A 72,089-nucleotide genomic window follows, 5' to 3' on the forward strand; every position below is an offset into this window, starting at 1 on the left:
CGATATGATCGTAACGACAGACCTGAATTGCATCAAAACTGGCGGGATTTAAACAGGGCAGGGCCCTCTCGTCACGGTGAATTTGTAGAAGTTAGGTCTCCAAATCCCAAGAACGACGCTCGCCAACAAAGAGACAATAGGCAATGACTCACACCGCTGGCAGCCACAAAACGTTCTTATGACACTAACGACGCAGCTGCCGTAGCTAGTTATTACGTAAAAATGGAAGACATTAGGGACATCTTACTCCAGGAACAAGACGTAAAACTTAACAACATTGCATATCCTGTGATTCACATTACTGTAAATGACGTAAAATTTACGGCAGTACTTGACTCTGGCAGTCCCATCTCAGTAATTAGTGAAACAGCCTTTAGCAAATGCAACAAATCGAACGATTGCCCCAAACTCCCGTTACGTAAGATTAAATTACAAGGTGCAATCTTTGGAAAAAGTGTAGATGTACGCCAACAAACCAACTTAGAATTCTTTTGTCAAAACCACAGCTTCTCTACGAACTTTCTTATTGTTCCATTATTGTCGACGGAAATTATATTGGGAGTAGACTTTTTAAATGAATACAAAGCAATCTTAAGCTTTCACGATGCTGAAATAAGTTTAGAAAAAGAAGGTAAGTCAGTAGCTTTGAAATTTGAAGATTGGCTCTCAAACCATGACGAGGAAATTAATCGGCTTTACCTTCTGTTAGACAACAGTTCGGAATTTTCGACGGAACTTGACACTAACAATCACTCTGCAAGTACTGACAGGGATGACATCGACGGCATATTTGAAATTAATGAGTTAATTCAGAATAAAATTCAAGCAATTGAGAACTGTAATGACACTGATAGGCAGGACCTTTTTGAAATTTTACAAGCACATTCCACAGTTTTTACTCACAAAACAGGAACAATCAAGGGATTTCAATACCAATTTCGTGTTCGTGAGCATACTAAATTTTGTGTTAGACCATACGTAATTCCGGCGCATTATAGGGACCGTGTTAGAACAGAAATACAATCTATGCTTGACGAGGGCATTATTGAGCCTGCAGTAAGCTCATACAACAATCCGTTACATGTTGTTGAGAAGAAAAATGGATCGATCAGGCTTGTCTTAGATTCGAGACAAATCAATACGATCATTATTCCTGAAACAGACAGGCCGCAAACGTTGGAAGAACTTCTTCAAAATTTTAATGGTGTAAAAGTGTTGTCTTCCATTGATCTCAGATCCAGCTTTTATCAGATCGAACTTCATCCAGAATGTAGAAAATACACAGCTTTCCTTTGTTTCGGCGTTTGTTATCAGTTTCGGAAACTTCCCTTTGGTTTGAACATTTCTTCGGCAGCATTCATTCGTGGGTTAAATTCCATATTACCTGAGTTCTTAAAACGTCACATCACCTTATATGTGGACGATATTCTGATAGCAGAAGCTTCATGGGAACAACATAATCGCATTCTCAACAGTTTGTTACATATTTTTGCAGAATCTGGAATTACAGTTAACTTGGAAAAGTCTGAATTCGGTAGGACAAAAGTGAAGTTTTTGGGACATATTATTTCTTCTGAAGGCATTCAGCCGGATCCTGAAAAGTTAGAAGCAATCAGAGCCATTCCAGTTCCATCTACAAAAAGACAAGTCCGCAGTTTTCTAGGTCTCGTAAATTTTTACCGTCGTTTTCTCAATATGCAAATTCTTGTTACACCAAAACTTTGTTCTCTCACTGGAAAAAATACTATTTGGAACTGGGACGAACAAGCACAATTGGAATTCAATTCTTTGAAAGAAGCGTTACTTCACGCGCCAATCTTAGCTCATCCAGATCTGTCACAAGATTTCTGCCTTAGCACGGATTCTTCTAAAGTCGGTCTTGGTGCCCATTTATTTCAAGAAGCCATAGAAAATGACACTACCATTCAGAAAACCATTGCTTTTGCTAGCCGAGTGCTAACAAAATCCGAAAAAAATTATTCCGTTACTGAATTAGAAGCTTTAGCTATCGTTTGGGCATTTAACAAATTCCGTTTCTTTCTTTCTGGTAAGCACGTAAAAGTATACAGTGATCATCGTGCATTACAATTTCTTATGTCCTCAAAATTAAATCATGACAGGTTAAAACGTTGGGCATTGTTTCTGCAAGAATTCCGCTTCACAATAGTCTACATTCCCGGCAAGGAGAACATTGTTGCGGACGCACTGTCACGCGCACCGGCTGGGCTTGAGAAAAGTACCACAGAAGGCAACCTCGAGAAAAATTTCAGTATTCTTTACATTCAGAAAGTCGCCTTTGAAAACTTCACATCACATCTTTAAAGGACATTGCTCATGAACAAGATAAAGATCCGATTTGGAAAGACATCAAGAGCAAATGGCATGAAAAGACACACACACAGATTCGGCATTATTACCTGGTTAGAAACAACATACTCTTCAAACGCTGCACTGTTGATGACAAGGTATGGGTACTTTGCATTCCAGACGATTTTGTTAATAAGCTCATTTGGTACATTCATTTCAGCTACGCACATTTTGGCCCACGAAAATGTTATCATATTCTTCGAACGACTTGTTATTTTAACAATATGGAAAAGCGAATTCGAAGAGTCTTGTCTATTTCTAAACTTTGTCAAAAGGCGAAACCATCTACTGTCTCACATCGTGCTCCGTTGTTTCCTATCATTCCTTCTAAATTAAAAGAATTTGCTGCTGTTGATCTCTTGGGACCGCTTGTCAGAATATCTAATGGATTTTCGTACGTTCTAGTCGCTGTTGAACTTACTTCAAATTTGTTTCTTTCACACCGTTACGTAAAGCCACTGGACGGTCTGTATCCAACGCCTTTGTTAAAAATTTCTTACGTGAAGTTGGACACGTTAGTAAAGTCCTTTCAGATAACGGACCGCAATTCAGATCTGCTGTTTGGTCACGCATGCTTCGCAACCATAAAATCAAACCAGTTTTTATTTCATTGTACTCACCACATTGTAACCCGTCTGAACGGATTATGAAAGAAATCAATAAGCTTTGCAGACTTTATTGTCACAGAAAGCATCAGCATTGGGACAGATATTTACACTTATTTCAAAATGTGCTGCATGAAATGCCTCATGATTCCACTGCTTTACCACCTACTCTTGTACTAAAGAATGAAGAACCACCGAACAGAATCAGAGAGCTTGTACCTTTCCCAAATACACGTAAACTTCGACACAAAGACATAATTGATTTGGCTCTTAAAAATATAAAATCTGCAGCAGACAAAAGGAGAAAACTACACGGTAAAGCAAATGCAAAGAAATTGTATATTGGTCAGAAAGTTCTCATTAAAGCTCATTCATTGTCACATAAGAAGAAACACTTGAGTCACAAATTCTTTCTAGTTTACAATGGACCTTACAGAATCCGACGTATACCACATGATAATTGTGTTGAAGTTGAAACTCTGTGCACTAGGAAGAGTAAAGGTTTACACCACATTTCACATGTAAAACCGTTTATTGAAAGATAATCTGCTTTTTAACTTTGTCTTTGCCATATAACTTTTCACTTTACATTACTAGTATGCTGTGTCAGACTTAAGAAACTGTTAACATTCAACAATGTTTGAAGTTAAATATCCAGTCTAGAACCTAGGCAAATTTTTAAACAGAAATTACGAATGCATTGTTATAGTGAACGGTCGACACAGTGTTGTATTTGTACATTCTTGCTTGTTAGTTGCACGATTACGTAACGACTATCAGGCTTACATACTTAGGACACATACTGGTACTGCTAATGAGATTTTAATGCAACATTTTGGTTTACTTGAAAATACATTCTGGGTTTAAAGTACTTTCTGTGAGATACCAGACGACACAGTGGTTAGTTTATGTGACAACTACACAGTTTTATCACGACGCTACTAATGAGTGACAATTTACAATGTTGCTTTTGCGGTGTATCTGTTTTATATCTGCACAGTTTTTCTGAATTCTTCTGGAAAGAAAAACATGTTTTAGTAGTAACTTTTGTGGTATAGCAACAATGAGACAGCCTTTTTCGTGGCACAACATTACGTTACTGTACAGTACTTTCTTCATCACGCCAATAAGCATAATAACTACGATATCTATACGCAAAGCATTTCACTTTTGTTTATCATGAGGTAAGTACATTGGCTTCAGCAGAACTTAGCTTTCGGAGGAAAATAACTACGACACTTCCACAGAGATTATCTTACAACAAGATGCACATTTAGCGCTACAGGACACGCATTTCAGTGATTAATTTTGTACTTAAAACATTTATTTTTAAAGATTTTTGAATTACAAAGAAAGTTTTCCGTGATATATTTCATTCCATTGGTGTAATCTGTAACACCTGAGGGTATAATTACATTAATCCTCAGGGGGGTACACGCCTACTTTGTGTACCATGTGTTTGGCAAGCACAAGGAACCCTAGCTAATATGGTATTTGCTTATACAACTTTACACATCGGTACCATATTTCTCTAACACACAAATTACACAGCTATCTGAGCATTTAACTGAGACAGACAAACGTTTTTACTACATCAGTGACAGATGTTTACGTAATTACACAGTTGGATAACTTCACACTTACGAAATTGTATTTTGTCTGTACTTTGAGAAATGCTCACATTTTTCGGAACCATTGTGATACTATGAGAGCTTTGAATGATATATTTGGTAAGGGAGCATGATTTTAAAGTACGTTTGAGGTAGATGACACTATTGAAATGAGCAGAGAATTTTTTTTACGTTTTGAAATTATTGGAGGAAGTTACGACGATTTTGAGATTTGACTGAAGTGTTATGATGTTATTATTACGACGACGATGTGTACTATGCTGTTGAGGTATGTTTATGATAAATAAGCTGATGCTATATGAGGAATCTGATTATGCTATGTAGCTATTATGATGAAATATTGAAGACATGTTGATGAATATGAATATGTATATGTGTAATAAGGTAAGGAATAAGGAGTAGGGGTTAGGGACTCTGATTTATGAAAAGGTTGTTGGAAACCAAGAATCGTACTTTAAGAGTTATGAAATGTGTGTGTATATGCATGAATGTATTACAATGCAGACGAAAATTTTTTGGACACTGTTATATCAATAGCATTTTGTTTCTACAGATTTGCAACGCTCATTCTTGACCTGTGAAATATTTCCATTTGCAACGTTCATTCTTGACCTGTGAAATATTTCTATGTGAGACTGTCACTGTAGCGGAAACTGCTGTCGTAAATATTTCCGTACGAAAGTTAAGTGACCACCTGCACGTAATGCATTGTGGCGCCCAGCTGGGCCAGCCGCCCGGAGAAAAAGCCATTAGGTGGAGAAAAAAAAAAGAGGCCATTAACCTCGCTTCTGACATTCCTTTGTAGAAAACATCGCAAATACGACATGCTAATAATAACTTGGAAACATTCTTACATCTGCAAACCTGATAATGACAAGTGTCTTTCTACGAGAATTGAGAGCTACTGACTTACGAAATGCCACATAGCTATTGAACGATATTTTTATGCTTTGTACATAATTGCTTATTTCATTTGATACCTGTTTTCCAGCTGTGTTGCAGCATTGCTTTTATAAAATGAAATGCATTTGCTAATGTGAACACTTTCTGTCAACAGATCTATTACATAATTATTTTATGATCCACATTCTTTAAAAAAGGAGCACTTGGAAAGGAAAGAACAATAAGAAGGAACTAGTAACAGTAACACATAATTTTCTTTTCAAGTACTTGGTAATTTCTTTTGTAGAATAAATTGTGATGCATCACTCTAGTGTTAAGATGTGACATAGGTATTAGACATGGCCATTTTTAGTGTAATATTTTTTTCTGCTTGAGCTATGTCATGTTTTGATATAAGTTATTACAATTGCTGCTGCTAGCTTTGCCAATCTGTATTTTTTGTCATTGCTGCTTGTGTTAATTGTTTTATGTGCTGCTGCATTGCCTCGTCCCTTAGTTTAATATCTGAGCTCAGTAGATTTAAGTTAGCTTAAGAGGGGGTAGACTATAAGAAACGAACTATGGAGAATAGGGGAAGAATGCTTTGAAAGTTACATGAAAACGGTTTGGGCCTAAATGAGTATTGTACAATGAGCCATATTTATTTTGAAAGAAATATGAATAGAATACAGAAAGCAGGTATAGATAGGACTTTTTGGGAATAATGACGAATGAAGGGAGATATCCGAGAAATAAAGAAAGTTTTGTTTGCAAAATACTGCAGTACAACAAACCCTGTCCTTTCCTTTTGTATTATTCCGCTATATGTTTATGTACCCTTGTGTATTTGTCTTTTTCCTGTCTTCATGTGTTTAGCTAATAAGATTTATGTTGTAGAATTTTTCAAATACCATGTTATTTTCTTTGTAAAGATGTTTATACATTATTTATTCTGTTCTGTCTTAATGTTCATGTGTGAAGTTGGTGTTTCGAAAGTTATTCTGATCTTTTATGTATGTACTCATGTCATAATTCCTGGAACACTGACGTATATGTTATTTCGATTCTTTTGTAAAGCTTGTACTACAAATGTTCTCTGTATTGTTATGTTCTTTAATGATATATTTTGTACCTTTGTTATTGTATTCTTATGTTATAAATTTGTAATTGTCACCAGTTCATGATATTATTAACTTGTTAGTTACATTTCACTGCACACGTTTCTGTTGGTCATAGTATATGGACAATATGTGAGAAGTTGGGACTGTTCGTGTTTGCACGTGTGTTACTAATTCAGCAAAGGACTGAATAACAGCATTGCTGGTTCTAAGGACAATTCCAAAAACTTTGTGAGTGCACAAGTGATGGTTTATGGACTTGCTATATTCTCCGCAAGACTCTTCGATGGTGAATGTGCACCTGCACAATCGCAACAGATGGCTGCTGGCCATCTCTACAAGGACTACAGTGGGTCTGCACCTCTGGTGGCCCACCAATACCACAATCTCTACCAGGACTCCAGTGGGTCTGCTCTGTGATGACCTACCTACCAATATTCATCAAAACTTCGACTGACTCTGCAGTGGATTTGCTCTGTTGTGGCCCATTACCTGTCAGCATATCGAGAGTCAGCACTGTCTTTCCGTTGGAAGGACAACACTACTTCTTCAAGACTGCATGGAAATCCACTACTTCCATGTGCATTTTCTTCTACTGCTCAGACTTTGAGAAAAACACTATATTTTACCGTAATGAATGATCAGGACTGTCTTTATGGACTGTGACAAAATTTTAGCTTTTGACCAACGTTGTATCAATAAGTGTGTGCATTTGATTTCTTTGATATTGTAATTATGAAAAATTTTATCAAATCATTATTGGCCACTGCCCAAAAAAAAATTTGTAAAATTTTTTGTGGGGAGCATGGGGGCTATGTAAGTAGGCTGTTTATGTTTTCTCTATGTAAGTAGGCTGTTTATGTTTTCTTATTGGCAACGTTACGTAGCGCTCAATATGAAAATCACTGGCTGTGCTGTGTGCAGTCTGTCGCTAGTTTGCATTGTTGTCTGCCATTGTAGTGTTGGGCAGCGGCAGCTGGATGTGAACAGCGCGTAGCGTTGGGCAGTTGGAGGTGAGCCGCCAGCAGTGGTGGATGTGGGGAGAGAGATGGCGGAGTTTTGTAATTTGTCATGAACTGCTATATTTATATATGATGATATCAAGGTAAATACATTGTTTGTTCGCTATTAATATCTTTCATTTGCTAACTATCCCTATCAGTAGTTAGTGCCTTCCATAGTTTGAATCTTTTATTTAGCTGGCAGTAGTGGCGCTCGCTGTATTGCAGTAGCTTGAGCAGCGAAGATTTTTGTGAGGTAAGTGATTTGTGAAAGGTATAGTTTAATGTTTGTCAGGGCCATTCTTTAGTAGGGAATTTTGAAAGTCAGATTGCGTTGCGCTAAAAATATTGTGTGTCAGTTTAAGCACAGTCGTGTATAATTGTTCAAAGGGGACGTTTCAACTTTCTCTTGAGAAAGCGAACATGTTTTGGCTCCCATCTACATAGGGGAAAATGACCATCTCCTCAAAATAAGTTCAGGTATTCCATTTTTGCCACATGCTATTGGAGAGCGGCAGCCAAGAAATAGTCTGAAAGTGGTACTATGAACCTCCAGCGAAACACGTCAGCGTGAATCGCAGAGTGATTATACAAGGGTTGTCAAGAAAGTAAGTTCTGACCGATCGTGAAATGGACACCACAGTGAAAACCTCATGAAGCTTTGCACAGATGCGTTCAGTAGTGTCTCTTGTATGACCGCCGATCGCATCAAGACGCTCTTCTCAGTTGTGAGCGCACTGTGAGCGAGTAAAGGTGCCTAGAACAACGATGTCTCCCGCCAAGTAGGAGGGCCCACTGAGAGGCTGCGCCTTAATGAATGCAGCCCACCTAACACAACTGCCACGCACTTCCTTCTTCACGGTAATTCTCAGCCTCTCTCTGCAAGGGCAGTGGAGACGCTCCTGCAGCCTTTTCGATGGGAATTGTTCGATCACCCACAACACAGCCCTAATTGGCTCGTCCTGAATATCATCTCTGTTCACATGAGACGCTGGATACCAAGACAACACTTGGGCGCAGACTACGCGCTATAGCCCAGCATAGAGGATTATCGGAAAGCACAGGTGGCTGCCTTGTATGACGAAGGTGTTGGAAATTTTGTATGACGCTGCGACAAATGTCTAAGTCGGAGTGGCGACTATGTGGAGAAGTATCTGGAAAGTGTAGCAAACTCTTGCAAATAAAATGTTTCTGATTTTCACTGTGGTTTCCATTTGGCGAGCGATCGGAACTTACTTTCTGGACAACCGTAGTCTGTATGTAGAGACAGACTAACCACGAGTCTTTCAGCAGACAGCATATTGTTTTGACGTACAGTGCTACAATAACAGGAAATTAGTATATAAGTGTGACTTTCATATAGAATGAGCTGCGATCCACATAATGAATACACTTAGATATTTCGCTATCGGAAAGACTAAAATACGTGTTCCAAACTGGCACAACCGACGACAGTGATAAAGTATTCTCATCTCAATAATGTAACTGCCGCAAAGCGAAGACTGTTTCATACTAGTCTTACTCACGTCATCCAATTAAACACAATCTGTCTAGATGCATGTATGCTGAGAAGGTTAGCACTACTTATGGGTTATAGTAGGTATGAGCCTGATACATTTGAGAGTTTTGTCGTTATATAACAGACGATTAAAAAGAAGAAGTAATGTGTGGTTTATGCATGATAGAGTTCCAGATGAAAGAAAATTGAAACATTTTACATAAGCACTTACGCTCTCAATTTTGTGGTATTGTTGTAGTGTTTGGATTCCATCGAATAGCGCATTGTAAAGAGGGGAAAGATCGTATAATGTAAACAAATGCTCCTAAGGCTACATGCTTCTGCACTTATGCATGCTATAATGTTAAAGCACTGTGGTTTCTGATATACTACTCGCATATGTAGTATTCACTATATACTTCAATGCAGGAAATACATTTGCAACACGGCATACATTCTCGCTGCTAGTTTTCAATCCTACTTACTATAGCCATAAACTTTAAGATAATAAAACTACTACATTCTACACCAAAGGAAAAGAAACAGAGATTCTTTGAGAAACATGCACTATGTAGCTTTCCAGAGGTGTTTAGTGCTCACTGTCCATATCCGATTGCTGTTCGGAAATAATGCTTTGCTCACAAACTTTTAAAATGATCGTCAGCAACAGAAAAATACATCTTATGAGTAAATCGACAAATGCATAGGAGCAGTGCTTACATTAGAAATTACACACCATACTGCTCTAAGTCCATGAAAGAACACAATCTCTTCCACACAAAGAATCTGACGAACAGATATTTTCACAGGGATTGCAGTACCTCACAAACCCCTGTCAGTAGCTTAGAATCACTGAAGCTATGAAACTGAAGGCTCAATTTTCGTCGAAAATGTGGCAGGGAAATGCAGTACTTCGCATACATGTTTGTTCATGTAGAGGAGGGCGCCAAAATTGGTTTCCCATTGAATTAGTGGACATGATTCATCACACATGCATTGGAAATCCTCTACTGACGGCGCTACGGGGAGGTTTTCTGCTAACAAATGCAGATAGATAGCACTATAAGTCATACACAGAACATGCAGTTGTGTACGAGCCAGATGCAGGTTATACTACACAACTGATACAGAACAAGAGAAAACAGAAAAAATATGTTCAAATGCATGATAAATGACCTACCATTACATTTCTCTCTCTATAGAATGCATCATCTGTCTATCATTAAACCCTAAGTCGTTACATCCCCTCTCAACCGATTACTCCATCTACTTTGTTTCATCCCTTAACGCAGATCCACGTCAATTTAGAAGCAGATGAATCTCTTTTCTATGAAAGCATCCAAGACAGCAGTCAACTTGCATGTATTCGTATTACCTCAGTAGATATACTGCAGGATGTTATTAAAAACTACGCAGCAGCTGCTCTGTAAGGTATTTGCTAGCTGACATCACATGATTGTGATTGCTGGAGAGTACACAGAACCAGATTTAAACACTGTGTGTCAGAGTTTGAAACACTGAAGCCATCTTGCACAGTGTGAAACACACGATCGACTCGGTAGCTGTATGTTGCAGCCCCAAGTTGGTAATACAATGCTCTTTAGGTAAGCAGGGCGTAAAGTTTATAGTAGTCACACGCCCAGCCATGTCTATAAGGTGGATGCCAAAAACTCTCAGGTCACACCTGGGCTTGTGTGCCAACATATATAAACTTCTAATTCTGCGTTTGATGGTTGTCCATGTAAAGCAATCTGTTCCGGCCATCTTATTGCTGCACACGAAAAATTACTGTTTGCCTATTTCTGGGTGCTTCCATGCCGACGTCATCTTGTATTCCTCTTGCTGTCACACAATCGTTTCGTTGTATAAGAATTTTCCTGCACCAAGGAGATATGTAACTACTCTCTGATTCTCCCTCAATTTTCCCACATTTTGTAGCATTTTCCGTCAATTTATACGTATTTTCCGACGGCTTTCGTCATTTTGCCAATTTTTTGTCACTTCTGTTCATGAGATCATGACCTCACTTACAGCCACGTATTCTAAAATTGCTTGTTAATGTAGAACAGTTCTCAACACACGCACAATTGCGTTATTTTCCTGTATATATATATATATATATATATATATATATATATATATATATGCGTGTGTGTACTGGTTTTACTTGAGGCGCCCCTATAGCACAGGGTAGGTTCACAATATGACCGGTTTAGAGCTCATAGGCGGATTCACCATGCATTACATCACAGCTAGGGTCCAGCTTGCATTAAAGTTGGGATAGGATTCGAAGATGGAGCCACTATTCATTATGGCCAGGATAGTGTACGTAGGTGGATCGACCACCTTTTATGGCTGGGAGAGGGTCTGAAGGTGGCTCCACCATGTGAAGGTGGATTCACCTTCTGTTATGGTTGGGATAGGGTTCAGAGTGGATCCACCACACACAATGGCAGGGATAGGGTTTCAAGGTAAATTCATCCATGATAGTGGGTTATTTGGGGGAAGAGATCAAACAGCGAGGTCATCGGTCTCTATCGGATTAGGGAGGGATGGGGAAGGAAGTCGGCCGTGCCCTTTCAAAGGAAGCATCCCGGCATTTGCCTGGAGCGATTTTAGGGAAATCACCCACCCATGCTATGTCTGGGGTGGTTATTGAAGGTTGATTCGCCAGTGTCAGGTCTGAGGGTCCCTCCACGTGAACCCCATACACAACCATACAAAAAATCAGTTGTGCTAGGTGTTGCCAACAGGTGGAAGTGAGGGTGAGAGTATGACAGATATAATTTCCGAGTTGGAGAAATTATCTTTTATTATGGTGAGATTTTTTAACGAAACTTCAATCTCCCACCTACACAGGGAGAGATGACCATCGTAATAAAATCAGCTATATTACCGAATTTATAAAGTCATACAGAGAATAAACCTGATATTTACAACTCCTCTGAGCTCCTTCCTTAAGAGACTTCATAGGTGACAAAGCATCTGGTTATTTTAGAAGAGCTATCCTGAGACATGTAACGCCGGAAATGCATATCCTCCTATTTACATCTATAGTACTATACATTTTTTTCTTTATTTTGTTACCTGAAGATATGACATTTCTGTGTCTTTATATATTGTAATTGTTTTACTATTTGTATATATATATATTTATGCATTTATGTCGATGTATAATTGGTTTGTTTTGTAAATATTATTTGTATTTTTACGCTGTGTCTGGCCTAGGAAAAACTATACTATCGAACGACTACATCGATAGGTCGTGTGGAGGACGAAAGTGTTTAGGATCTTTGGTAGTGTTAACTCTGCCGCGTGGAGTGCGAGCAGGGGAGTCTGGCTGGAGTAGGGCGGTGGAGCAGGTGTGTTTTGTGACGCTCCCGCGAGTTGCCGCGCTTTCGGGGTTTGGCAGCATGTAATTGCTCTCGACTTGCTATGTTAGTTTCTGACATGGTGTCGCGGACGGGAAGCGCTAGCTGGCACACATCAAGAGCCCGTTTCGGCTGGAGACCGTGTGGAGAAGAAGGCGCGCCAACATCCAGCTTCTGCAACAGCGACGGCCGACAATGAGTGACTGTCGCCACCTCCTCGATCGACGACTTCAAACCTTTAGTCAACCAACAAGGAAGACTGGTAGCACGTAAAGTTTTAGAACTGTATGGCAGACCTCAGATTTTCAAACTTTTAAATTTTTCTCACTAAATTATAGCAACGTAGCATGAACTTTTGTTGCTCATTGTCCCAATTGCATTACCAAGCAGGGTCCCTTCCTTTTCCGGAATGAACCCGAGTATCGTTGAAATTCAAACGCCAGCATTAAAGTAATATCATTCGATTTCACTGCTTTAGTTTCAAAATTCAGTTAAAGTATTCATAGCTGGCTACAATATTTAGATTACACAAGCAGAAATTAAGAGTGCGAGTTTTGTTACCGTATTTTAGCTTACCTGTGACTGCAGCTCAGCTTGGTACGTACTAAATTTTACTATTGTTAATTGTTCAGAATCATTTAATTCAAGCTCAAAGTTAAATCTCTTGTATCTAAATTCCGTAGATTCAAGTAGCTTTTGAGATGATTGTGGAGGTAGCCCAAGACTAACCTTATTTAATTGAATGTCGTAGTTCTTTTCAGCCACTAAATTAACTTTCAATTTTCCAGTTTTATTAATTCTTTTGCTAAATTAAGTCAGAGTGTAGCGAAATTTATTACTTCTGACAAACTTTCAGTTTTCACACTACACGTGACAACCTTCAGTTGCCACGCGTCTAGTGCTAGTTATATGTGTAATAACCTTTCTTTTTCAGTTACTATAGTAATTTTCCATAGGACTGGCGACCGTAATTTCCCCCAGATCTCAAATATCTAATTACCGCTAGTTAACTGTTAACGTAATGGCCGCACATTTACTTTCTTTATTAACTTTACCCCTTTTTCAAAATTAATTTCCACCAGTTTCATTTGCATTTTTCCTTTCATTTAGATGTAACCCTTTCCTCCCTCTTTACTGACACATTAACTTCGGTGACGATTGCTTTTCCCAAATTTCCATTAGGTATACGCGGTTTAATTTTTCACTGTCATTAAGGTCGATAAGTGAGGGGGAGGTTACAGACAGAGGTAGAGTATGCCCTCAGCACTATCATGATCCGAAAAAGAGTTTAATATTCTTCTCTCGTGATGCTGGATGCAGCAGATATTAAGCTGATAACAATAGATATTTTTTGCCTGATGAGAGAACACTTAGACGGAATATAGCCTATGCCTTATTGTTGTACAGGATTTTCAGAACAAGTGACAGTAATTTAGTGAAGTGAAAATGTTTGTATACATTGATTTCTTCTGCTTTCCAACATAACTTGTATAAAAGGCCGGGAATTGTTTAGTGTAAGAAACTGGAGTTTTATGAACTACAACATCCCTGTCTTGCATTGGGTAAAGTGGATTTTTTAAACTGGGGAAAGTCTACATTGGGTGTTAAATTGCAGTTCATATATCCAAGCTGCACAATGTCGGCAGCCAGTGACTGACTGGAAACCGTCTCTTTGTAGCCACTTGAGAGAGAGAGGATGTGGTTTTCTACGTATCAGATATCAAAGGACACCGACTTCTGTTCCACAGAATCTGGATGGACCAGGTGGCGAGACTTGAGGCATCCTTTGGCTCAGTGAATATGCATTTGGTTGACTTCATGAACGCATGTGTTACAGGCCATGCATGGAGGAAGGTGCTAGAGCTCTCATATAAGTCTGCATACAAGAACCCCAGTATATGGTGAGTGTTTTTGAAATTTAATTCCTTTAAATCAAGTGATTACACACATGTGATAACTAGTCAGCATCTGGGGCACTGGGATCGCTCGCTAGTTGTTCGTACACCTGGTACAAGGCTTCTAGACACTGTGGGAAGCAGACATGTTGTCGTGACAGTCCAAGTGAAGTGTAGTAAGTGTAGTAAGCGATGTGTGTGTGCTTGGAGCTGTTAGTGGGTGTGTGTTTCATAGTTTCTGTTTCTGGCATATGTGTTAGGTGGGACTTTTCGCGATCTTTGTGGAACGTTTCGGTCTGTATTAGCGATGTTTTTTGTGATGTGTTATTCCCACCACCAACCTGTAGCACTGTAATCAGAGCAGGACAACAATTCTGATGGCAGCGGAAAGCTAATGCTTTCTACCAACTGTTACCTGTTGGCACAACCATACGAAGGGTTTTCGTCGCCTGGCTCTTTGTTTGGCAACTAGCTTGACTTCTGGTCTGCATGCCACATGAACCAGCGCTGTGTCCAGGCCTCTCTCCCAAAACACTCATATTATATATATATGAGTGTTTTTAGTGTTTTTCCATCTAATTGCAACATTCTTCACAATCAATCATTTGATATTTCCCAGCAAATAGGCAGGCAATCAATCAAAAGTATCTCAATATTTTTCTGGAACTGGTGGGTTGTGGGATTGATGCACTAAGGATTTTGACTTAACTGCACCAGTATCTATCAATAGGACGTGAAGTGACATCATAATTTCCCACCAGAGAAGAGCTTTTTATTCCTGATTATATAAAGGATATGCAACAGTATATTATTGACACTGATTTGAATTTTTTGTTACGAGATCCTTCCTCTCCAGCTCAGAATGAGCCTTTTTCCCGCCAATTTCCAGATGGTGGGAGGGGAGAAGGGGGAAAGGCATGAGATGGGGCGTTTCTCAGAATCACTGATTATCTCCACGGAGTAAGAAAACACTTAGCAGAACAGTATATTAAGGGATCCCTGGGTCGAGGAGAGTGGGGGTTACGTCAAAAGCCATATAGCAGAACAATAGGTTAGGTCATAAGTCAGTGTCCCAAAACCGGCTTTACCCTAGTACTGTCCACCTGCTACGTAAAATTCTTATTACTACAGTGTTAGTTTCATGACTGAATCATTTGTTTTTGCATTGCCGCTATCAACCACTTCAATCATCTCATAATCAATGTGTGGCTTGGTAGTTTTTAGACTCAAGGAAGATGATGCACTTTCACTTTGGTACACAGTGAGCTATCTGAAGACGACGGTTTGATCTGGTTTAAAACAATATTCCAAGTAGTAGACGCTATAGCGACCAGTCGCAAGTAATATTTAGTTCAGATTCAGATTTCGGTCACTTTGTGGCCTCTTTAGTGCGAACTTTAAGTACAATTTTTTAAAAAATAAAAAGAAAGAAGCAACGCACCCATTGGAGTTACGCAAAATTGTCACACATTGTTAATCATATAGATATCAACGGAAAATGCGAAACTGTCAATTTCACCACGCAGCTGGTGAGGATACTAAACAGAAGAAATGTAGATACCAGGGCATAAAGTCTGTATGAATTTCATACCATGTACTCAGTTTGAGACCGACTATGCGTCAAAGACAGACGGGTGAGCAGTATATGAAGATATGAGCATTTGGAAGAGGATGTGCAGTTGGGTTCAAAGAATCTGGTTGGAGTAATCGTCGAATCGTTCGAAATTTGAATATAAATGATGACAGTATTCGACGATGGTGGCAGCAACGGGTGAACCACGACCGAATACAGTGTCAAAAAGGAAGTGGTAAACCTGGAGGGACGAAAGAACTCGTGAACAGAGAGGCCCTCAGAGCCGTGCATTCGACGTTATCATCGATCCGACGTACAAATGGAGAGTCAGTGACCACAAGGACCATTAACAGGCGGCTTACAGAAATGTGGCTGAGCTCACAGCACCCCTTGCGCCTACCACCGTTGACCTCCGTACGTCAAGAACTACGTCTGCAGCGGTGTCGGGCACATTCGTCCTGGAATGTCATCGACTTGGGTAACATTGTCTTCAGTAATGAGTTACGCACCGAATTCACCTCCGATGATCAGCGAAAACGTATATGGAGACACTTTTTTTGTCTTAGACTGTAATTGCACTTAATGACAGTTTATACACTGCACAGTCACTATTAATGCACACTACCGCTCATTAATTTCAATACATCGAATAAATGACATCTGGTTCTCTGTAGATAAGGTCAAATACCGTGGGTACGGTCGAGGAAGAAACGGAATTGTACAGCTGTACACATCTCATGATTTTTGTTTCTGACCATCGAGATACAATAGTATCCAACAAGCAGTGTTGCGTACAAAAGCGTTATGTACCTATCTGGTATGTTTGTTTACCTATTTGCCGACGGACGCCGCATTTGGTGCACCTGTGTTGTTCCCTGTAGTGATGTGATGTCCGCAGCGAACGGCAAGCATTGCTACGGTACACAACATGTGGTTCCTGCACGTCTGTTCCTTCGTGACACTGAAGTGTGCACATCGCTAGAATGGCTCCACGAGTGGAGATATCCATACAAAAACGTGCTGCAATTGTAACACTTACCCAAGAAACTTTATCTATTCGCCAACTCGCGAAGCAGGGTAGCGTGTCTATAGGGGGTGTGAAATACACCCTTCACCGCAAGCAGACAACAGGTAGCAATAAGGACATACCACGACCAGGACGACCTCGAAAAACAACTAAAAGTGATGATAAATATGAAACTTCCTGGCAGATTAAAACTGTGTACCGGACCGAGACTCGAACTCGGGACCTTTGCCTTTCGCGGGCAAGTGCTCATGGCTAAGCCGTGTCTCCGCAATATCCTTTCTTTCAGGAGTGCTAGTTCTGCAAGGTTCGCAGGAGAGCTTCTGTAAAGTTTGGAAAGTAGGAGACGAGGTACTGGCGGAAATGAAGCTGTGAGGACGGGGCGTGAGTCGTGCTTGGGTTGCTCAGATAGTAGAGCACTTGCCCGCGAAAGGCAAAGGTCCCGAGTTCGAGTCTCGGTCCGACGCACAGTTTTAATCTTCCAGGAAGTTTCGTATAGTGCACATTCCGCTGCAGAGTGAAAATCTCAGTCTGATGATAAATATATCAGAATTACCAGTAAGAGAAATAGATTCAAGAAAGTTCCCCAATTTCGTGAAGAATTGGTAGAATTGAACGCGACAACAATATCTGCTGCAAGAGTAAAAAGGATACTGACTGAAACCGGCTTGAAAGGATGTGCCACAGCAAGAAAACCCCTTCTAAAACCTATAAATAACCAGAAGAGACTTGAATGAGCTAGAAAACATCGTAATTGGACATCGGAAGAGTGGACGAAGGTGTTATTCACCCATGAATAGAAATTCGAGATTTTTCGAACCAGAAGAAGAATATTTGTTCGCCGATTTGTAAGGGAAAGGGTAGCCCAGCAGTGTGTTCTACCTACAGTTAAACACGGTGGAGGGTCTATTATGGTTTGGGGATGTTTTGCAGAAAACAGAGTTGGCGGCATTGTGAAAATACCACCGCATACTTCAGTATCATGCAATACTACGTGGATTGCACTTAACATGGAAAGGGTTGAACTTACAATAGGATAATGACCCAAATCAACGGTCGGCATACTGTACGAACAACATTGCATAAATGGTAAAACAGAAAGTACTGAATGATATGGTCTGGCCACCCCAAGACCCCTATTGTAATCCCATTGAAATGGTCTGGGATGAAGTGAAAGGACATATCAGGGAAGTTAATATTTCCAGCAAGGTACAGCTCTGGAATATTGTTAAGGATGTGTGAAATGATATAGGTTCACGGTACAAAAAGTGATTGACTGCATGCTTCGTATTTGTGAGGCAGTCAGTAAATCCAAAGAAGGATACTTTGATGAAAGTAAAATATATTGATTCTGATTGTATTATATATGTGGAAGTTAATATAATTATATTTTGTGTGAAATAACTTTTGATTTGTGTTGTAAATCTGAAATACCAGGGTGTATTGAAATTAATGAGCGGTAATGTAACTACAGTACTGGCCATTAAAATTGCTACACCACGAAGATGACGTGCTACAGACGCGAAATTTAACCGACAGGAAGAAGATGCTGTGAAATGCAAATGATTAGCTTTTCAGAGCATTCACACAAGGTTGGCGCCCGTGGCGACACATGCAACGCGCTGACATGAGGGAAGTTACCAACCGATTTCTCATACACAAACGGCAGTTGACCTGCGTTGCCTGGTGAAACGTTGTTGTGATGCCTCGTGTAAGGAGGAGAAATGCGTACCATCACGTTTCCGACTTTCATAATGGTCGGATTGTAGCCTATCGCGATTGCAGATTATCGTACCGCGACATTGCTACTCACGTTGGTCGAGATCCAATGACTGTTAGCAGAATATGGAATCGGTGGGTTCAGGGAGGTAATACGGAACGCCGTGCTGGATCCCAACGGCCTCGTATCACTAGCAGTCGAGATGACAGGCATCTTATCCGCATGGCTGTAACGGATCGTGCAGCCACGTCTCGATTCCTGAGTCAACAGGTGGGGACGATTGCAACGCAACAACCATCTGCACCAACAGTTCGACGACGTTTGCAGCAGGATGGACTATCATCTCAGAGACCATGGCTGCGGTTACCATTGACGCTACACCACAGACAGGAGCGCCTGCGATGGTGTACTCAACGACGAACCTGGGTGCACGAATGGCAAAACGTCATTTTTTCGGATGAATCCAGGTTTTGTTACAACATCATGATAGTCGCATCCATGTTTGGCGACATCGCGGTGAACACACGTTGGAAGCGTGTATTCGTCATAGCCATACTGGTGCATCAGCCGGCGTGATAGTACGGCGTGCCATTGGTTACACGTCTCGGTCACCTCTTGTTTACATTGACGGCACTTTGAACAGTGGACGTTACATTTCAGATGAGTTACGACCCGTGGCTCTACCCTTCATTCGATCCCTGCGAAACACTAAATTTCAGCAGGATAATGCACGACCGCATGTTGCAGGTCCTGTACGGGCTTTTCTGGATACAGAAAATGTTCGACTACTGCCCTGGCCAGCACATTCTCTAGATCTCTCACCAATTGAAAACGTCTGGTGAATGATGGCCGAGGAACTGGCTCGTCACAATACGCCAGTCACTACTCTTGATGAACTGTGGTATCGTGTTGAGGCTGCAAGGGCAGCTGTACCTGTGCACGCCACCCAAGCTCTGTTTGACTCAATGCCCAGGCGTATCAAGGCCGTTATTACGGCCAGAGGTAGTTGTCTGGTTACTGATTTCTCAGGATCTATGCACCGAAATTGCGTGAAAATGTAATCACGTGTCTGTTCTAGTATAATATATCTGTCCAAGGAATACCCGTTTATCATCTGCATCTCTTCTTGGTGTAGCAATTTTAATGGCCATTATTGTACTTGTTAAAGCCTAAATAATCGCTTTCTGCGCAGCGTGCCGCAACGAGACGTGCAGGAAGAGAGTCAGTGAGTACCTGGAAGGTAACGACAAGAATTTGAAGCCATGCTGACCCCAGTGCCCTGGCCGGCTGCACTAGGTTCAAATGGCTCTGAGCACTATGGGACTTAACATCTGAGGTCATCAGTCCCCTAGAACTTAGAACTACTTAAACCTAACTAACCTAAGGACATCGCACACATCCATACCCGAGGCAGGATTCGAACCTGTGACCGTAGCAGCACCGTGGTTCCGGACTGCAGCGCCTAGAACCGCTCGGCCACAGCGGCCGGCGCTGCACTAGCTTTCTCGGTTGAGGATCCACTGCGCGAGGAGCCCTATCGAGGTGGTCCTACAGTTTCTCTATTACATTTAATTTTGGGGAGTTTGGTGGCAAGGAGAGCATGATAAACTCATCATGGTGGTCTTCTAAGTACGCACGTACTCTCCGAACTGCGTTACACGTCGCAATGTCCCGCTGGTAGATGCCACTGTGCAGAGGTGAATCAGACTGCATTTAGGGATGTGCGTGATCCACAAGGATAGATGCGTACTTGTGGTGGTCCGCTGTGCCTTCCACAATGACGGGACCACACGGGTAAAGCTACGGAAACATTCCTCAGATCATAACGCTCTCTCCATCGACCTGGACGCTTTTGATGGACGTTTCAGGGTGTCTGCTGTCAGACGTTCCACGCTGTACGTGCCGACGGCCTTTTGTCATCTCAGAAGGTAGCTTGTCACCACTTGTTGGAGGTCCTGTTACAGAACTGGACAGAACTGGCCAGCCTTCGCCGCAGATGAACACCGGTCACATGGGTGCGTGGACCAGGCACCTACTGCCGATGTCCATACGCAGCAATGTTCGCTGATGTTCCTACTTGTACTTGATGTCATAGTGTGGAGGAGGTGGAGGTTAGTGTTTAACGTCCCGTCGACAACGAGGTCATTAGAGACGGAGCGCAAGCTCGGGTTAGGGAAGGATGGGGAAGGAAATCAGCCGTGCCCTTTCAAAGGATCCATCCCGGCATTTGCCTGAAGCGATTTAGGGAAATCACGGAAAACCTAAATCAGAACGGCCGGAGATGGGATTGAACCGTCGTCCTCCCGAATGCGAGTCCCGTGTGCTAACCACTGCGCCACCTCGCTCGGTGTGTCATAGTGTGTGTGAAGCTCCCTACCTCCTTTGATATTTTATTTGAAACGCGTCAGTAAAATTGAGTTGCTGAACATTAAGGGATTAAATTTTTCTCCAGCGACAATAACAGCAGTCTATAAAACAAGCTCCGTGTATCTTACGTGACTGTATGTCACACCTAAAGTTCGGTGAACGGTCGTTTAGGAAACACTCGGTTCGTCTGGGAGCTCAGCTGCTCGACAGTTGCATGCCTGTTCGCCCATACACATCTCCTCACCCATGGTTCACCTCTGTCATCTATGCTCCGTGGTGCCTCACAGTCGCCTCGACGCCTGTTTTCACTTTCACCACGGCGGCACGCAAACAGTTTGCAGACTCGCCGTCTCGGAAATACCGTCATCGTTAGCCAGAATGCCAATGACCCTGACCTTTTGGAAGTCAGATAAATCACTCCGATGCCGTATTACGACAATGACTGCTTGTCCGCGTCACCACCACACTCTTAATATTCCCTCCACTGCTAGTGCTGCCCCTGCCGTATGTAAGTGTTTATAGCACTTTGGCATCGGGCATAGGCAGTGGTTCTATTAATGTGACTGGACCCTGTGTTACTATAAGAAAACTTTTATGGAAAAAACTAGCTTCTCGATTTAAACTCATCCTTGACATACCAACGGAATTGAATTACCACTCTTCTCTCGTGGGAAGCCAGTTTGGTAACCACCTCCTCAACGAAATGTCCTTTCTTTCTGAGTTCACCTAGTAGGTGAGTTTCAATTCAAATAACTGTAAGAGGAATTTCAAGAGTAACTACCGATTTTTTTTCATCACTGCAAACGTCGTTCCTACTGAAGACATTGCCACACTACTTGTATACAGTAAAGATACTAACATTTTAAACTACTGAAAACATTCGTTTAGCATTGAATAAGCAATCGGCAGTTTTCAAGTTCATTTGTGATTACATTTCTAAAGTCTTGAGTACTGTACACTACAGTCAGCTCATTTGTCAATAGAACGGCAGCTAAAAAGTTTCCATATGCATCTAAGAGAGTCAGGGAACACTTTGGACTACATTTAAAAATTTCAAGTTGAGAATAATCTTGAAATCTTAAATCCAAATGGGTATCAATGTTAGCAAGCACTTTGCAATAGATGCATATGCTATAAAGCTGATAAATTCCTCTTCGAAGATTCTACTTGAGACACGGTCTCTTGCAAAATATTTCAGTCTGCACATAACGCGGTTATGGAGCGGCAAGTTTCTTGGATTTCCTGTTCACAGTACAAAATATTACTTTCATGGTTGTGAATGATGATGTACAACAGACTGATGAAAGTAAATACAGAGTGTTAGTAAATTCCCGTTATAAACTTGTAGGACATCTAGAGGGTTTGTGAGTGCATAATATTTTGAACAAAAACGCATGTCCGGAAACGTACCGTTTCCGTGATAACTCTTTGAAAAAATGTTGGTAACGCGACCACTTTTACAAGTAATTTATTAGGCGTGATCCAGCATATCACTTGTTTCACAATTCCATTCATTAATAACCAAAGAAATTGGTCACGCGCTCGTTGACGGCTTGTCTTCAACGTGATGCAGCACGGAATCTTCCACTTCGGGTGTTCGGCGTCTCGTCGGAGCACCTCAGTCACGCCTGCTGACGGTGAAGGTACCAGTTCCTCGAAGCCGTTGCGTAATTGTTGCGAAAAGTGTACGCGATGGAGCCATTGGTTGTGGATAACCATCTTGAAGAAAGCGAGGAGCAGCTCTTCCGCCATGCAGAAGGAACATGTCGATGTAATCTTCAAATGTGTACTCAACCACATTTATCCGCAGCTCGTGGTCTCGAGGTCGTGTTCTAGCTTCCCGAGCACGGGGTCCCGGGTTCGATTCCCGGCGGGATCAGGGATTTTCGCCTGCCTCGGGATGACTGGGTGTTTGTGTTGTCCTCATCATTTCATCTTCATTCATTAAAACTGGAGAGATTGGGCTCAGCAAAGGTTGGGAATTTATACGGTCGCTGATAACAGCGCAGTTGAGCGCCCCACAAACCAAACAACATCATCATCATCATCATCATCATTAACCGTGTTACTCTAACATTCACAGGCACCTTAATGAGGCTCGAACTGGGTCAGAGACGGAGCACAGACGTCAAATGCTATCAGCCAATCCGACGTAAGTACCCTCCCTACGCGGTTGCATACCTACCTGGGAAACATGTTTTCAAATGGGTGTGGCACGGAAACGGTACTTTTCCGGGCATGGATTCCATTTCAAAATATTGTCACTCTCCTCTACATGTCCTACTGTACTTTGTCCAGTGGGTTCCAAAAGTCACAGAAAGCCATAAATTGATGCTAAAATATCGGAATGAATTTCTTGAGAACGTTGTAGCTGAAACATCCCCTTAGAAAAATTAATGAATTACTGTGCTGCTAAACCTCTACGTTATTTGATTTTCAAACAGCTGAGCAAAACTGAACGTACTCACACATTACTCTCTTTACTTATTCTGATCAGCACTAAACTGAAACACAATATTTTTAGCACAACGCATTCTGACTTTCAAAAATCCCTACAAAAGAATGGCCCTGACTAACAATAACCTATACCTTTCATGAATCACTTACCCCACAAAAATCTTCGTTACTCGCACTACTGCAACACAGCGAGCGCCACTACTGCCAGCTAAATAAGATTCTAACTACTGAAGGCACTAAGTACTGACAGGCATAGTTAGCAAGTTACAGATTCTGATACAGAACAAACCATGTATTTACCTTAATAACGTTCAAAAGTCATCATATATATATATATATATATATATATATATATATATATATATATATATATATATATATACACTCTCTCTGATGGACACACGTCCAGATCGTCCGCTCTTAAAAGTTTGCCATCCAACTGCCCAACACTACAATAGAGAATATTACAACAATGCAAACCAGCCACAGACTGCACACAGCACAGTCACTGATTTTCATACAGGGCGCTCCGTGGCGTTACCAACATAAAAACCTAAACAGCCTACTTACATAGCATAGGACAAAGTTTAATTCCATTCCTGCACACATTGTTTACCTGTCTTTATGTCGTGTTAGACAGACGTATGGGAAAAAAAAACTCTGCAAATATCTATCAAAAGGTTTGAAAAGTTCGAGAGGTCTTAAAAGAAAAGCTGCAAGTTCATCGAGTGAACTAAAGAGTATTTTACACTCCAGTATGTGGCTGGTGCTTCGAGGCAAAACAAAGCTTGGTACGTGGGCACAACAGAGAAAAAATATAGATTCAGTGTATGTGACTTCGTTTAATGCTTGAAAACCAGAAAACCGTTCAGATTTCCCGCCATAATCGCCGTGCCGCCAAGTGATTTTGCGACCAGTTTTTCATTACATGCAAATTGCGATAAGAAGTGCCGCTGTAAGTTCTACAATAACCCGGGCATATTTGTCACTACTTATTTCACAGAACCACAAGAATCTTACCTTTCTCTCTCCTTCATACAATTCGCAGGACAAAAAGTGTGCGCTGTTTGCCCCATCTACAAAAGTAACATCCAGAATTTCTCGCATTATAGTTGATAAAACTGTCGAACATACGACTTATGTCAGATCATTTTGATTCAACTAGAAATTCCTTTAAAGGCAGTAGAGCTTTCTATGTGCGACTCTGCAGTGTACCGCAACCACTCCACATAGTTTCCCCGATTAACTGAATTTGTTGTTTCATCGTGTCCTTGAAACGCCCACTCTCGTTTTCAGAGAAAACACACTGCATTAATAAGCCTGTTAAGGACGTGCCTGATCCACCTGCTTGTTCACTGTGAAGAGATATTTCATTACTGGGCTGCTCATCAAGCTCAGTTTCTGTTCTATTTTTCCATAAAGGAGCTACAGCTACAGACGATCTTAGATGCTTAACGGATAGTCCGTGCTCGCTTTCAATAATTTTCCCAAATGCGTGCACACAGTTTTCGTCCAGCTAGTATTTCTATCCTTTCCAAACTACTGATAATGCCAGCAAAACATCGCATTTAGGTCACCGCTACAGGCTGATCAGTCCCACTGAAAAGTTATGGTGAATTTACTGGTCGTTTGAACCAAGTTCGGTGCTTCTGGTGTTGATACTCGGTTTTTAATTAGTCTACCTCATATTTTCTAATAAAGAATGCGAAGAGAGCGGCTTGGACTAAATCATTTTAATAATAATGTAGACATAGTTGTATATTACACTACTAGACACTACCTGGCACCTTCATGCACATTACTAACATTCGACAATCCGGTAGACTGCGCAAAACAGTACCGCACTACTAATGGTATATTCCGCTACTCTGTCTATTATACACTATGTGAACAAAAGTATTCGGACAACTGGCTCAAAATGACTTACAAGTTCGTGGCGCCCTCCATCGGTAACGCTAGAATTCAATACGGTGTTGGCCTGCCCTTAGCCTTGATGACAGCTTCCAATCTCGCAGGCATACGTTCAATCAGGTGCTGCAAGGTTTCTTGGGGAATGTCAGCCCATTCTTCATGATGTACTCCACTGAAGAGAGGTATCGATGTCGGTAGTTGAGGCCTGGCACGAATTTGGCGTTCCAAAACATCCCACAGGTGTTCTAGGATTCAAGCCAGGGCTCTGTGCAGGCCAGTCCATTATAGGGATGTTATCGTCGTGTAACCACTCCGCCACACGCCGTGCATTATGAACAGGTGTTCGATCTTGTTCAAAGATGCAATCACCATCCCCGAATTGCTCTTCACCAGTGGGAAGCAAGAAGGTGCTTAAAACATCAATGTAGGCCTTTGCGGCGATAGTGCCAAGCAAAACAACAAGGGGTGCAAGCCCCCTCCATGAAAAACACGACCACACCATAACACCACTGCCTCCGAATTTTACTGTTGGCACTACACACTACACTACACACGCTGGCAGATGACGTTCACTAGGCATTAGCCATACCCACACCGCGTCATCAGATCGCCAAATTGTGTACCGTGATTCGTCAGTCAACACAACGTTTTTCTACTGTTCAGTCGTCCAATGTTCACGCTCCTTACACCAAGCGAGGCGTCGTTTGGCATTTACCGGTGTAATGTGTGGGCTATGAGCAGCCGCTCGACCATTAAATCCAAGTTTCCTCTCCTCCCGCCTAACTGGCATAGTACTTGCTGTGGATCCTGATGCAGTCTGGGATTCCTGCGTCATGGTCTGGATAGATGTCTGCGTATTACACATTACGACTCTCTTCAACTGTCGGCCGTCTCTGTCAGTTAACAGACGAGGTCGGCCTGTACGCTTTAGTGTTGGACGTGTCCCTTCACTTTCCACTTCACTATCACACCGGAAACACTGCACATAGGGATGTTTAGGAGTGTGGAAAGCTCGCATACAGATGTATGACACAAGTGACACCCAATCGCCTGACCACGTTCGAAACCCGTGAGTTACGCGGAGCGCCCCATTCTGCTCTCTCACTATGTCTAATGACTTCTGAGGTCCCTGATGTGGACTGCCTGGCAGTAGGTGGCAACACAAGACACCTAGTATGAAAACATATGCTTTTGGGGGTGTCCGGATACTTTTGATCACATAGTGTATGTCAGTCCGAAGGTAGCGTCTGTTAGAGCAGAAAAAGACGCCTACGGTCGGCGACCAACAAAGTGCACTGGGTGGTGTACAGAAAGTGGCTTCGAAATACCTGACAGCAAGTATAATCTTGTGGTCTTTACTGACCATACGATTCCACTTCCCCAAACAATGCAGCTGGGAGAACATACTTTTTAAGTTTCAAAACAGCTAAATATCCTGGCATGATTATCGATGATAACCTAAGATTGGCTCCTCATATCCGACATATCGTTAGCAGGTGTGAAAAGGCCTGAAATCCATTTAAAGTCACGACGGGAGTACGGTGGGTCTGTGATCGGCGGGCAGCGGTGTCTTTATACTGTGCCTACTAAGGACACACTTTGATTGAATCAGCGTCAGACAGCACAGACCAAAGACTCGATACTGTGCAATACAGACACTTGCGTATAATTAAGGGGCGTTCATGTCAAGTTCGAGCAACGCTTTACTAAATGAAGCGAACGAACCATCGTTAAATTTGCGACGAACATTCCTCTTCGTGAAAGCTCTCCTCCGACTCTATTTCGACAAATGTCAGACCCTTGACGACAAAATCGGGGCGGTTAAAATCCCACTGTGTGTGCGGATGATATTGGATAAAAAAGCGGCTGAATATATGGACATGCAGACGTTAAGGCATCAGGTGTGGAAAAGTTCTCTTCTACCGCAGGCCATACCAAACGTCAGCTCTGCAGATTGATACCAGGACCAGGTGAACGTCCCCAAGTGTGCGTGGAGCGTACAGATGGATGCAAGTCTAGTGAAGGCGCTGGTTGTGCTTATTGCGTACTTCGAAGCCTACAAAATGGCCTAAACAAGCTGAAGCCCCATTCAGTTATTATGACAGCAGGACTGATTGCCGTTTTGAAAGCCCTACTATTCTCACAGACGTCCGTAGCAGATACAACAGCTATAATCTGTGACAGTATTTCAGCCACAAAACTGATAAGAAACCATCATAATAGTCCTACCGACTGCATAGTTGCAGCAATTGTCGACATTGCTTTTCGGGTGTAGAGGCACTGTTTCAACGTCGTGATTGTATGGATGAAAAGCCACTTCGGATACCTGGAAATGAACAAGTAGCTGCCCTAGCAAAGCAGACAGTACTGCGTGGGCTAATTAAATATGATAAAACTCCTCTTACAGATACGACACCTACTGTATGAGTTCGTCAAAGGTACCAGCACGAAGCTATAGATCCCTGCGTTGCTAATCTAATGCTACTGGTACTTAGAATTTCAGGGGAAGATCACTGCTCGCTTAAACGACTGTATCCTTATGTGCTACTCTGCAGAATATGAAACGCGTGAAGACCACAGCTCACTTAAGCGACTGTATCCATATGTGCTACTCTGTAGAATATGAAATGCACAGTTTTTAAATGTATGTCACTATGAACCTCCTATGTGTATGGGTATGACTGCTGATGTAACTATACGTGTGGCTGTAATACACAGCTCTAGTGCTCGTAATGTCTCTAATGTTCTGTCTAGAAGATATAGACCTGCACAAATGTTCAGTTCTCTATCCGCTTCTTCTGAAACAATCCTCATAGGAAGTACGAAGAACATTTTATTGTCAGTTCAAATCTATAGTTTTTAATGTGGACTTAATTGAGCATATCCCAAATATCTAACAACGGCGATTACTCACTGCTTATTGTGTTAATACACTGAAGCGCCAAACAAACTGATATACGCATGCGTATTCAAATACAGTGATATGTGAACTGGCAGAATACGGCGCTGCGGTCGGCAACGCCTCTATAAGACAAAAAGTGTTTGGCGCAGTTGTTAGATCTGTTACTGCTGCTACAATGGCAGGTTATCAAGATTTTAGTGAGTTTCAAGATGGTGTTATAGTCGGAGCACGAGCAATGGGACACAGCATCTCCGAGGTAGCCATGAAGTGAGGATTTCCCTGTACGACCATTTCACGAGTTTACCGTGAATATCAGGAATCCGGTAAAACATCAAATCTCCAACATCGCTGTGGCCGGAAAAAGATCCTGCAAGAACGGGAGCAACGACGACTGAAAAGAATCGTTCAGCGTGACAGACGTGCAACCCTTCCACAAACTGCCGCAGATTTCATTTCTGGGCCGTCAACAAGTGTGAACATGCGAACCATTCAATGAAACATCATCGATATGGGCTTTCAGAGCAGAAGGCCCACTCGTGTAGCCTTGATGACTACACGGCAAAAACCTTTACGCCTTGCCTGGGCTCGTCAACAGCGACAATGGACTGTTGATGATTGGAAACATGTTGCCTGGTCGGACGAGTCTCGTTTCAAACTGTATCGAGCAGATGGACGTGTACGGATATGGAGACAATCTTTGGACCATGCATGTCAGCAGGGAACTGTTCAAATTCGTGGAGGCTCTGTAATGGTGTGGGGCATCTGCAGCTGGAGTGATGGGACCCCTGACACGTCTAGATACGACTCTGACAGCTGACACGTACGTAAGCATCCTGTCTGATCACCTGCATCCACTCAAGTCCATTGTGCATTCCGACGTACATAATTCCAGCAGGACAATGCGACACCCAACACTCCAGAATTGGTAGAGAGTGGCTCCAGGAACACTCTTCTGAATTTACACAATTCCAATGGCCACCAAACTCCCCAGAAATGAACATTATTGAGCATACCTGGGATGCCTTGCAACATCCTGTCCAGAAGAGATCTCCACTCCCTCGTAATCCAACGAATTTATCGATAGTCCTGCAAGATTCATGGTTTCATGGCCCTCCAGCACTATTTCAGACATCAGTCGAGTCCATGCCACGTCGTGTTGCGTCACTTCTGCGTGCTCGTGGGGGGCCCTATACGGTATTGGGCAGGTGTAACCGCTCCCGTGGCTCTCCAGTGTAGTAGGATTTTTATAGTATGCTATTGGTCTGTATACTGTGTTCCATGTTCGTACTGTTTACTTGTTATCGTATACTCTGACTGTAAATCTCATTTCATGTCGAATCAGTCCTTTGTTAATCCTATGTTGCATCGTACCAGGGAACGACATAAATAACGTCGACCCCACGAATTGTCAAAACCAGTTGCAGTATGACATTTCCTATATTTAGCTGGCTGTATGGACATGTTCCAAAACCAATAAAAAAATTTAAAAAAAAATAAACATCCCAAAGGTGCACGCATCATTGTCCCGCTGCTCAGCTAAGAAGCGCGGACATTGCTTCGGCTCGGTCCATAATCCTCTATCAATAATGTAACGTAATGCAGGTATTAGTTCCATGTGTTTCGAAGAAATGTAACGGTTTTATACTGAATGACACTTGCTGAGTCGCAGGAGCTTTCGGCGCTACGGCTGGACCGCGCCCCAGCGATATCCGGCAGCTATCGATTATCACGGTCCGCCGCGAGGATCTTTGATGACTTATTTGGAGCGTATTTTTGGGTTTAAAATACCTGACGCGAAAGCGTGTGGGCAGTTGAACAGTGGGGCAGTTCTGGTGCAGTGGTCCCGGGGAGTGGAATTTCCGCGGTGCGTGCGAGCTACCAGCGAGAGAGAGGACTGAAATGGGCTTCCGATATTTGTTGCACGGGGCAGGGGGTTGGTAGCGCAATTACTGCTGCTGAAGGACAGAACGGCTTCGAGAAGAATTAAATACATGTTGGCTAGTCTAAACTGTTGGATGGTAAAAAAGGAAGCTGTGAGCAAATTCGTTTGGTGGGCCAAACTGGAAGTGTAACTTTAGATATTGTGTAATACTCACCTATTGTTCGATCAGTGTAAGGTGCCAGGTGGCTTCTGTTTATCAAACGTGAATCTGACATTACGTTAGTGGAAGTCAGTTGAATTTAACCATTTTTTAACAACCGTCTTGCTAAAATGGGTCTTGTGATTTTAGTTTGAGGATGGAGCATGTGTAAACAGCGATTTGTTTTGCGAGCTCTGCAGCAGCTGTGGCCGTGATTGCAAAAAACTTTTATTGTGATGAATGGCTTGGTTTAAACATTTCCGTCTGGGTAGCATGCACTTTAACGGCCGTTCTGTTCAGTAGGTCCTACCGGTACATTCCACTTATTAAAGGATTAACTGAAACTATAAGGCTTTTAAAAGGCAGTTCCTGTATTCATGTTTATCGTAAGAAACCATAAGTACTCTTGATGATTAGGTTAAGGGTTTGGGAGGCTGGGAGTATTGGTTCAAATGGCTCTGAGCACTATGGGACTTTGAAGTTAAGTCCCCTAGAACTTAGAACTACTTAAGGGGGGTAGGACGTCAAACGGGCCGACTTGGAGCAGGAGAGGCATCACAGCATATTTTAATTTCCACTGTCTATACTTTTACAAATAAATTCATAATACTTTGTCAGCATGACCAGAAAGGATTCAGGATTTACACTCATAGCAGTGGAAGTTCAAATACAGAATAAAATAATTTTTTTACATGTGAAATTTCATCATTTTTCACTTACTACTGGCTGCATTTGTTGCTATAGGTACACTTTTCTTCATAGGTAAGAGAGACTGTTAGATGAATTTTGCACAGCATTCAAACCATACTTACAGGTGTCTGAAACTCTAGAATCTACTTAATTTATGAAAAAATGAATAAGCTCTTAAGTTTTAAGCTTTATATTTAGAAAAAATAAAATTTTGTTGTTAATTATCTCAATTTTTACCGTAATTCTTAATAGATTTGGAAAATTCTAGAGTTTCTTACACCTGTAAGTATGGTTTGTATGCTGTGCAAAATTCATCAAAGAATCTCTCTTACTTGTGAAGAAAAATGTACCTATAGTAACAAATGCAGCCAATAGTTAGTGAAAAAATAATGAAATTTTACATGTAAAAAAATTATTTTGTAATGGTTTTGAACTTCCATTGGTATGAGTGCGAATCCTGAATCCTTCCTGGCCATGCTGACAAAGTTTTGTGCATTTATTTGTAAAAGTATATTTATTTATTTATTTATTTATTTATTTATTTATTTGTTTAACCTGGCAAGATTAGGGCCATCAGGCCCTCTCTTACATCTAACCAGGCATTCTACTTATTTTACATTCATATGTTTTAGTAGGCATGTTAAACTACATCTAGTACAAAAAGTGAAATAAACAATTTGAAAGGTACACCTGGAAAAATACATACATATAGAGTTTATATTCTTAGGTCACAAGTACTGTTATAATTAGACATTATTGAAGAGACAGATTTTAGATAGGAGTGCCGGCAGCAGGGAGTATGAGGGAGACTCATGGTGAAGGGAGGAGAAGAATAGAGACATGATGAAACATAATTAAGGAAATATAAAGGAAAAGAAGATTGCGTGGCTAATAGAGAAAGATGAAGAGGAAGGCATCTCAGGAGCAAGATAGGAGACGCTAGCTTTGCTATTTGACTGATGAGGGGATTGTCCTTGTACATTAATTTTGTGGAGAACTTTGTGAGGATGATAGTAGGAAATGCTTCAACTTCTTCTTAAAAGCAGCAGGAGATCGAATTTTGCGCAAGGTAAGGGGCAGTTTGTTCCAGAGGCGGACAGCGGCAACTGAGAAGGAGTTTGCAAAAGTTTTTGTTTTGTGAGTGGGCACAGTTAGGATACCAAATAAGAGTGACCTCGTGTTTCGATTATGATGACATGACAGGTTTTTAATCTCTGAAGCAAGGTACTGGGGTGCTTGCGCGATGAGGAGTCGGTGGAGTAGACATAGAGTGTGATAGTCACGCAATTTGTCCGGCCGCAGCCACCCTAGCTCGGAGTATGAAGCACTAACATGATCATATCGGCGAATGTTGCAAGTGTAACGCACACAGGCATCCATGGTTAGCTCTAGCCGTCTTTTGTTTTCACTACTCATGCCTTGTTGAATCACATCACAATAGTGGAGGTTCGGTAGAACAAGTGCTTGCACGAGCTGGCGTTTCAGGCACTGGAAATTAAAATCTCCTGTGGTGCCTCTCCTGCTCCAAGTCGGCCCGTTTGACGTCCTACCCCCCTTAAGTAGTTATAAGTCTAGGGTACTGATGACCTCAGATGTTAAGTCTCATAGTGCTTAGAGCCATTTGAACCATTTTGGACAAGGAATGAGAGAAGAAAAACTCTAATTGAGTTCCGTAATTCATTTCATTAAATAATAGCGAATATTCTGTTCAGTAATCGCAAGAGGATGAGACATACTTGGGAAAGGCCGGGAGATATGGGAAGATTTCAGTTAAACTATATCATGGTCCGATAGAGATTTCGAAAACAGATACTGGATTGTAAGGCTTAAACAGGAGCAAATGTAGACTCAGATCACAATGTAGTAGTGATGAAGAATGGTCTGAAATTTAAGAGATTAGTGAGGAAGAAACAATACGCAAAGAAGTGGGATTCAGAAGTACTAACGAATGGTGAGATACGCTTGAAGTTCTCTAAGGCTATAGATACATCAATAAGGAATAGCTCAGAAGGCAGTATATTTGAAAAGAAACCATGGGTAACAGAAGAAATACTTCAGTTGATCGACAAAAGAAAGAAGTACAGTAATATTCAGAGAAATTCAGGAATACAAGTCGCTGAGGAATGAAATAAATAGGAAACACAGGGAAGTTAAGACGAAATGGCTGCATGAGAAATGTGAAGATATCGAAAAAGAAATAATTTTCTGGAAGTACTGACACAGTATATAGGTAATTCAAAACAATAATCGGCAAAATTCAAAGCAAGGTTGATAACATTGACAGTGCAACGGGAATTCCGCTGTTAAATGTAAAGGCGAGAGCGGATAGTTGGGAAGAGTACATTGAAGGCCTCTATGAGGGGGAAGAGTTCTCTGATTTCATAGAAGAAGAAACAGGAGTCGATTTAGAAGAGATGGGTGATGCAGTATTAGAATCAGGACTTAAAAGATCTTTGGAGGACTTAAGATCAAATAAGGCAGAAGGGAAAGAAAACATTCCATGAGAATTTCTAAAATTATAGGAGGAAGTGGTACCAAATCGACAATTCGAGTTGGTGTGTTGAATGTATGAGTCTGGCGGCATACCATCTAACTTTCGAAAAAATATCATCCACACAATTCTGAAGACTAGAAGAGCTGACAACTGCGAGAGTTATCGCACAATCAGCGTAACAGCTCTTGCATTCATGTTTCTGACAAGAATACTATGCAGAAGAATGGAAAATAAAATTGAGGATGTGTTAGATCACGATGAGTTTGGCTGATAATGGAAGCAAGACCTAAGAAAAATCAAGAGACGATGCGATTGCCGGTTCTTACCCACATGGTATTCCTTTCCAGATCATAATTAATATGTGTACCAAATGTGGATGAGACCGTTCCATGGGTTTAGAATGAGCTTTTTCACCAGTGGCTTTACACGTATATGCACATGTCACATATATTTTACATATATTTAACATTTTCCACAGTTATTTGTAAACATATTTCACCAGTATCTCTATCGTATTTCGACTGCAGTTTTATCTTGACGCAGCTCAATGTTAATGACGTCTTATATCCTGAGCTATGTGCTGCACAATGAAACAATTTTGCACACACACACACACACACACACACACGCGCACACACACACACACATGCATACTGTGTCACTATTTCACGCATCTCAGTTTTTATGAGGTCATATGCCCCCAACCGTGTATCGTACAGCGATATATCTTTGTAGGTAAATGCAGCGGAATATATGGATACTGTCCGCGAAATGTGTTGTGAATAGAGATAGTAATAAAGAATAATAAATTGTAGCGTCAAGCATCAAGCGGCAGTTGTACTGCATAAGCAGCGAAAATGTAGTAAGCGGTAAACTTTTCTCCCTTCATCATTTTGTGGTGTCTGTCTAAGAGAAGAAGTTCCGTAAAATTTTTAAAATACGGGTAAAGCTGGTTGCAAGTATCTTAAGTGCTTTGATTCTCAAATATTGAATGACTAAATTGTGGGTTTTCGTGCGTCGTGGGCTACAATGCATTTTCTCACCCCAAGACTCATTCTTTTTAGACACTCAGTAATGTGTGTACCAATTTTGGTTGAAATCGGTCAAATGCGAAACGAGAAAATATGGAACACACATACACACACAAAAATAAGTTCTGATATGAAGTTTTTATTGCCTTGACGGTGTGTGTGTAAACTGGATTATTAGTTTCGACAGGACTAAGCTGACATCTTCAGATCTGAAAGGTTATACAAAAATTACAAAAATATTTACGCTGTAGTAGCTGTAATCGTAAAATGATGCCGCGCGAGGTGGCCGCGAGGTCTGGGGCGTCTTGTCACGGTCTACGCGGCTCCCCCCGTCGGAGGTTCGAGTCCTCCCTCGGGCATGGGTGTGTGTGTCGTCCTTAGCGTAACTTAGTTTAAGTTAGATTAAGTACTGCGTAAGCTTAGGGACCGATGACCTCCTTATTTTGGTCCCATAAGACCTTACCACAAATTTCCAAATATTTCCGTAAAGTAACGATTTCAGGTAAGTTCTTTTGAAGTACCCTCAGAGTACAGGTTATCATGCTATACGATAAACCGCATGCTCGTATTCGTACCAGCGTAATGGATTGTGAATTAGAAAAAAAAAGCACTCCGTCGTCAGGCTACCGGGACCATCCGACCGCCGTGTCATCCTCAGTGGAGGATGCGGATAGGAGGGCGTGGGGTCAGCACACCGCTCTCCCGGTCGTTATGATGGTATTCTTGACCGAAGCCGCTACTATTCGGTCGAGTAGCTCTTCAATTGGCATCACGAGGCTGAGTGCACGCCGAAAACTGGCAACAGCGCATGGCGGCCTGTATGGTCACCCATCTAAGTGCCGACCACGCCCGATAGCGCTTAACTTACAACATAATTACCTATACTTAATTGACTGTAGTAAATATAGAAATTCCGATAGATCTCTGAGATTACATTACCTCATGACAGAAAAAGAGCACAACATTGCAAATTATAGCTGTGTCTTCATGGCAAGACAGAGTCACACAAATGTGTCACACCAGGAAGTGCCGTATGTGTGTGGAATTGTTACAGGCTGCATGCTACCGGATACCAATCAGGTTGACAAACTAATACAGAAGAGTGCCACCAGATGGCAGCAGTTTCATTAACAATAATAATAAACGTTTCTTTTAATGTACATTTAACAGTGTATGAGAGAATGCAAACTGAATCATTAAAAGCCGGCAGACATATTTGTGCGTTCTCTCTTCATATGAGGACACTGTTGCACTATTTAATGTTCTACTCTCTCCTTATCATGAGGTAATGTTATCTTAGGTATACATTGGAATTTCTATATGTATTATAATAACTTATGTAACGGTAATCTTGTTGTATTTCAAATTCACAGTCGGTTAGGACATTACGAATACAAGCGTGCGGTTTATCGCACAGCATGATTTCGCAATATGTACTCTGTGGGTGTGACAAAAAGAACTTATATAAAATCGTTGTTTTACGATTGCAGTTACTACAGTGTAAATATTTTGGTAGTTTTTGTGACCTTTGAGATCTGAAGATGACAGCTTAGTCCTGTTGAAGCGAGTAAACCAGTGTACATGCACGCCTTCAAGGCAATGAAAAATTTCATATCAGAAGCTTTCTTTACCCTAAACTAATTGTTCGCTTTCTGGCCGGCAGTGTAAAGTATTTATAATACGTACCCATTTTTGTAACATGTACGTATTAAACTCTCCATCCGTTTTCCTAGTCTCTTAAGCGTCTGTGGAGACGGTAGCAAGGCACTGTCAACGAAAGCAAAGCGAAAAATTCTTGGAAACTGAATGCCTCATTCCAGCTACCAACAAAATTTTCTCCCTGTATTTTGAGAGCAGTGCCGCGCGTCTTTCCGATGTTAGAGGAAAGAGATCGGGAACAGGGAAATTTCTGTTTCGCAAATACTCTCTTTCACGAGTCGCAACGGCAGGCAGGTAGCGCGGCACAGGCTGAGTTTCGCGCGAACAAACCCAATTTCTCGATACGACCGCGTAGCGCTTCGCACCGCATAGCTTTGCTGCAACAGTGGGGGATGGCCGGCAACCCGGGTATCCTGGCCGGGCGGACGCGAGCGCGGCGAGTTGCTACGTCACTTCCGGCCTCTGCGCCAGGCCGCGGGCTACGGAGGGACTGCATTTGTAGAGAGATTTCCGCCCCTGCGGAGCATCCGGACCTCCCGAGGACTCGTTACTTCTCCGCGTGCCAGGGTCTTTCTCCCCCTCCCTCTCAAGCTGCACAATCCGTGCGGCGCTTTCCGCTGCAGTCACCGACCAAATACGCTGTGTTTCAATCGTACGCGTAGTTACGGCGGAGCGGAACGCAAACAATGGACGCCGGACAAACAGCTAGTGCTGTATGCAGGCAACGACTGTGTAGCTGCTGGCAATGTAGAATGAAAAGCGTGTGCGTCCTCGTCCGTAGCGAATTGCGGCACCTCGAATAATGACAATTTTCCGCAAACAGTCATATCAGTTAAACAACAAATATTATAGACAGACAGTTCTTCATTTGTGAGACCATAGTGTCCGTAGTTGCTTTACAATTCTTTAGGGTATTTTTTTTTTGTTCCGTCGTTGCAACTACAAAAACAAGCAGCAATCAGATACATGTTAAACAGGCTGAACAGGATTCCCCTAAACACTTCTAATTACCAGAAAGAGGTAGCCATTATAAAACAAATAGCGTTAAAAATGAACAAAAAGAAACAATGGTAGACAAACTAAACAAAATAATTAAGAGACAAATAAAGAAAAAACTAACTCGTACAACTCGCACTACAACAAAAAATGGCATATCATGACATACGACAACAATTTCATACATAAAATTGTAACCCATTCAAAAAACAACGCATAAACAAAACAAACAATTCCACACAAAAGTACATCCAAAAACTGAAATCAAAACCAGATAGATACCAACAATGTCGTATCTTTCTGATCCTTTCCAGAGATTGTGACAAGATACGCACTGGAACGACTGGCAGGACATTCGACATACTACTGGCCATTAAAATTGCTACACCAACAAGAAATCCAGATGATAAACGGGTATTCATACGACAAATATATTATACTAGAACTGACATGTCATTACATTTTCACGCAATTTCGGTGCATAGATCCTGAGAAATCAGTACCCAGAACAACCACCTCTGGCCATAATATCGGTCTTGATACGCCTACGCATTGAGTCAAACAGAGCTTGGATGGCGTGTACAGGTACAGCTGCCCGTGGAGCTTCAACACGATACCACAGTTCATCAAGAGTAGTGACTGGCGTATTGTGACGAGCCAGATGCTCGGCCACCATTGACCAGACGTTTTCAATTGGTGAGAGATCTGGAGAATGTGCTGGCCAAGGCAGCAGTCGAACATTTTATGTATCCAGAAAGGCCCGTACAGGATCTGCAACATGCGTTCGTGCGTTGTCCTGTAACATATCTGAAATGTAACGTCCACTGTTCAAAGAGCCGTCAATGCGAACAAGAGGTGACCGAGACGTATAACCAATGGCACCTCATACCATCACGCCTGGTGGTACGCCAGTATGGCGATGACGAATACACGCTTCCAATGTGCGTTCACCGCGATGTCGCCAAACACGGATGCGACCATTATGATGCTGTAAACAGAACCTGGATTCATCCGAAAAAATTATGTTTTGCCATTCGTGCACCCAGGTTCGTCGTTGAGTACACCATCGCAGGTGCTCCTGTCTGTGATGCAGCGTCAAGGGTAACCGCAGCCATGGTCTCCAAGCTGAAAGTCCATGCTGCTGCAAACGTCGTCGAACTGTTCGTGCAGATGGTTGTTGTCTTGCAAACGTCCCCATCTGGTGACTCAGGGATCCAGACGTGGCTGCACGATCCGTTACAGTCATGCGGATAAGATGCCTGTCATTTCGACTGCTAGTGATACTAGGCCGTTGGGATCCAGCACGGCGTTCCGTATTACCCTCCCGAACCCACCGATTCCATATTCTGCTAACAGTCATTGGATCTCGACCTACGCGAGCAGCAATGTCGCGATACTATAAACCGCAATCGCGATAGGCTAAACCGACCTTTATCAAAGTTGGAAACGTGATGGTACGCGTTCTCCTCCTTACACGAGGCATCACAACAACGTTTCACCAGGCAACGCCGGTCAACTTCTGTTTGTGTATGAGAAATCGCTTGGAAACTCATGTCAGCACGTTGTAGGTGTCGCCACCGGCGCTAACCTCGTGTGAATGCTCTGAAAAGCTTCTTCCTGTCGGTTAAATTTCGGGCCTGTAGCACGTCATCTTCGTGATGAAGCAATTTTAATGGCCAGTAGTGTGGAAGTAACATTTCAGAGTATTTAAATATGGTACAAATCACTCAACATTTGCGGGTTATGTAAGAAAAAGAACACCATAGACCAAGCAATATTGAAAACGATATTAATATCATAAAAATCAGTAAAGACAGGCACCTCCTTCATTTCCAAGAAAATTTCCACACATAAAGAAGCCCAATGACCAAATATATATTGGAAACCTAACTCTATATAGAATCATTGATGAAATCATATGAAAAATAAAAGAGCTTTTTCCATACTTCACCCCTTCCCACGCTCCCACAACCCCTCCCCCCCCCCCCCCCCACTCAATCTTTCATTTCACTTCTAACTCATCACCTTCTCCTCTAACTCACGCTCCATCACACTGCTATGTATTTGTATCCACTCATCATGGTTTCTCCCTCCTTTGCACAAAAAAAAAGAAAAAGAATCCCTCCATCGCTATTCCTTCTCTACTCTTACACAGTACATAATTACACAGAAACATAATCCAATAGAATTACACACATACAATAATCTAATTTAAAAACAAAGTTGCAGACCACTGATGATACTTTACCTCAATAAAGCGAAACGCGTATGGTGAAAAAAAATAACGCATTTTTGCAGTTGCAACGACAGAACGAAAAAATACCCTCAAGTATTACAGACAGACATTTAAGTCATTTAATTTTTAATATAATAATTAGTTTAGAATTATTAAAATTTTTATGTAACTTTTATATGTTCATTTACGTTGGAGAGATGTAGTGCTTTGATTAAATACAAGTAATATTTACCTGGAACACTCTGGTTACTAGTAAATTAGCAAAGGAGTACAGACAGAGACTGTGAATTTCGTCCATCAAATGTTTTTGGTGACTTTCCTTCCTTTTCCTTGATCTTCTGTACTTCTTCTCTCATCAGCCATTGAGTAAACCAGATGTGACTGGACACCATTACTCGACTAGTTCAGTCAATGTTACAGCAATAGTGAATATACTAATATACTTATGGAACAAATAGCACAGGCTGATTTAATTGTTTCCTTTGAACATAAGTAAAAACACTGAAGTAGTGAAATTATTCGCTGCTTCAGCGTACTCACTTCTTGGTTGTAATAACCTTGATCATTATGTAAGCACTACGCATTATTTATTCTTGTTAAAATTTCCTTGAAGCTCTGCAATGTAGCATCTTGTATTCACACTAAGACACAGTACAACAGCTGTTAAGACAGCATGCGTCTCAGCAAGGATATTGTTATTTAGGTGTTTATCGAGAGTATCTGCAGTTACCTTTTACTCAAAGTTCTCTACCCAGAAATCACAAATTAAAAGATTAATGTTTAAGCTGAGCTATTTAATCAATCATATCATTATACAGTTTCTCTTGTTTGTACACCGTACGATACAAACAGCAGAAAGAGTTATCACGGAGTTCTCCAAGTATAGTAGTAACTGTACCCAGAAGTTCAGCTTGACAGCATTTAATTAAAACCGACAAAATGATGATTAATAAGAAGTGACCATCACCGAGTTCGAAAGCGGCCACTTTGTGAATAGCCCTCTCCTACTCCCTCCCCCCACACTGTTGTAATGTTTGAACACATCTAGTTCGTTAAAAACTCTACTCCACAGAGGCACAGCCGGTGCTAACAGAGTGCCTTTTTCAGTTGTCTCCACTGTGGTTGGGTGGATACAGGAGCTGATGCCTGGGTCACGATAAAGTTGGTAACGTAGAGGCTTACGCAGACTTACGTTTCCTCTTAAACCGAGATGATAAAAATCCGAGCACACCTTGCCTCATTATCACTCGCTGTCTTAGCGTCGTCTGGATCCGATCATGGTAGATGTCCTGTACAGGCCGTAACGGATGTAAGGGCGGATATTCTTATACGTGGTATCTTAATATGTACACGTATCTGTGTGTTGGTTGCTTTTTCCCTGTATCAGACAGTCTTCCTACAAATATGTCACAAACCTTACCATCTGACGTTTCCCGCACGATTGTAACTGCACTATTAAGTGGACTATGCCTATCAGTACATACCAACCGTTGTGCAACAACGTGCCCAATCCTCAGGACCCGACTTGCAGCCCAGGGAGAAATAACCAATGGCAGGCTCTCGTCAAATGTAGTTGGAGATATTGCCGAATCTGAAAACATAAGACATGGGCTTGGTATTAAGAGGGTTGAACAGAAAGTGATGCACCGTATTTTTTTCAACAGTTCTTTATTGACTATAATGAGAAATACACACACGAAAAAATGGTGTTTTATCCAGACACCCTTTCCCTTGCACGTAATCTCCATCCCGTTCTATGGCCTTCCTCCACCCCGAAACAAGGGCGTCTACGGCCTGTCGGTATCAATCCCCATCCTGGTTGCGGAGCGAGTGCTTCACTATGTGAATCACCTCCTCAGCGTCCTCAAAATGTCTTCCACGAATGTCACCCATTAATGGCCCAAACGAGTGGAAGTCCGAGAGAGCTGGGTCAGGGCTGTAGGGTGGATGGGGTAACACTGTCCAACCCTGTATTGTGTTCAGCAGTCCTCAGATTTGTGTGAGGCAGAGCGTTATCGTGTTGGAGCAAAGCATCTCCTGGGTTGGTGTGGCCGCGAGGTCGCCAGAAAGCGCGTCTTAAGATTTGTTAACGTGTTGAGATACGAAACTTCCTGGCAGATTAAAACTGTGTGCCGGACCGATACTCGGACTTCGAATAGCTGCTTTTCGTTGCCAAGTGCTCTACCAAGCTACTACTCGAGCACTACTCACTACGCCTCCTCATAGCTTTACTTTCGCCAGTACCTCGTCTCCTACCTTCCGAACTTCACAGGAGCTCTCCTGCAAACCTTGCAGGAAGTTGGGAGAGGAGGTACTGGAGGAAGTAAAGCTGTGAGGACGGTTCGTTAGTCGTGCTTGGTTAGCTCAGTTGGTGTTGGCTCGGTAGATCAGCGTTTTCGGTCAGAAGGGTGGATGCCCTCTGTAATTAAAAAAAACTGAGTAAAAGAATTAACGATCGACTTGAAAGGATGTCGTGTCACTTTCGTCCCGACCAACGAACGATACTGAACAAAATGAAGAAAAAAACAGTTGGTAGAGTAATTGCTCGCAATAGGCAGAGGTCCCGAATTCGAGTCTCGGTGCGGCATACAGTTTTAATCTGCTAGGAAGTTTCATATCAGCGCACACTCCGCTGCAGAGTGAAAATTTCATTCTGGAAACATCCCCCAACCTGTGGCTAAGCACTTTCCGGAAACACTTCCTTCCTTGTATATCTCGTGGAAACCTAACGACGAGAAAATCCGAGAAATTGGAGTTAATACAGAGGTTCATCGACGATTATTTTTCCCACGCGCCATTTAGAACAGGGAAGAGGGGAACAGTTTGTAGCGCCAGCGATAACCTCCGCTACACACCGTTAAGTGGCTTGTGGACTGTTGCGTAGGTGTAGGTATAGATTATTCACTTTGAGGCAATACCTGTTCCTGGGCGATGCTATTACTATCAGTGTTTTATTTTCTGTGTAGCGATCATCGTCTTGGGACATTACAGCAATGAGGTTTTCCGATACACCTATCCAGAGCTTTTTTTCTAAAAAAAAAGTTTGAGGGTACTCCGACATTGGATATAATGCATATCCTTCCTTCCAGAAGTGCTAGCATTGCAAGGTACGCAGGAGAGCTCCTGTGAAGTTTGGGAGGTGGGAGACGATGTACTGGCGGAAGTAAAGCTGTGAGGACGGATCGTGAGTCATTTTTGGGTAGCTCAGTTGGTAGAGCATGCTCGCAAAAGGCAGAGGTCCGGAGCTCGAGTCTCGGTTCGGCTCACAGTTTTAATCCGCTAGAACGTTTCATTCCGCTGCAGAGTGAAAATTTCATTCTGTTGACATACGTTTCCGAACTAATGGTACCGCCTCTTGTTATCACATCAATGAGAATCACATCTTCACAGTCCCAGAACACGATGATCGAGACATTACTGATGGAAGCAGTTGCTTTGATATTTTTTTTTTTTTTCTGTGGGGAGTGGGAATGGCGACATTCCATCGACAGTCGTTTTGTTTCAGGCTCAAAACGGTGAACCCGGTCTTCATCACCTGTCACAATCCGGGACAAGAAGGCCTCCCCATCAGCTTCAAAACGTTGCAACAAATCAAGACAAATGTTTTTTCTGGGCGATTTGTGATCAACCGTTAGACACCGCGGGACCCATCTTGCACACACTTTTGAGTATCCAAGAGTGCGTATAATTACATCCACACTTTCTTTGCTGGTTGACAGATGCAACTCTAAATGGCGGGGTGTAATGCGTCTGTGCTCGCGAATGACAACGTCAGCTCGCTACAAAATGTCAGTTGTCACAACCGTGGATTGTCTCCCGACCAATGCAAGTCCGCCGAACCGCCTTCTGATGACGTCATTCTCCGTGCCCAGCGACTAACTGTACTTCTGGCGACAGCAGATGCTCCATCGACATTGCACAAGCGTTTGTGAATATTCCCCACTCTTTCTTTCGCAACAGTGAGACATTCCATTAAGGCACGTTGTTTGTAACGTAAATCACCTTCAGACGCCATTTTGAAACTGTCCTACGCTATCTGTCGGAAGTCATGGAAACTTGACGCGCTCTCTCAAGACAAAAAAAAAAAAAAAAATGGTTCAAATGGCTCTGAGCACTATGGGACTTAACATCTTAGGTCATCAGTCCCCTAGAACTTAGAAGTACTTAAATCTAACTAACCTAAGCACATCAGACACATCCATGCCCGAGGCAGGATTCGAGCCTGCGACCGTGGGAGTCCCGCGGTTCCGGACTGCAGCACCTAGAACCGCACGGCCACCCCGGCCGGCTCTCTCAAGACACTTCACATAATACGTACGTAATGTTTCGCATTCTTAGGATTATTATCTTGTTATTAATCTCTATATGACGTATATAGTGATGTAATGTTGTCGGTTGTACTGTCCTCAGTCGCCAGTAGATATATCAGCACGTATAAATGTTATGTCCTCCTCAGTACAAAAGAATCGGTTCGTGAACCCGAAAGTCTTTGTGTAGGGCCTCCGTCTTTATCTGCTTAGCAAGAGCCGGTGCGATGAGGATACGAAATACACTCCTGGAAATGGAAAAAAGAACACATTGACACCGGTGTGTCAGACCCACCATACTTGCTCCGGACACTGCGAGAGGTCTGTACAAGCAATGATCACACGCACGGCACAGCGGACACACCAGGAACCGCGGTGTTGGCCGTCGAATGGCGCTAGCTGCGCAGCATTTGTGCACCGCCGCCGTCAGTGTCAGCCAGTTTGCCGTGGCATACGGAGCTCCATCGCAGTCGTTAACACTGGTAGCATGCCGCGACAGCGTGGACGTGAACCGTATGTGCAGTTGACGGACTTTGAGCGAGGGCATATAGTGGGCATGCGGGAGGCCGGGTGGACGTACCGCCGACTTGCTCAACACGTGGGGCGTGAGGTCTCCACAGTACATCGATGTTGTCGCCAGTGGTCGGCGGAAGGTGCACGTGCCCGTCGACCTGGGACCGGACCGCAGCGACGCACGGATGCACGCCAAGACCTTAGGATCCTACGCAGTGCCGTAGGGGACCGCACCGCCACTTCCCAGCAAATTAGGGACGCTGTTGCTCCTGGGGTATCGGCGAGGACCATTCGCAACCGTCTCCATGAAGCTGGGCTACGGTCCCGCACACCGTTAGGCCGTCTTCCGCTCACGCCCCAACATCGTGCAGCCCGCCTCCAGTGGTGTCGCGACAGGCGTGAATGGAGGGACGAATGGAGACTTGTCGTCTTCAGCGATGAGAGTCGCTTCTGCCTTGGTGCCAATGATGGTCGTATGCGTGTTTGGCGCCGTGCAGGTGAGCGCCACAATCAGGACCGCATACGACCGAGGCACACAGGGCCAATACCCGGCATCATGGTGTGGGGAGCGATCTCCTACACTGGCCGTACACCACTGGTGATCGTCGAGGGGACACTGAATAGTGCACGGTACATCCAAACCGTCATCGAACCCATCGTTCTACCATTCCTAGACCGGCAAGGGAACTTGCTGTTCCAACAGGACAATGCACGTCCGCATGTATCCCGTGCCACCCAACGTGCTCTAGAAGGTGTAAGTCAACTACCCTGGCCAGCAAGATCTCCGGATCTGTCCCCCATTGAGCATGTTTGGGACTGGATGAAGCGTCATCTCACGCGGTCTGCACGTCCAGCACGAATGCTGGTCCAACTGAGGCGCCAGGTGGAAATGGCATGGCAAGCCGTTCCACAGGACTACATCCAGCATCTCTACGATCGTCTCCATGGGAGAATAGCAGCCTGCATTGCTGCGAAAGGTGGATATACACTGTACTAGTGCCGACATTGTGCATGCTCTGTTGCCTGTGTCTATGTGCCTGTGGTTGTGTCAGTGTGATCATGTGATGTATCTGACCCCAGGAATGTGTCAATAAAGTTTCCCCTTCCTGGGACAATGAATTCACGGTGTTCTTATTTCAATTTCCAGGAGTGTATTCCTTGGAGCCCTTATCCTTGTTTTACAGAATATTAAATTTCACGAACGCGCCGCTGGATTATCGATAATCCGCCGCTGCCAACGCTGCCGTAACTCGCGTGCCGCTTATCACATTCGACCACGTATGTCGGCCTTACAGTTCTCCACAGTTCTCATGCTCTCAAAGATAACCTGCTCTTGCTAACGTTTCTTTTACCCTTCATTCCAGAATATTACACTTAAAGTGCATTAAACAGTTTCCGAGTTTTTTTTTTCTTCCCAGATTTGCAAAAATCGTAACACGGTCTTTCCCTTCAATCATCGTACAACGTCGAGATGGCATATCTTGAGATAACCGATCGCGGAATAGAATATAAAGTACAAGCGCTTAGTACTGGAAAGGCATCAGGATCAGATGAGATACCTCAAAATTCTACAAAGATTATGCAAAAGAACTTGCTCCCCTTCTAGTAGCAGTTCATCGTAGATCGCTGGAGAGATGAATGCTATGTGACATCTGCAAGAAAGCGTAGATCACTCTCGTTTTGAAGAAGAGTCAAAGGATCCTTAATGATGCACTTAATTATAGGCCTATATCGTTGACGTAAATCTGTTGTAGACTTCATGAACATATTACGTGCTGAATAATGACGACGTTTTTGGAGAACAAACATCTCCTCTGTAAAAATCAACACGAATTCCGCAAACAGAGGTCTTGCGAAAATCAGCTCGCTCTGTTCTTCCACGAGATCCATAGCGCTGTGAAGAACAGCGCTACTTGACTTCAGGAAGACACTTATCAGCACCGCACCGCCGATTAGTAAAAAATGAACGAGCTTACGAAATAGCGGACCCGATTTGTTGTTGGATTCAAGACTTCCATACAGACAGAACCCAACACGTCGCTCTTAACGGAACAGAATCAACAGATGTGAAGATAATTTCCGGAATCTCCAAAAGAAGTGTGATAGGACTGTTCCCGTTTACGATATATATATAAATGATCAACTATAAAGCTCCGGAAGCTTTTTCGGATTGTTCGCAGATAATGCGGCTGTGCAGAATCACTGTTGAATCGTGCAGGTTCCGGCAGTTGATATAAACGTAAACAAATGTAACATATCGCGCATTCATACTGTTCAACTACACTGTTGATGAAAAATTTTTGGGAACGGCATCTACTGTAAAATGCACAACTGGCCATTAAAATTGCTACACCAAGAAGAAATACAGATGATAAACGGGTATTCATTTCACGATTATACTACAACTGACATGTGATTACATTTTCACGCAATTTGGGTGCATAGATCCTGAGAAATCGGTACCCAGAACAACAATCTCTGGCCGTAATAACGGCCTTGATACGCCTGAGCATTGAGTCAAATAGAGCTTGAATGACGTGTACAGGTACAGGTGCCCATGCAGCTTCAACACGATACCACAGTTCATCAAAAGTAGTGACTGGCGCATTGTGACGAGCCAGTTGCTCGGCCACCATTGACCAGACGTTTTCAATTGGTGAGAGATCTGGAGAATGTGCTGGCCAGGGCAGCAGTCGAACATGTTCTGTATCCAGAAAGGCCCGTACAGGACCTGCAAGATGCGGTCGTGCATTATCCTTCTGAAATGTAAGGTTTCGCAGGGATCGAATGAAGGGTAGAGCCACTGGTCGTAACACATCTGAAATGTAACGTCCACTGTTCAAAGTGCCGTCAATGGGAACAAGAGGTGACCGAGACGTGTAACAAATGGCACCCCATACCATCACGCCGGGTGTTACGCCAGTATGGCGATGACGAATACACGCTTCCAATGTGCGTTCACCGCGATGTCGCCAACCACGGATTCGACCATCATGATGCTGTAAACAGAACCTGGATTCATCCGAAAAAATTACGTTTTGCTATTCGTGCACCCAGGTTCATCGTTGAGTACACCATCGCAGGCGCTCCTGTCTGTGATGCAGCGTCAAGGGTAACTGCAGCCATGGTCACCGAGCTGATAGTCCATGCTGATGCGAACGTCGTCGAACTGTTCGTGCAGATGGTTGTTGTCTTGAAAACGTCCCCATCTGTTGACTCAGTGATCCAGACGTGGCTGCACGATCCGTTACAGTCATGCGGATAAGATGCCTGTCATCTCGACTGCTAGTGATACTAGGCCGTTGGGATCCAGCACGGCGTTCCGTATTACCCTCCCGAACCCACCGATTGCATATTCTGCTAACAGTCAGCAATGTCGCGATACGATAAACCGCAATCGCGATAGGCTACAATCCGACCTTTATCAAAGTCGGAAACGTGATGGTACGCGTTTCTTCTCCTTACACGAGGCATCACAACAACGTTTCACCAGGCAACGCCGGTCAACTGCTGTTTGTGTATGAGAAATCGGTTGGGAACTTCCCTCTTGTCAGCAGGTTGTAGGTGTAGCCACCGGCACCAACCTTATGTGAATGCTCTGAAAAGCTAATCATTTGCATATCACAGCATTTTCTTCCTGTCGGTTGAATTACATCTCTGTAGCACGTCATCTTCGTGGTGTAGCAATTTTAATCGCCAGTAGGGTATCTAGGAGTAACTAATCAGAACGGCCTTAAGTAGAATGAACAAACAGTTGGAAATTCAGATGGCAGACTGACATTTATAGGAAGAATCTCAAGGAAGCGTAACTCACCCGCGAGGGAAGTAACATACAAGGCTCTTGTTTCATCATTTCTTGAGTACTGATCATCAGTCTAGGATACTTACGAGGTAGGTCTGATAGAAGAGCTAAAGAAGATCCAACGTATAGCCGGATCGTTTAGTCGACGCGAGTGCTTTACAGAGATGTTCAACAAACTACAGTGGCAGACGTTACAAGAGAGGCGTTGTTCATCACGGAAAACTTGTTATTGAAATTTCGAGTGAGCACTTTCCGGAAACACTTCCTTCCTTGTATATCTCGCGGAAACCTAATGACGAGAAAATCCGAGAAATTGGAGTTAATACACAGATTCATCGACGGTCATTTTTCCCACGCGCCTTTCGGAACAGGGAAGAGGGGAACAGTTTGTAGTGCCAGCTGTAACACCGTTAAGTGGCTTGTGGACTGTTACGTAGGTGTAGGTATAGATTATTCACTTTGAGGCAATACCTGTTCCTGGGCGATGCTATTACTATTACTGTTTTATTTTCTGTGCAACGGTCATCGTCTTGGGACATTACAGCAATGAGGTTTTCCGATTCACCTATCCAGCGCTTTTTTTCTAAAAAAAAAGTTTGAGGGTACTCCAACATTGGATATAATGCAGTGAAAATTACTTATAACTGAAGCATGAGATACCACCCGTCCGCTTTTAGCCATGACGTCATCAACAAGTCGAACTACAAAAAAAATGGTATCTGACTCCTCAGTTAACTTTACAGCTCAAATGATGCAGGCGATACCAAGAAACACCCAAACATACAAGAGAATGTGGTATCGAACACTTCAGTTTGCATCACCTCAAATGAAGCATGTGATTCCCATCAACCCCTGAACAGTAAAAGAAAATTGTAACGTACACTTGAATTGACCTATAATACACCTCAAATGAAACAGGTGAGTCCAATCAACCCTCCGACATACAAAACAATACAAGGAAATATTAGCGAACACATATTTTAACCTATAAAACACCACTAAAAGACAATACAACAAAAACCATCCACACCTATAATCAACAATAATAGAAACTACACTACAAAAATCTTTTTTAACCTTGTTTGGTTCCAGAAATGGGATAGATGATGGGTGGTATCCCGTGCCTCAACTGACCCAATATTTAATACAGCTGAAAATGTATTTAACTATAAAACTACTATGTAACTTACATTAATAGCATTACAACAATTTCGAAATTGCTGCTGTAGGACCTAGTCTTCACGCCTTCTTACTTTACCCTTGTTATCAGTAGCAAGATGTCTGCCTTTCATGAACCAAGAGCGTGCATAGTCAAATGGTTCAAATGTCTCTGAGCACTATGCGACTTAACTTCTGAGGTCATCAGTCGCCTAGAACTTAGAACTACTTAAACCTAACTAACCTAAGGACATCACACACATCCATGCCCGAGGCAGGATTCGAACCTGCGTCCGTAGCGGTCGCTCGGTTCCAGACTGTAGCACCTAGAACCGCACGGCCACTCCGGCCGGCCGTACATAGTCCATGGCTGTAACAACATCAGTGGAGGACCAACCAACTTTATGAACATCAGATTGCTGACTGTGGAAAGATGAAATGAAGCTCTTGTTAGCGAAACGATCAGGTTCATTTGGGAAAACCCACGTTCACATTCACTCGTTGAAATAGGAACACATTTCAGTGCTTTCTGAAGAGGAAGGAGGGATGCTGGAATTTTCTTCTCCATCAAATACTCCCGAAATCCTCTACATATTTCGCTCTCTGGAAGACCAAAAGGACAACAAAGTTTTGATATTTGTTTCACCATAAGTTATTCCAGGCATTTCAGGCCAATTTGACGAGTCCAAAACTTTCGCACATTCAGAGATATCAATATCCTCTGTCTCCAGAAGACGATTCTCCATCCGCTGTTTCAGACAATCGTAAAATATGCTGGACTCAAGATGTCCTCTGAAGTTCAGCTTTTGGACTGCTTTGAGAGCTCCACAGTAACGAGGACCACAAGTCAGTTTTCGGTGACTGGTGGTACAATGAATATAACTTGTCTAAGAAAGACCTCAAGTGTTTCACATGAGATGGAAAGTCTCTTCTTATTACGTCATTAACTGATAACCCGAGCCTGCTTGAAACAGCCAATGACATCGCTTTTCCCGCCAAAGTTCACAATTCATACACTCATTTCGCATGCAAAGCAGCCAGAAATCTGTCCAAATCCGACCCGAGCTAAACAACGTTTCCACAGTCATTAATTCAGCCACTAACATTCGGTCCTTCTGGTGGATTTGAAAAAAGAAATTGCTCGCCAAAAATTCTCATTGGATGAGTACTGAAACATGCCACTCTGATACTACGAAGGCCAAATTTTCACACGCGAATATCATTCCAACAATACAGTTCTAAAACTTCAAACTCCACAAAACTGCCCGTAACTGCATCCACGTTGGTCACGATAGATAACAAACACGAGAGACTCAATATTCCTTCATTTTACATATTATTTTGACTCGCACTAGTAACATGACCGTCCACGTTCAAAGCTAGCGAGAGACTCCCTTCTTGTGACCTCACACCCACTATAACATCAGGTAACAAGCGGAAACGGTCTCAGTTCTGATTGGCTAACCATACTCGCCGCCAGTCAGAATGCTCGCGCATGATCATACTCGCGCCAATACTGGCCTGCACCAAACCTTACATACAGATGCATCTACGTCATTCTGGTATACAAATATTAAAGTCATGTTTAGTAAACGAAAACGAAAAGGCAATAAATCTGGAAATATCCTTCAGATACAGATAATACTCCAGATGACTTTCTGGCTGCTCTCTTACAGTAGCAATCACACCTAGACTACGTCATCCGCAAAGTGGGTAAATTCCCTATGAACATTTTCTCATAACAGGCCCGCGCAACTCTTGCAGGTTACTTAAAACGGGTTAATTGTTAATGCACTTTAGCGATCTGTGCAAAATAATTTTTTCGCTGAAAGTCCCATCTGCAGAAAGAAAGAAAAGATGGATGGTGCTTCGATACCGACGACAACGGTAATTCGGAGGGTAAATTCGATAAGAGCCAATCATAATTCACGATTCATTCACATTCTTTGTGCTGGGATATAGGAGCCTCTACATAGTGCTGAGAACATCTTCGTATGTTGAGAACAGGAAGGGTAACACATGATGGAGTGGGTACCACGTTAGGAGCGCTGGGAAGAGTGCATTCGACGTTATTCTGCGCTATTTTCGTAAACAGGTTCTGTTAGGGCAAGAATTTTCGTGCATCCAAGCTGAGACATCAAGAAAGCGAGCATTAACTATTTCTGGGATAATATACAATTTCTGCGAGGTCGACTTAGTTCTTGTTTTTTACATTGTCAGGTGACATGAGTATAAGATTGAGAACATTGTTAGATGGGTTTGCGGAGGTTTGTAGCTACACTGTCATCAACGGGAAAGACAAGTGCTGTCCGGAGGGGTCTCGCATATGGGGGCTGCGCCTTGGAGTTCTGTGATGTCAGTATAACAGTGGCTGTATATCTGAAAATAGATGCAACTTTCACATGCGTCTGGCGGTGGCTAGCGACTGTGACAGCGCGAGCATCCCTGATCCGTCCTGCCAGCACCTGTGTCTAGGTGAATATGTATTTGGATAGGAATTTCTCTGGTGTCAAGTTTAAAGGGGGGGGGCAGGGGGTCACAGCCTCATGTGTGCAGGACCTTAACGGGCGTCTGTGAGTAGTTTGACAGCTGATGGCTGCGTCACTTGGCGGGGTTGCCGCTAACCTCATTTGTGCTCTAGTTGACATGGGGTGGCAGATGCTGCTCGTGCATGTCTTTTGTTGTATTATTTTGCAAGAGGGTCTGTAGGCTGGGCTATGTGTTATTTGGACAGTTTATGAGTACTGAGTGTGACACATCAATGTCCTGAATTATTTGGGAGGAGTCTACATGCCTGTACTGAAGTTATTTCGGTAAATTAGGGGTTGTTTGCGTGTCTGCAGACTGTGCATTGTGAGCCCAAGCACATCGGGGTGAGTGTTTTGTTTCAGTGTGATAAATATACTCCATCCCTATATAAAATGTTCCAAAATAAATAGAGTGAACTCCTTCGCTACTCTCCACAGCAGACCAGTGCAGGCTGAGTCATTTTCGCGCCATTTTCCCCCTACAGACCACCATCTGGGATTAGGTCACAGAAGGGATGACAGTACCCTCTGGTGGCAGTAATGTGTACTAGGTCAAATGGACTGTAGATCTCATGGTGGAGAAACTGCTTGCAAAATATAAAACTTATGTCCGAAATAGACAAAGTCGTTTTCTCGCCATTTGCCCCCACCATCCAGGAATACATCATGCAAAAAGAAATTGTTCAAATTGCTCTGAGCACTATGGGACTTAACTTTTAAGGTCATCAGTCCCCTAGAACTTAGAACTACTTAGACCTACATCTACATCTACATCCATACTCCGCAAGCCACCTGACGGTGTGTGACGGAGGGTACCTTGAGTACCTCTATCGGTTCTCCCTTCTATTCCAGTCTCGTATTGTTCGTAAAAGAAGGATTGTCAGTATGCCTCTGTGTGGGCTCTAATCTCTGATTTTATCCTCATGGTCTCTTCACGAGTTATACGTAGGAGGGAGCAATATACTGCCTAACTCCTCGGTGAAGTAATCTCCTTGAAACTTCAACAAAAGCCTGTACCGAGCTACTGAGCGTCCCTCCTGCAGAGTCTTCCACTGGAGTTTATGTATCATTTCCGTAACGCTTTCGCGATTACTAAATGATCCTGTAACGAAGCGTCCTGCTCTCCGTTGGATCTTCTCTATCTCTTCTATCAACCCTATCTGGTACTGAGCCCACACTGGTGAGCAGAATTCAAGCAGTGGGCGAACATGTGTACTGTAACCTACTTCCTTTGTTTTCGAATTGCATTTCCTTAGGATTCTTCCAATGAATCTCAGTCTGGCATCTGCTTTATCGACGATCAATTTTATATTATCATTTCATTTTAAATCACTCCTAATGCGTACTCCCAGATAATTTATGGAATTAACTGCTTCCAGTTGCTGACCTGCTATATTGTAGCTAAATGATAAGGGATCTTCCTTGGTGCACGCCGGATATTACCTCTGTTTTACTCGATGACTTTCCATCTATTACTACGAACTATAACCTTCCTGACAGGAAATCACGAATCCAGTCGCACAACTGAGGCGACACTCCGTAGGCACACAGTTTGGTTAGAAGACGCTTGTGAGGAACGGTGTCGAAAGGCTTCTGGAAATAAATATGGAATCAATTTGACATCCCCTGTCGGTAGCACTTATTACTTCATGAGTATAAAGAGCTAGTTGTGTTTCACAAGAACGATATTTTCTGAATCCGTGCTGACTACGTGTCAATAAATCGTTTTCTTCGAGGTACTTCGTAATGTTCGAATACAGTATATGTTCCAAAACCCTACTGCAAATCGACGTTAGTGATGTAGGCCTGTAATTCAGCCGATTACTCCTACTTCCTTTTTTAGATATTAGTGTGACTTGACCAATTTTCCAGTCTTCAGGTACGGATCTTTCTGTGAGCGAGTGGTTGCATATGACTGCTAAATATGGAGCTATTTATCAGCATACTCTGAGAGGAACCTGACTGGTATACAATCTGGACCGGAGGCCTTGCTTTTATTAAGTGATTTAAGCTGCTTCGTTACTCTGAGGATATCTGCTTCTATGTTTCTCATCTTGGCAGTTGTTCTTGATTGGAATTCAGGAATACTTATTCGTCTTCTTTGGTGAAGGAGTTTCGGAAAACCGTGTTTAATAACTCTGCTTTAGTGGCACTGTCATCAGTGACTTTACCGTCGTTATCGCGCAGTGAAGGTATTGATTGCGTCTTGCCACTGGTGTGCTTTACGTTTGACCAGAATCTCTTTGGGTTTTCTGCCGGATTCCGAGACAGAGTTTCGTTATGGAAATTATTAAAAGCATCTCACATTGAAGCAGGCGCTATATTTCGAACATCTGTAAAACTTTTCCAATTTTAGGGATTTACGTTCGTTTAAATTTGGCTTGCTTTTTTCGTTTCTTCTGCAACAACGATCTGACCCGTTTTGTGTACCATCACTTATTAATTTATGTGGTATAAATCTCTCAATTGCTGTCGATACTGTCTCTTTGAAAACATTCCACATCTTTGCTACACCGCAAAGACGGCATGCAATGAACATAAAACTGGGGTGAAGTATACGACAGGATTGGATGTGTCAATAAATAGCATTTCAGTAAAACTGCACGAAGCGAGTGGGATTACGGTATCTTCTTCTACCCTACTGTTTGTAAAATGTGAAAATATCTGATGGGAAGTGATTTAAATTGCAGAGATACCGTGCAAATAGGCCCAACAGTACCCTCTTTTGTGTGAACAGATAGGTCAGTATTACGCAACATTCACTCTGTACGGAGCCGTCATATGAAGTGGATGCGTGTAACCACGTGCCGCTATGCCTCACCGACACCACTAACTAACCTAAGGGCATCACACACATCCATGCCTGAGGCAGGATTCGTACCTGCGACCATAGTGGTCGCCCGGTTCCAGACTGTAGCGCCTAGAACCGCTCGGCCGCCCCAGTCGGCTACAGCATGCACTATGCACGTTAGTACACGTTAGTGCACGTTATCCTGACAACATGGACTGGTAGGGGGATGTGGCGGTCGGTTGAGGATCGTGGTGGAGACTTTAACTATTTCATTCCAAGTTCAGGTGGGCATGGCATTCGCGAAAATTAATTTCAGCTCCATGGTAGCGCTCTCTGATGGTGTCAGTAGGTACTTGGCCTCATGGCGAACACATTGTATGCCGCCATCTTGGATAACGGTACTTCCGTCATCACCTGACGTCACGACAGCAGCTTCTGGTGCCAGTACTGTGTACTAAGTCAGTTGGGGTCTGGAGCTCTTGGTGAACGCAATGTCTGCCGCCTTCTTGGATTATGTCACAGATGAGAGCACTCTCTGGTGGTGGCGATGTGTACTAAGTCAGTTGGAGTCTGGAGCTCATGGTGAGCACACACACTGGATGGCCGTACTGCATGAAATAAAGACTTCAGTCTGAGTCCTTTTCACCCCTCCAGTTCCTAGGAAGAAGTGAGTTAGATTAGTTCAACTGCCCTTTCTTTCCCACCATTTTCTTAGTAGTAGTAGAGGTACACGAAAATTCTAATTTCCCACCAGCTCCTAGGATGAGGTAACTTAGGTTAGTGGAGGTAGTCCAAGTGCCCTTTCTTTCCTTAGGTGTTCTGCATTGTCTTGTTGGAATTTGAACTTGCCGACATTTTTCTGGGGGAAGGGAGGGGGTTAGGTTAGTGGAGGTAACCCAGTTGACCTATCTTCCCGCCAAATTCGAACTTCCCGCCAAAATCCGCCAATTTGGATGACATAATCAGACGATATCACAGCCACCATCTTAGATGACGTCATCGACGCCATCTTGGATAACGGTACTTGGGATGACGCTCTCCTGCCCCCACTCCTAACGTGTAAAAGGAACTGAAAATGAATATTGGCACAGATTTGAGTTAATGGACGAAACGATAGAGAATATATTGATCAGTGTTGGTCTTGAGAGCGAAGATGAATATGCAACACATGACGACGACAAAGGCAGGGAAACTGAGACAGCTGATGAAATTTGATCGGATTGCAATGAACCAGACACAGTAGATGAAAAACTTAGCGCCTACCCCTTGTGTGATGCAGCATCCGCTCCACAACTCCAATCATAAGGATGGTGCACTTTTCATTGGATGTAGCTGTCCCGTCTTCCCTTCCCTCCACAAACTTGATTATGCACTGACTCACAATTAGCTGACCGAAGCCCCTTGACCCCCACGTGCAACAACATTGTGGTTAACTAATACAAATCAGTGTGAGTAGACTTCTGGCAGCGGTCATCTCTGGTTGTGAGGTGGTGCTAGTACACTGCCGGGAGAAACATTAGTACTTCTGAAAATATGACATCGATTTTGATCCAATGATGGTGTATGCCACCTAGGGGATAGTAGATGTACCGATAATGGTTTCGATGTCGTCCGCCAACATTTTTCTGGGGGAGGAGAGGGGGTTAGGTTAGTGGAGGTAATTCAATTGACATATGTTCCTGCCAAAATTCAAACTTACCGCCAAAATCCGCCAATGGGTGTAACTGCCAGAGACCATCTGTGTCTACCCTTTAATAGAAAATGCTTACATCCAGAAGGCTCTATGAAATGAAAACTTGTGAAGCATAAAGGCAACCTTGCCATGGAGACGCACTCGTGGTTACTACAGCCAATTGAGCGATTTTGGAGGAGGTGAAATTGTGTCCTTCCCAGTGGTGGGATGGACCTTTTGGAGAACTGTGCAACGATACTTGTACCAGCGGTCAAGTGAACATTCGCGCTCTGTAGATGAGGATCTGGACGTCCACGCAGCACAGACTTCCCCTACAATAGTCATATTGTAAGGTCAGTAGAAGCAGATCGCACAGCTGCCTCAGTCAGATAAGAAGGCTTGTGAGCCCAGACGTGTCAACACGGACTGTTGTGACCCGATTATTAGCAGGGACTATGGATACGAACATCTCTAGCCGTCTTCTACTGATGCCGCAGCATCAAAGTGCACAGCTCAGCTTGTGCCATCAGAGGCTCACTTGGCAGATGGAATGGTACTCCATAGTCTTCGGTGATGATAGCATATTGTGCCTGCATGCAAGTTATAATCGTCTGCACATATGTCATAGACCTGGTCAGTGTTGTTCGTATACAGCACTGGCCCCTCCCTATGCCTTACATTCTGGGGTCCCGTAAGCTTCAACTTTCTTTCAACTGTAGTGTTGTGGAGGGGATGCTGACCAGCACTCGTTTCGTACAGTATGTTGTCAAACCCGTTCTTTTACTGTCCTTGCAACAGAAAGACAATGTGTTTTTCCAGCAGGGTAACGCTCGCCCACATGCTGCCCGTCAAACTTGGCGTGCTTTCCAACGCGTGCAGAAACTTCCCTGTCCAGCACGATCTCTGGACTTGTCTATAGTCGAGCATGTGCAGGTTACGATGGGACAAGTAAGTGACTCATACGACTCGTCAACGAACAACTCTTACAAACAGGTGAACATGTCGAGCGGTCGTGACATAATGTTTCCCAGTATTTCGCACCCATACGAGCGACTGGATGCCCTAGTCGGCGTTTCCATTGTCACCAGTGCAGGCTACACCAAGTACTGTTATCGGTGTTTCAGCATGGGTCGATGCTGGTACCTCAGAACCGCTTGAGCTACTGGTCTGTAAATTTAAACATTTCATGTACCTTATATGCGCTATTGCAACAATTAATCTTGGATGAATTAGAAACCTCTAATAGGGAGTACTACTTTATCCGGTGGTGTATTTATACAGTGTGTGTGTGTGTGTGTGTGTGTGTGTGTGTGTGTGTGTTATAAAATCACTCAGCTATCTTCACTTACTGTTATTTGTATTTTGCCGATACTCAGCCTTTTATACTGCAATGTTTCCCACATGACCTTTGTTGTGGCTTTATATGTATGAGTGATTGTGTGTGTGCTCTGTTGTAGTGAATACATACACTGTTGGTGGGACACAGGGCGATGGGTGAAACTGCTTTCACACTATACGCTTCCGTTGTAATGGGGATCTGCTCCAGCTGCTGCAGATGCTGTATTGAAGCTGAAAGTGTTAATCAAAGTTACTTAGAAATATTAGTCGGGGCTCTGTTGCATAACAATCTGATTTGCCTTCAGTTCTTAGAAACAATGGTGGCAAAAAAAAAAAAAAGAAAATGATCCGTGAAGTCACTTCTTTCCCGAAGAAAGCATCAAATTATTTAATTAGAACTGAACGCTCCCGTCAGAATCGTTCTCGAGCTGGTATTCATTAATGCATCACACTTGAGTAAATATGTTGGAATAACACCTACCTTTTTGAAATGAACGAAGTTTTATTGACCTTATTTCAGCGAAATTCTTCTCGCACATGAATTAGCGATTCTCTATCGCATATATAGATGTATATGCAAATTTCCTTCAAAATCTCAAATGGATTCGATTTGTTCTACATATTGAAGAACAGAGTCTTGTCTCCTGAAATTGAATCTTGACAAGAACAAAAGCTTAGTATCTAAGAATAATTAACTAAGTGTAATACAGAGTAATAAAGAGTATCTTTGTGCATCTCTTTCGTACTGTCACATTAATGGATAGCAATCTTATCACATGATACATCAAGTGTGCGTGCGTGTGTGTGTATGTGCGTTATATTTCCGGTACTTCTCTGGAAACCGAGGTTTTTAAATTCACATGGACAGCGCTTATTTGCTGTAGTTTTCCTCAAAAATAACAGGCTGGTCACCTGTCGAAATACCAGCGGTTGGCGACGGCGTCACCTGGCTGAAGTTATTTGCACACTGTATACGCTAGGAGAGACTCCGACCTCATAAAAATTCTTACTGTCGATGCATGTCGTAGAACTTATTCGAGATTGGCCTTTGTTCGAGTTCTTTCAAAAACTATGGCCGGAGAGATGTAAGGCCTCAGTTGAACGTCGTCCTTCCGAGCAGCAGCTGCTGGCCAGATGTGATCCGGGCGACATCTCATCTGCCATCCTGGCTCTGCACACGCCGGGCCAGCAGTCCGCCTGTTTATGGAAAATTACGGGTCTGTGGTGGCACGGTGAGGGGGTGGGGGAGGAGGAGTGGGGTGAGAGAGGCCAGCGGCCCGCACACTGCCCTATCCTTCTGGCTTCCTCCCCTACTTCCTCCGTGGAGGCCACAAATTTATTCATCGATTCCCAAAACGCCGATCGTAACCGTTTCTGCCTCCATCCCTTCCCATCCTCGTCTCCCTATCAGGGCACGATTCCTTTCTGCAAAATACAACACTGGTTCGAGGAGAAAAGAGCGAACAGATGCTGCGAGTGGCGACGTATGAGATTCCATTCGGACAAACGGTGATTTCTTTCCAGCGTTCCACCGCTACTGCTCCCGCCGCTTTCCGTTTCCAATAAGCAAACGGAATGAAATCGTCTTTTAAAAATATACTTGCCTCGATTTCCATATCCCCTCAGGCATTTTATGAATCTCGCGCTTATTTAGAAACTAACAGGCTGAAAAAAATCGAAATAAACAGGTCTAATGTTTTGTAGAATACATTGGCCACATGTAAGAAATAATCTGCGCTACAGACATATTTTACACGCCTTTGAATGATGCACGAATTCATGTACACGAACGAGGTGCTGATTCAAAATTTAAAGTTCACTGTTTCATTTAGACTCTTAGAATTTATAAGGCAATTGCAGGATATTTGACTGGTGGTTTATGTAAACCAGAGACAAATCATGTACAGAGAATGAGCTGCCTATTGAGAGTTTAAAGTTTAATATTTAGCTTAGAATTTTGGAGAGTTCTATTCCAATATCCTTAAAATTTTTAATTAAGTAGTGAACTTTAAATGCTCAGTCAGTACTTCATTTGCAGTACATGATTTCGTACAACAATCAAACGTGCATTACATTTTCTCTAGTTTGTTTTATTTCTTATTATTAGACAAATTATTTCAAAAAAGATTTGACCATCTCTTTTTTAATTACTTATCTTAAATTTCAGCAGCGCGGGATTAGTTGAGCGGTCCAAGGCGCTGCAGTCATGGACTGTGCGGCTGGTCCCGGTGGAGGTTCGAGTCCTCCCTCGGGCATGGGTGTGTGTGTTTGTCCTTAGGATAATTTAGGTTAAGTAATGTGTAAGCTTAGGGACTGCTGGCCATAGCAGTTAAGTCCCATAAGATTTCACACACATTTATTTTTGAACTTAAATTTCACGTTTTGTTTAAAAAACATAAATATAACATGTTTTATCTCCGTCTACTTTCAAGCAATCAAATAATTTTTGCAAGTATTCTCCTCATGCTGGTCAGTTTGATACCCTCTTTACACATTTCTCGCTCTTACTTTGGCTATGAAAATTCGGACTACAATCCAGTGCGTAATTTCCAGGGAGTCTTCTTTTCGCTGCTCTCAAACGTTTCATCAAGAGATGAAACTAGACCACACTTTTCTGAGACAAGGAAAGGCTTGTGAATGCGTGTACGAACAACTCGTTGGAAACGTTCCTTAATGTTGGTCAACTTTATCCCGAGCGGGGTGAAAGAACAGTCCTTTACGAATTAATACAAAAATATTCAAACGTGTGTGAAATCTTATGGGACTTAACTGCTAAGTTGATCAGTCCCTAACCTTACTCACTACTTAACCTAAATTATCATAGGGTCAAACACACACACCCATTCCCGAAGGAGGACTCGAATCTCCACCAGGACCAGCCGCACAGTCCATGATGCAGCGCCCTAGACCGCTCGGCTAATCCCACGCGGCCCAATTAATACAAATCAAGGAGGAACATTCATGTATCACTGCATATACCTCGATAGCTTATACTCACAAATTATGCTAATATAGAGACATAGTCCACAGGTACGCACCTTTAATCGTAGCGGTGGACAAAATTTTCATGACCATCGTTTGCCAAGCAAGAGAAGAAGAGGTGGCGATCCTAATTTTCTGTTCACCAAATCTTCCGTGAATTCCTCATGTCAAATCACTAGTCTCTGTAGTCCCTCATAGAGTCTTAGAATGTGACACGCATGGCCCATACATTCATCTGACGGCGATTTTGTTAGGCGTCACCCTTCACACTGTTATAAAAGCGTAACTGTGTGCTGGTACGAGATCCTAACCGCTCCCCCCCCCCCCCCCCCCCCCATCTTCCACCCACAATTCTTATTTTAAGTCAGTACCCATCCACAAGAACACAAACACAACACTACACTCACAACTGCCCACACGATGCACATACATATTTGTCATTTCTCACGTTGGACGAAGCATGACAAGTCAGCTTCAATCGGTATTACACATGCGAAGAACCTGACCTCAAGCGACGATTGTAGATTTTTCTATGCTTATATTAAGGATAGCCAGTTATTTTCTTAAAAAATATAACAAGTTTCTAGAGAAATCTTCCTGAAAAATTAAAATCGCGTATCGGAACGGGATTCGAACTGGGAGCCTTGACTTTTGCAGGCATTCCTAGTTGCTTAGACTACGACAACGCCTCTCTGACGGTTTATTAAGGTTTCAGTTCCGGTACAGCACACAGCTATTCCAAAACAACCTATATGCCACTGCAGAGCTAAATCTTGATTCTGGAAATTCCAGTTGAAAATCCATAATGTTCAGAGTGCTGGAATGTGTGTTTATATAGAAGTATGCTCGGTAGCTGGAGCTAATAGCCCCATCTCTGTTTGGAAGTGGAGTGTAAATATTCCATTGAATCTTATCAGAAAAATTGCACTGCAAGAAATAATAGTCTAAGAACACTTGCAAATGGTTGTTTTTCGAAATCTTGCATGTTTTCTATTGTACAGGAAACATTTTGCACTCAATAGAGAAACACTTCTTCGACAACCAACTGACAGCACGGGTATTAGCGGCACTCGATTACATTCACATACAGTTTCACATACTGTCTACATAGAATGAAAGAGCACCGAAAGTGGGGTAAAAAAATGGTTCAAATGGCTCTGAGCACTATGGGACTTAACATCTATGGTCATCAGTCCCCTAGAACTTAGAACTACTTAAACCTAACTAACCTAAGGACACCACATAACACCCAGCCATCACGAGGCAGAGAAAATCCCCGACCCCGCCGGGAATCGAACCCGGGAACCCGGGCGTGGGAACGCTACCGCACGACCACGAGATGCGGGCAAAGTGGAGTAAAGTTACGGTAGCTGTAGTGTAATATCTCGCAGAACAGTTGGTTGCCACTGTGGAAATTTACAGCCATTTGTTGGATACATCGCTTAGGAAAGCCTGTCTAGATCATGTTGTGCTAACATTTTCATAAACATGTTTACTTAACGTCCCGTACACCAAAAAAAGTGTGTGAAATCCTATGGGACTTAACTGCTAAGGTCATCAGTCCCTAGGCTTACACACTACTTAACCTAAATTACCCTATGGACAAACCACCCACCCATGCTCGAGGGAGGACTCGAACCTCCGCCGGGACCAGCCGCACAGTCCATGACTGCAGCGCCTTGACCGCTCGGCTAATCCCGCGCGGCAGTCGCGTACCCATAAACATTTTACTTAATGTGGAACGCCTTTATAATATTCACAACTCATATAACTTCAGTGTGAGTCAGTATAAACAAATGGTCGCAATAATAAATATAAATTATTGTATTTACATTTTTGTTTTGTAGGCTTGTAGCTTAACGTCACAGAAACAGACGGAGACACCTCAGAACAAGAGTGCGCTGCACTCCAAATTGTTGTGAGACTAATTAGAAATACAAAAGGCTAGGAAACACCTTATCAGGGTGATCACGGAGTTCAAGACTTCCCCTTACTAGATAACTTCATCAAATTAATGTTTCTCGTCATCATTTACTTTACTAAAGGTAAATTAAAGCCAATTTAGGCCGGCCGGAGTGGCCGTGCGGTTCTAGGCGCTACAGTATGGAGTTGCGTGACCGCTACGGTATCAGGCTCGAATCCTGCGTCGGGTATGGATGTGTGTGATGTCCTTAGGTCAGTTAGGTTTAAATAGTTCTATGTTCTAGGAGACTGATGACCACAGCAGTTAAGTCCCTTAGTGCTGAGAGCCATTGGAAGCCAAAGCCAATTTATTTGTTACTTTTAGCGGAATACAAATGGAGAATCGGGCTTCTATTACAGGTATCAGAATTTCGCGGTTTTAATTGGTTGAAGCAGGATGAGCGATATTATACTCAATGTTCTTATAGCGTGATAGGAATCAGGATTGTGTATCCTGACGAGTCTCCTTCAGCAACCGAGATGCTTATAGTTTGCCTTAAATATTGTAAAGCTGTGTGTCATGCTGCAAGTATATTTTTCAGTGCCCCCAAAAAGATCGGCCGGCCGCTGTTGCCGAGCGGGTCTAGGCGTTTCAGTCTGGAACCGCGCCACCGCTACGGTCGCAGGTTCGAATCCTGCCTCGGCCATGGATGTGTGTGATGTCCTTAGGTTAGTTAGGTTTAAGTAGTTCTAAGTTCGAGGGGACTGATGACCTCAGATGTGAAGTCCCATAGTGCTACAGACACTTGTACCTTTTTTTTCTTTTTTTTTTTTTTTTTTAAAGATCACCAATGCAAACTGTACATTTTTAAGCCATTCTCGAGTCGTGACCACGCAGTAAAGAGCGCGGCTGATGAAGTAAGCCAAAGGGCAGCATTGTTGACATTACATGAAACCACTCCGAATGGGCGGGGTTCGCCGCGCCGGTCCCAGCTGAGGTACGTGGAACTGCTAACGTCGCATGACCAGAAGTGAAGTAACGGAGCCCTTACGTGATACTGAAAAAAGTACACGTTGCTCATTTAACCAGGTGTAGCAACCTGTGCTCGGCAGAAAGCGAACTACGATAAATGGTAGGACAAGTATCTGACAAACTTACTCGTGTCTCTCTCCCCCTCCCCCCTCCCCCCTCTCCCTCCCGTCGCCAGTAAGACTATAACAGAAGCTTAGCGAAAGGGTATAAATAGTATAATAGAGCTTAGGGGCTCAAAGCATTCAGCCGTGACGCCATTCTGTCTGTATCTTGAAATGGAGAGAATGTCGGGCTTCTATGGTACAGTGAAACCACGGCTAATACTGGGTGCTGACTACTATCCGGCTGGGGGGGGAGCTCACCCTTGCAGGCTGTTAATCACCTAAGCGTCATCAGCCACCGTCCTGGTGGTGACTGGAGCACTGCTATTTTCGCATCGGGGCGGTTAGTGCCGACTATCACACCCAAGTGCACGACGATTGTGCACTGGTGCGCGTAGCCATGGAGGTAAGAATAAGGGGAGATGGCGCTACATATCCCAGCCGTACTACGTTTTGAAGCCATGGGGACGTGGCTCGCTGCCATGACACTCTGACCAAAACATTGCCAGTGTGCTATAGCGCTGCGTGTATTACAGTCGCTAGTTGCACCATATACGCATGTAACGTCATCAGATTGGTTGTTTCAAAGTTTTTGTTTAAAATAAAATCTCGTAAAGGCGAAATTCCGCGTTTCTTCTGATTAAAAATAGTTTTTAATGCAATATTACGAATAGCTAGCCTTCAATGTAAACGATACAATTTTGTTAATTCAGTAATAAACGTGTATCACAAACTAAATAACAGAAACTGAAAACTAAGTTAGCTATACCCTCCCTCCAAAGCCCCATAAATACATCTTGTTTGTAATACGTACTGGGACATTTCAGTTACTTTACACTACTGGGAAACACTGTTCATTACCACCAATATTTACTGAAATACGGTACATAGAATGGCTAATCTACACAGTGTCCTGTTTAGGCCTATACTTTACGCCAGTTAATGTTGTTGTTGTTGTGGTCTTCAGTCCTGAGACTGGTTTGATGCAGCTCTCCATGATACTCTATCCTGTGCAAGCTTCTTCATCTCCCAGTACCTACTGCAACCTACATCCTTCTGAATCTGCCTAGTGTATTCATCTCTTGGTCTCCCTCTACGATTTTTACCCTCCACGCTGTCCTCCAATGCTAAATTGGTGATCCCTTGATGCCTCAGAACATGTCCTACCAACTGATCCCTTCTTCTGGTCAAGTTGTGCCACAAACTTCTCTTCTCCCCAATCCTATTCAATACTTCCTCATTAGTCATGTGATCTATCCATCTAATCTTTAGCATTCTTCTGTAGCACCACATGTCGAATGCTTCTATTCTCTTCTTGTCCAAACTATTTATCGTCCATGTTTCACTTCCATACATGGCTACACTCCATACAAATGCTTTCAGAAATGACTTCCTGACACTTAAATCTATACTCGATGTTAACAAATTTCTCTTCTTCAGAAACGCTTTCCTTGCCATTGCCAGTCTACATTTTACATTACATAATCTAATTCCATCAGCATCGCCCGACTTAATTCGACTACATTCCATTATCCTCGTTTTGCTTTTGTTGATGTTCATCTTATATCCTCCTTTCAAGACACTGTCCATTCCATTCAACTGCTCTTCCAAGTCCTTTCTGTCTCTGACAGAATTACAATGTCATCGGCGAACCTCAAAGTTTTTATTTCTTCTCCATGGATTTTAATACCTACTCCGAATTTTTCTTTTGTTTCCTTTACTGCTTGCTCAATATACAGATCGAACAACATCGGGGAGAGGCTACAACCCTGTCTTACTCCCTTCCCAACCACTGCTTCCATTTCATGTCCCTCGACTCTTATAACTGCCATCTGGTTTCTGTACAAATTGTAAATAGCCATTCGCTCCTTGTATTTTACCCCTGCCACCTTCAGAATTTGAAAGAGAGTATTCCAGTCAACATTGTCAAAAGCTTTCTCTAAGTCTACAAATGCTAGAAACGTAGGTTTGCCTTTCCTTAATCTTTCTTCTAAGATAAGTCGTAAGGTCAGTATTGCCTCACGTGTTCCAGTGTTTCTACGGAATCCAAACTGATCTTTCCCGAGGTTGGCTTCTACTAGTTTTTCCATTCGCCTGTAAAGAATTCGTGTTAGTATTTTGCAGCTGTGACTTATTAAACTGATAGTTCGGTAATTTTCACATCTGTCAACACCTGTTTTCTTTGGGATTGGAATTATTATATTCTTCTTGAAGTCTGAGGGTATTTCGCCTGTTTCATACATCTTGCTCACCAGATGGTAGAGTTTTGTCAGGACTGGCTCTCCCAGGGCCGTCAGTAGTTCCAATGGAATGTTGTCTACTCCAGGGGCCTTGTTTCGACTCAGGCCTTCAGTGCTCTGTCAAACTCTTCACGCAGTATCGTATCTCCCATTTCATCTTCATCTACATCCTCTTCCATTTCCATAATATTCTCCTCAAGTACATCGCCCTTGTATAGACCCTCTATATACTCCTTCAACATTTCTGCTTTGCCTTCTTTGCTTATAACTGGGTTTCCATCTGAGCTCTTGATATTCATACAAGTCGTTCTCGTATCTCCAAATGTCTCTTTAATTTTCCTGTAGGCAGTATCTATCTTACCCCTAGTGAGATAAGCCTCTACATCCTTACATTTGTCCTCTAGCCATCCCTGCTTAGTCATTTTGCACTTCCTGTCGATCTCATTTTTGAGACGTTTGTATTCCTTTTCGCCTGCTTCATTTACTGCATTTTTATATTTTCTCCTTTCATCAATTAAATTCAATATTTCTTCTGTTACCCAAGGATTTCTAGTAGCCCTCGTCTTTTTACCTACTTGATCCTCTGCTGCCTTAGCTACTTCATCCCTCAAAGCTACCCATTCTTCTTCTACTGTATTTCTTTCCCCCATTCCTGTCAATTCTTCCCTTATGCTCTCCCTGAAACTCTGTACAATCTCTGGTTCTTTCAGTTTATCCAGGTCCCATCTCCTTAAATTCCCACCTTTTTGCAGTTTCTTCAGTTTTAATCTACAGGTCATAACCAATAGATTGTGGTCAGAGTCCACATCTGCCCCTGGAAATGTCTTACAATTTAAAACCTGGTTCTTAAATCTCTGTCTTACCATTATATAATCTATCTCCAGGGTTCTTCCATGTATACAACCTTCTTTCATGATTCTTAAACCAAGTGTTAGCTATGATTATGTTGTGCTCTGTGCAAAATTCTACCAGGCGGCTTCCTCTTGCATTTCTTAGCCCCAATCCATATTCACCTACTACGTTTCCTTCTCTCCCTTTTCCTACACTCGAATTCCAGTCACCCATGACTATTAAATTTTCGTCTCCCTTCACTATCTGAATAACTTATTTTATTTCATCATACATTTCTTCAATTTCTTCGTCATCTGCAGAGCTAGTTGGCATATAAACTTGTACTACTGTAGTAGGTGTGGGCGTCGTATCTATCTTGGCCACAATAATGCGTTCAGTATGCTGTTTGTAGTAGCTTACCCGCATACCTATTTTGTTATTCATTATTAAACCTACTCCTTCTTTACCCCTATTTGATTTTGTGTTTATAACCCTGTAGTGTTAGCTTTTAATCTGGTACATGATGAAGACAAAGTGAGTTACTCAACACTTCGATTATCGACGATACGTACGTATTATACTGAAACGTGAACTTGAAAACTATGAATTTAATTCTTTGAATTAACGTACCTTTTGCAAATGTTTTGGGTGTGTAGGGAAAACTGACGGTACAGCATTTTCTCGGAGCCTTACTGTTGAAAGGGAAGTTCGGTCTATGTCCTCTTCTCGGAAATGCTGAGAACATATAGTGCTCCATTTAGACGCACGCCAGTTCTTCCTCCTCACGGCATTCTCTCACAGAGCATTCCGACTTTCATTTTTAGGAAATCTAAAATCATACAGGAGAAAAACACGCTATAGTACAAGTACCGATGTAGCACAAGTTCATTCACAATGAAGTTGTAAAATCACACTTAACGAGACAACTTACTCATGAAATGTTATTCCCTTCGATTTCGCATCACAATCAGAACGATTCGTACATCCGAACACCACACAAGTCACCATAATAGCGCAAAATCCTTCCAAAAGCGAGCTACAAGCCTATGCACACAAGCTTACAGCAGCAATGTTTTGGTCGGATTGAGATGGCTACCCTCGGCTTCACATAGCTTCACAGCTGTGACGTCACGGCGTCTCCCTCTATTCTTACATCTATGCGCGTAGCCAGCGAAACTCTGGAGGACCTGAGTGGGTCGCGAACGCTCTTCGCACGCTGATGACCCATACGGCGCCGCTGCAGCAGCCACACTTGGCTCAGATCAGTGGAAGTCACCGGCGTTACCGGGGCGTCAGTGGACTGAGCCATCGGATTCGTTTGCGAGCACACAGTACAGTCCCGAGACCAGCCGCAGTGTCGTTTTATAAGGCTGCTTGGATGAACACCTGTCTGTAGTACCACTGTTTAACTGCAAGCTCTGACGTAAATCTGTCCTCTTCCACACCATTTCTCTCGCCCATCCTGACATGTAGTACATGTCTGATCAACAATTCGCACAGTAGACAGTCGTTTAAATTCACCTGTTAAAAGTATTAATATAAAACTGAATGAAGAGTCCAATAGTCCACTACAGTTGTATAATAGACCCACACAAGCGGTTTCATAACATTTAAGTTGCATTTCTGCTGTATATAAATGCTATGTCATATGGTGTGAGGAGTAGTTGCACAACGCCTCAGAGTGACGGTGTGGCTACGCAAAGTTGTCAGAGATCCTCAATTGATAAAAGACCGTCATCAATTGATAAAAAAGCACCATCAATTATGAATATCACGCCTATGTTAAAATCACGAAGTGCCACCATTTTACCAATTAAAATATATTCCTGTTGGCCTATGTCACGTAACAGACAACGCCGCTCGTAGATATTATCCATGGAAGTACTGTGCTCAAAAGCCGAAATGCTCATGTGCTATGCACCAACATAGCAGCTGACAACGAGCGTCCCATATGTTATCGAAGCGTGTGCTGTGGCTGATGACATTTAATCAAATGAATAGTGCTAACAACTTTGGCGAGCCACACCAACTTTTACTTTGTTATATTATGCAAGTACCCTTCACACCATATCACATAGCATTTATATACACCAGAAGGTACAACTCGAAAGTTGCAAAACCTGTTGTGTGGGTCTATAGTCGACCTGAATAAATACAGCTGCAGTGGCTACTGGACTGCCTACTGTATAAATTGTCAATCTATCAAGTATAACTATCTGCGACTTGTAGTAGCCCTGACAGACCGAGTCGTCACAGTCTTATAGTTATACAAGTATTGTAATAGAGGGTGACAATTATTGAACTATATCAAAAGTAACGTAAATTAGTTACAAACTGCGGCGTACACACACTTTATTAAATATGTAAACGTCACTACAGATATTCAGATTTAGGTTACGACATGTTCGATATGCCTGTCACCATTGGCGATGATGTGGCGCAGACGAATAGCGGAAGATCAGTGTTGTCGATGACCTCCTGAATCGCTATTTTTCAGCTCAGCAATGGTTTTGTGGTTTTTGTTTTACACCTTATCATTAATGTAGCAAGGAGTCGCATGTGTTCAGATCCAGAGAATATGGCGACCAATCGAGATGCATGCCAGCGGCCTCTGGGTACCCCAGAGCCAGAATGCGGTCCCCAAAGTGCTCCTTCAGGACACCACACACTCTCCTGCTTCGATGGAGTCGAACTCCGCCTTGAATGAACCACCTCCTGTCGAATCAGGGTCACTTTGGATAATGGGGATGAAATCATCTTCCAAAACCTTCACGTACCGTTTGGTAGTAACCGTGCCATCAAGGAATATCGAACCAATTATTCCGTGACTGGACATTGCACACCGCACAATCAACCGTTGTGGGTGAAGAGACTTCTCAATCGCGGAATGTGGATTCTCTGTCCCCCAAATGCGCCAGTCTTGCTTATTGATGAACCCATCCAAATGAAAGTGGGATTCGTCGCTAAACCAAACCATATTCATATCGAAATCCTGTTCATCAGTTCTGTGGAGAGTAATGTTGGTGAAACAACCGCTGTTCCTTGTAACTGGGTCTTAATGGTTGACTGGTTTGAAATTTGTATTGGAAGAGACGCCGGTCTTCAACAACTACACTCCTGGAAATTGAAATAAGAACACCGTGAATTCATTGTCCCAGGAAGGGGAAACTTTATTGAGACATTACTGGGGTCAGATACATCACATGATCACACTGACAGAACCACAGGCACATAGACGCAGGCAACAGAGCATGCACAATGTCGGCACTAGTACAGTGTATATCCACCTTTCGCAGCAATGCAGGCTGCTATTCTCCCATGGAGACGATCGTAGAGATGCTGGATGTAGTCCTGTGGAACGGCTTGCCATGCCATTTCCACCTGGCGCCTCAGTTGGACCAGCGTTCGTGCTGGACGTGCAGACCGCGTGAGACGACGCTTCATCCAGTCCCAAACATGCTCAATGGGGGACAGATCCGGAGATCTTGCTGGCCAGGGTAGTTGACTTACACCTTCTAGAGCACGTTGGGTGGCACGGGATACATGCGGACGTGTACTGTCCTGTTGGAACAGCAAGTTCCCTTGCCGGTCTAGGAATGGTAGAACGATGGCTTCGATGACGGTTTGGATGTACCGTGCACTATTCAGTGTCCCCTCGACGATCACCAGTGGTGTACGGCCAGTGTAGGAGATCGCTCCCCACACCATGATGCCGGGTGTTGGCCCTGTGTGCCTCGGTCGTATGCAGTCCTGATTGTGGCGCTCACCTGCACGGCGCCAAACACGCATACGACCATCATTGGCACCAAGGCAGAAGCGACTCTCATCGCTGAAGACAACACGTCTCCATTCGTCCCTCCATTCACGCCTGTCGCGACACCACTGGAGGCGGGCTGCACGATGTTGGGGCGTGAGCGGAAGACGGCCTAACGGTGTGCGGGACCGTAGCCCAGCTTCATGGAGACGGTTGCGAATGGTCCTCGCGGATACCCCAGGAGCAACAGTGTCCCTAATTTGCTGGGAAGTGGCGGTGCGGTCCACTACGGGACTGCGTAGGATCCTACTGTCTTGGCATGCATCCGTGCGTCGCTGCGGTCCGGTCCCAGGTCGAAAGGCACGTGCACCTTCCGCCGACCACTGGCGACAACATCGATGTAGTGTGGAGACCTCACGCCCCACGTGTTGAGCAATTCGGCGGTACGTCCACCCGGCCTCCCGCATGCCCACTATACGCCCTCGCTCAAAGTCCGTCAACTGCACATACGGTTCACGTCCACGCTGTCGCGGCATGCTACCAGTGTTAAAGACTGCGATGGAGCTCCGTATGCCACGGCAAACAGGCTGACACTGACGGCGGCGGTGCACAAATGCTGCGCAGCTAGCGCCATTCGACGGCCAACACCGCGGTTCCTGGTGTGTCCGCTGTGCCGTGCGTGTGATCATTGCTTGTACAGCCCTCTCGCAGTGTCCGGAGCAAGTATGGTGGGTCTGACACACCGGTGTCAATGTGTTCTTTTTTCCATTTCCAGGTGTGTATTTGTCGCAGTGCCTCTCGGTTGATTCCCACCTGTTGTTCAGCTCGTCTGACGGATTTTCTGGGAATGGTTTGAAACACAGAGCGAGTCTTCTCGAAATTTTCAGGAATTTTCACCCTTTTTGGACGACCGACATTGTCAACACTATCACCACAAATACTACCCGTTCTCTGAAACTTGCGAATCAAATTCTTAATTGTTAGCACGCTTGGAACGCTTGTCTTCAGCTTCAACTCGGTCGCAAATTTCCTTTGAGTCGCAGTTGGTCTTATATTGCTCGCAAAGTAGGCTCGCATAGTAGTACCGTGACATTTTCACGTGCGAGTAGCCGACAACAACAAGACGCGTGCGCATGCGCTAACTACTTGCCGTCATATCTCGCAGCGAGCCGTGCAGTTTGAACGTCCTGACGCAAACCGTCCAGAAGTTATGAAAATATTATTTCATATAGTTCAATAATTATCACCCTGCTTATAAGCGATGTAATTATGTAACATCATTATTCATTTTGATTTTTGAGTTTGTGCCGGCGTATCTGTTATACGGCATGCTTGTAATAATCTGTATTTATACGTTTAAATGTGAACTGTAGTTTACAAATTAATTTTTGGTGCTCCATGAGGATGCCTATAGGCCCATAGATATAAGGTCTTACATGGCACTCTTCAGTAAAGAAAAAATACGGTCTTCTGTGCTCTGTAGATAACCTACGTTTCTAGCATTTGTAGACTTAGTGAAAGCTTTTGACAATGTAAAGGAAACAAAAGAAAAATTCTGAGTAGGAGTTAAAATCCATGGAGAAGAAATAAAAACTTCGCGGTTCGCCGATGACATTGTAATTCTGTCA

The sequence above is a fragment of the Schistocerca serialis genome, chromosome 9 (genome assembly GCF_023864345.2).
Source record: "Schistocerca serialis cubense isolate TAMUIC-IGC-003099 chromosome 9, iqSchSeri2.2, whole genome shotgun sequence".
Taxonomy (NCBI): Eukaryota; Metazoa; Arthropoda; class Insecta; order Orthoptera; family Acrididae; genus Schistocerca; species Schistocerca serialis.